The sequence below is a fragment of the Lissotriton vulgaris genome, chromosome 8 (assembly GCF_964263255.1).
Source record: "Lissotriton vulgaris chromosome 8, aLisVul1.2, whole genome shotgun sequence".
NCBI lineage: Eukaryota > Metazoa > Chordata > Amphibia > Caudata > Salamandridae > Lissotriton > Lissotriton vulgaris.
The window spans coordinates 70151926-70224014 of NC_141696.1; the positions used below are offsets into that span (position 1 = coordinate 70151926).

The 72089-nt window shown below is 42.7% G+C and overlaps 2 protein-coding genes and 1 pseudogene across 2 annotated transcripts; 2 read left to right on the plus strand and 1 right to left on the minus strand.

The window, feature by feature from the left end:
• The first annotated feature begins 21957 nt into the window (after positions 1–21957).
• Positions 21958–22958, plus strand: LOC147693418 (homeobox protein Hox-A3 pseudogene; annotated as a pseudogene).
• Positions 22959–24286: 1328 nt separating this feature from the next.
• LOC147693419 (olfactory receptor 56A4-like) lies at positions 24287–35106 on the plus strand. Its single transcript, XM_086935978.1, has 3 exons — positions 24287–24559; positions 29304–30251; positions 35035–35106. Exons 1-3 carry the CDS (start codon positions 24287–24289, stop codon positions 35104–35106), a joined length of 1293 nt encoding a protein of 430 aa, XP_086792104.1.
• Positions 35107–44481: 9375 nt separating this feature from the next.
• Positions 44482–45438, minus strand: LOC147693420 (olfactory receptor 56A4-like). The gene has a single exon (XM_086935979.1). It carries the CDS (start codon positions 45436–45438, stop codon positions 44482–44484), a length of 957 nt encoding a protein of 318 aa, XP_086792105.1.
• Positions 45439–72089: the final 26651 nt, after the last annotated feature.

Sequence of the window (72089 nt, forward strand, 5' to 3'; positions counted from 1 at the left end):
AATAACTATGGCAGCGCATTAAATAACCTATTAGCTAAATATGACCTGGATCTTTTAGAATGTAATAAGAACAAAGACAATGTTAGGTGTCCAACATTTCATGGGAGAAACAGCCAATCATTTATTGATCACATTATGATATCCTGTTGTGTAGTTTACTCCAATGTGTGGGTAATCGAACAATCAGTAAGTGATCATAATAGTGTAACCGTTGAACTATTGGGATGGGGAGCCAAAAGGAATGTTTATAGTCAACCAATCCATGACATCGCGGCTGAAAGACCAAACGGGATGAGGGTGAAATGGATAAAAGTGGACCCAACTCATTTTTTAGCCAATGTGATCTTAAAATGTAGCAGTGAGGTTGAGTATTGTTTGTCTTCTAATACATGCCCGCGAACCTTGTTATCCAACTTTCTAAACATTACAAAAATGATTGAGAAATCCTTGACATACAGAAATCGGAAATTAAGGAAGGTCAAGGCTGTGTGGTTCGATGAACATTGTGCCCAGTCACTAAAAAAGCTAAAAACATCACTAGATGCTATACCAAGAGATGCCAGTAAAATCAGGGAAGAGCGGCACAACTACAAAACTGCACTTTTAACCAGGAAGAAGGAATTGCAGGATGAGGCATGGGCAAAACTAGACTTGGCTGCAGATACAAAAGATCACAAGCTTTTTTGGGAGACTGTAAACAGCCCGTTTCTGAAGAACGATAACATTCCTGAACTAACTTCGCACGTCAGTTGCCGGGCCTGGATAGCACATTTTACTGGGATTTTTAACTCTGATTTTATTTCTGATTTTACTCCTGATTTTAATTCCGATGTTTTAACCATAAATACTGACGTTGCCACCTGTTTTAAATGGGAGAAAATATTGTTTACTGTGACACTAAGCGAGGTGATTGAGGCAATTGAGAACAGCAAGGGGGGAAAAGCCCCTGGGCCCGATGGGGTTCCCGTGGATTTTTATAAATTTAAGATCACCCTATGGGCCCCCATTCTGACCCGTTATTTTAATGCTGCAATCGAAGACAAGTTACCGACCTCATGGGGACAATCAATCATAGTGCCACTATTTAAAAAGGGTTCCAGGGCAGAAGCACGAAACTATCGCCCAATTTTACTCTTGGACTCGTCGTTAAAGATTTTGAGTCGCGTACTCCTGGTGAGACTAGAAACCTGGACAGAAGACAACAATATCCTCTCACCTATCCAGTATGGGTTTTGAAGGGGCCTAGGGACTATGGAGCAGTGCGTGAACCTGGAACTTATTATCGGCAAGTACACGAAAGCCAAGGAAGGGAACTTGTTTATGTGCTTTGCCGATTTAAGTTCCGCATTTGATCTGGTGGAACACGCGCTGCTCTGGCCAACACTTCTTGCCATGGGTGCACCACCAGAAATCATTCACCTCCTGGCCAGAATGTACAGTAATCTTTCAAGTAAGGTTAGATTCGGAACAGATGGTGAATGTACCCCCTTTTTTAAAATCGGAAGAGGCATCCGACAATGGTGCGTGTTAGCCCCACTTTTATTCTCTCTTTTTATCAATCAGGTTGATCAATTTTTACGAGAATCTAATGCCGATGCACCGATAATTAATGGAAAGCAAATACCCGTCCTTTTATATGCGGACGACGCGGTCCTGATTTCCAGGACCGCGAAAGGACTGCAAAAGTTAATTGACAGGTTCTATATTTTTACACAGGGTAGAAAGCTTAAAAGTAACAAGGGTAAGACGATGACTATGACCTGTTGAAAGAAAATGAGGAAAAATAAGGCATTCTTTCTGGATGGGGAAAAACTCGAGGCCGTCCGGAATTTTGGGTATTTAGGCATCACCTTTTCAGAAGATGGGAGATGGGCCAACGAACAATCATGTGTTGACCTGAAAATGATCAGAAATGTAAATTGTATTTTTAGATTTGCATCAAAACTCGGGGGTCGCAGAATTCGTGAGATGATCTCCATCTATAATTCAAGGTGTATGGCCTCTGCCCTGTACGAAGCTGGGATATGGGGTTATAATCCCCAAATTGCCCTGTCCATCCAGCGGGAGGAAAACAAGTACCTAAAACGATTATTATGCCTCCCTGCTGCGGCCTCTAGCGAGATTACACACAGAGAGCTTGGCCTAAACTACGTTACAGATTTGATTGCATTGCGTCCCTTGTCCCTATGGCGATCTATATGGGCCAATGAAGAAACCAGGTTCACACAGGAAGTAATTGTGGATTGTATTAAACTTGATCGTCACTCTAATATCCCCTGGCTAAAACATATACAATTTTGGTACAAGACCCTCTTTGGTCAGGATATTTTTAAAGATACCTTAACAGAGTCAATTTTAACAAAGCGTGACCTCAAATCCACTTACCTGGACCATGCAAAAGGGACTAGAATGAACAAGTATGCAATGCAAAGTACGTTTAACTTATATATGGAATACAACCTTAGCACAGGTCTATCTTCTTACCTTAAATTTGTTAGTATTAATTCCCATCGCTTTGTCCTTGCGCGTCTGAGGCTGGGAATAGTTCACCACCTAGTGGCTTTCCCCACTGCAAAAAAACCTGGGATATATCCGTGTCCATGTGATGGAAAATCCAAACAGAGCATCTGCGACTTCTTACTATTCTGTAATTTTTATACTGGTTTTAGAAAGTTTTATTTGAAGCAATTGTTTCTAAACTACAATATGTGCAATACAAGAGCCACGATGCAACTGATGTTTAATTTAGCTTCCCCAGACGTGTGTTTTTATGTGGCCACCTACATTTTAAAATGTATGTCACTAAGGAAATCAATCATAATATGATTTTTATATTATGAATGTGTACTATTTTGTGTGTGATTTACCGCTTGAGTCAAACTGTTTACATATGTATTTATTTGCTATGCACTTTATATCGCATATTTGCACCTGTCGAAAGTACCATATGTATACGATAGGATTGGTATTTTACACTTTACACTAGCGTTTTTGCACAAACTTTTCTTAATATAATAATTGCTGCTACAATGTTTATAGTGACTGAATAGCCTTTTTGCACTCAAATGAGATATGCTTCGTATAATAATATAACGAAAAATAGGTTTGGTGTATAGATATTGATATAATTTAAACTGTTTCACCATTTAAAACCTACATAAATGTGAATTTGAAATTGTATTTATGTATGTTGCTATATGGTTGTACTTGTACAAACCGAATAAAGCATTTTGAAACAGACTTAGAGCGAGCCTGTGTCAGCGCACCAAGAACATTCGAAAATCCAGGTTAATATTACGGGCTTGTCTAGGAGAAGGGGGCCCTACAAGCGAAACCAACCAACCGCACGTTTGTGGTAATCATGTTAGCGCTGAACCTCTTCCCTTTTTCCTTTGTGGTAGCAGTGGGATTTTTAGAATTTGTGGCAGCCATCTGCCCAAAATGGAAGAGACGAAGTAGGACCTATTATGCCAGAGTGGCTGTTTCAGCACTGCATCAAGACTTGCTGTAGTTGGTTGCACAAGCTTTTGCAGAAAAGTGTTGTTCACACTAAGCATGGGCGGAAAATCCGTTCCGCTCGCGGATTTTGCGGATTTTCGGTAAATTCGCAATCCGCGAACGCTCGCGAATTAACCGAAAATCCGCAAATTCGCACGCAGCGGATTTCTTTTTCTTGGTGATACAATTTTGCGGCGTGCGGCGTAAGTTCGCAATTGCGAACTTGTAGGTGTGGCGGGCAGCAACAATCTCGCACTCGCGAAATTACAAAATTTGCAGTTCTGCACAAGAAATCCACTAGCAAGCAGCATAGACCTTCTGAAAATGATGATTTGTATCAGAATAACTCCTCAGGTTGACATTTGCCTGCACTTTTTTGGATTTGAGGCCTTTTGACTTTCTTTGGATCACTTTTGGATTAGAAATCAACTTTCACAAGTAAGTTTGTTTGGGGCATTACAGTTGCTGTTCTGCAGAAAAACGAGTTTTGCTAAACTGAAAGCACTCAGCAGGTGCAAAAGTTCTAATTCATCATTAGTAACCATTCCCTGTAGTGCTTCCTGACTGGGGCCCCTCCAGAGTTCAGTTGCTAGTTGCAACAATTGTATGACCCTGCTCTGACCCTCACAGCCGGATCATAGAATAGCTACAAGTAGGCCACAAAGGTCCTGGAAAAAAAATTGCACTGCAACAGAAAGCAAATTACAGATAAGGAAGCAGGTGCCAGACTGGAATTTTAAAACAGTGACACATTAATAAATCAACCCCAAATTAATTCATGTCAGTTGAAGCAGGGCAGGTGTGCTTGCTTTTTCCCCCCATACTCTACAGTGATGATGATGAACCAGAGGGTGGCATTGATGTACCAGAGGGTGGCATGGGTGAAACAGAGGGTGGCAGTGTTGAAACAGAGGGTGCTGTGAACCTGTGATGATGAACCAGACGTAGAAACAACATAGTCGCGACCGTTGCGTGCCGACAAGTAAGTTCGCAATTGCGAACTGGTACAAAATCCTCGCGAACTGGCAGAAACCCTTGCGAACACTATAAAAAAGAATTCTTGGATTTTGCGGATTGTGAGTTCGCAAATACGCAAATTCGCGAACGCCAGATTCGCAAAATTCGCCCATGCTTAGTTCACACCATCTAACTTATGACAGACGTGTGGACCTGTTCTCAGGTGACTGAGCACACTGGATCTCATTTGCATGGGAAAAGCATAAGATATCTTTTTGTTAGAAATGGGGATCTATAGTTGGCAGAGGTAGGTACCTTTTTCAAATAGAGACCCTTGCTTCTAGTCCGGGTAAGGGGGAAACACTCTTAAAATAACCTCTGCTCCCCCCCTTGGTTGCTTGGCAGAAGCAGACAGGCTTATCTCAGAGGCAATGTGTAAAGCATTTGTGAACACATACAGTAACATAGTGAAAAGAATACAAATGGACACCACACCAGTTTAGAAAAATAAGTAACCTTTATCTAAACAAGACCAAAAGAACAAAAATCCACAATACAGTATTAAAAATAAGACTTTCAAATGGTAGAAATAATTCAGTTCAATGCAGGTTGTAAATGCAACTCTTTTCCAACAAAGTACCTTAGATGCGTCTCGAAAAACTAAAAAAGGGTCGCAGGGAAGGTGATGCGTCGGTTTCTTGCTTCAGAGAAGGTAATGCGTTGGTTCCTTACTTCAACGCAGGGGAGGTGATGCGTCGGTTCTTTACCAGAGAGGAGGGGATGTGTTGGTTTCTTACTGCGTTCAGGTTACAATGCGACGATCCGGTACGATGGGTGCACGTCTGCAGCTGCACCGCAGGTGCTGTGAAGGTCTTCTCGGAGATGCGTTGGGACCCGGTGCGGATGCAGCGTGCTTATTCCTGGTTGCTCCGTGAGGCGTCCGAACCAAGTGCATATGCGGCCTGCTTCTTCCCTGTGACTCAGTGATATGCCCGGAATAAGTGCAGATGCAAAACACTTCTTCTTGTTGCATCGATCATTCAGCTACCAGCGACCAACAATCTCCAGAGGCAGCACAGCAGCAGGCACCTCTTTGCAGGTTAGAATTTCCAGAAAGGAAATTCAGGGGGGGCCGGTGGTGAAGTCATTATGTCCCTTAGACTTCAGAACAGGAGGCAAGCTCAGTTTCAAGCCATTGGAGATCTTTTCTTCAAGTAGGTGACCAAGCACAGAGCAAAGTCCTTCTTCTTCTTTCCTTGGCAGGAGGCAGCCACTGCAGACCAACCCCAGACAGCAAACGGCACAGGGGCAGTTTTCTCCTCCGCTTCTCCAGCTCTTCTCCTTAACAAAGGTTCCTCTTGAGTCTCAGAAGTGATCTAAAGTTCTGGTGTCTGGCTCCCCCTTTTTTTACACACTCATTCTTTGTTTTCTGAAGGCAGAGAGTGTCTGTACCTAGCCAAAACAGGTTCTGTCCTCACTGGTGCAGCTTCCTGACAGGAGGTGGAGACAGCAATGTTGAAAGCACAACTGGCCCAGGCAGGTGAAAGGAAATCTCCTCCCCCCAGTCTAAATTCAATCCAGTTTCCATTCAGCCCAGCCCTGCCCGAGTCACAGCCCTATCCCAGCTCCTGACACTTACAAGCCAGACATGCAATACACAAACCTCGCAGAGGGCCACTGGATTGTTAGGCACAAAAATACTCACTTTCTGAAAGTGGTATTTTCAAACACAGAATGTAAAAATCACACTCACTAAAAGATGTACTTTAACATTCTGAGTTCAGGCATACTAAACGTTATTTTCCTATCTTGTTCCTAGGTCTAGTTATGTTTATAAGATGTTCTAAACTAACTGCCCGTTCTGGCCTATGGGAACAGATAGCTTTGCAACAGTAAATAACAAAATTGACAGTATTTCATTATCAGCAAATGCCACACACATCCAAGCATTTCCAACCTTTCATATGCAATGCACCCTGCCCACAGGGGTACCTTGGGCCTACCTTAGGTGTGAATAACATGTAGAAAAGGGAAGGTTTAGGGACTGGCAAGTCTGCACACTTGCCAAGTCGGCATGGCAGTCCCAGACTGCACACATGCTCTGCAATAGCAATCCTGAGTCGCATTTTACAGGCTGTTTCTATGGGTGGCACAATCAGTGCTGCAAGCACACCAGCAGCATTTGATTTACAGGCCCTGGGCACACATGGTGCACTGTACTAGGGCCTGACAAGTAAATCAAATAACCAATCATGGAGTCAGTAATCAATAACAATCTGCACAGGGAGCACTTGCACTTTGGCACTGAACGGCAGTGGCAAAATTCCCAAACAATCAAGACTAGCAAAAACATAGCAAAAATACAGGAGGCAACAGCAAAAAATGGGAGGGAGACCCACGCCAATGGGGCCAGGTCTTATACTGTTGGTCCTGGCCCTGAAGTAAGTTTTAAGAGTGTTCAGCAGCATGTCACAGTGGCCATGCTAGCCATTGAGAAATCACATACAGCTGTAAACATCTTGGAGAAATTTAACAGCAAGGTCTATAAATTGCTGTGACCCAGAGGTGTTAGAATTGGATTTGTTGCCACAGACAATGGCAGTAACATAGTCAAGGCTGTGTCGGATGGAAGCAATTTCAGGGTCTTGTGTTTGGCCCAGTGCGTCAACCTTCTGGTGCAAGACTTCCTCAAAAATAAAGACCTAAGCAGCAACATACTGACTACCTGCAGAAGAATCTGCACCAATTCAGCCATTCATTTAAAGCCTGAAAGCAGCTGTAGATTATTTCAGCATAATAAAAGAGCACCAGTTAAAGCTAACACTGGGCGTAGTTCACGGAGTAGCGCTACTCGAAGCCACGCAAAGTGCACCTCGCACTACACGGGCTTCGCGTAGCACTACGCAAACTGCGTAGTACGCTGTTCACGATGATTGCACAGTGCTGAATACTTGTCCGCACTGTGCAATCATTGAAAACTGCATCTTGCACAGTGCGAGATGTCTTTAAATGCCGCTCGAGTAGATTTTTACTCGAGAGGCAGCTTTCTCAATGCGGACTGGTAGTTTCTCATCGCGAGCGGTCGCGAGCATACGCGACCACTCGCAATGAGAAACCTGACCTCCCCACGTTGAGAAGCTCGCCGGGAGGTTTATTTTCCAAGCTCGTGATCAGCAACTTGATGTTGCTGATCGCGAACGAGGAAAAAGTCTCGCCGAGATGTCATTTTGCTTGCTCGCGGTCACCAACTTGACGTTAAGGACAGCGAGCAAGCAAACAATTACTGCTGCACTATGCTAGCCGTGTTTGCACTGTGCTACGTGCAATTCGCGTAGTGTGAAGTAGCGCAAACTTCGCAAAGTACGCGAGTGTAGCGTAGTGCTTTGCCTAGGGTTAGTTAAAGCCCAGAAACACAAGTGGCCAACATGTTGGAACTCCACCTTTTACATGCTGCATCATCTGTTTGTTTGAGAAAAACCTTACACCACGGGTTTTTGGAAAAATATATGCTTGTTTAATTTTTATATTCAAGTTTATGCATAATTTTGTCAATAAAAACATATAGGTTGCCCCAAGACAGGAGAGTGCAAAGGGAAAGTGTGATTCAAGGGGGTGAGCAGGTGAAGTGAAAAAGAGAAATTGCACAGTAGTGGAAAAGAGAGATAAGTTTATAATTTTAACAATCAATACTGAATATAAATATTCCAAATTAGCAGTATTGGACACCTAGCCAACAAACATAAATTCATTTAAATTACAATCAACAACATTGTAGTATTCACGTATCAATGTCCACAGTCTTGCACTGTCTACAATGTTGGAGAGACACTGGTCTAAGGTGTATGTATTGAAAATGTCGACGTTTCGACTCAACTTATTCCCGAACGGTGATTTAGAACTGGGGATTGCGAGTCTTTATCAGGACAGAGAGCAAACAACGAGGCAACCAGGGAATATTGAATAACCCTGAAAACAAAAAGGAGAATACGGAATTATTGTCCGTGGTGTAAAGGTGCAGCCTATCCCCAGACGGGGTGTGGCAATTCCTCTTACCCTGTGTAGTAGAGAAAGCGTTGGTTTGGTGATCCGAATTCACCACGTCTCAAACAGGATTCCTGCAGAGACAAAATGGAATAGGATCTAGAATATATCCAAATCCCGTGGTGCTTAATTCCACCCATGATAGTTAATATAGCAGAGGCATCTATTTACCTTGAAAGTATATCTGGGTCCATGTAATGGAGTCGTTATTTCGTATGTGGACATGGTGGGTGATACCTAGAATTAATTTAAGGCAACATCAGTATACCCTGTACGCACTGTCTCAAAATAACTGATATGTTGCCATGTTAGACATTGTCAATTACCTTGATTGTGTATGAACACAGCCTCCAAGATGGAAAAATTACGAGCAGTCACTCCAGAAATGAACGCGCACTGCAAAAATGACAATAAATCATAGTTGATTATGTCACTAATATCACTTATTTGGAGGATTTTTAGGGGATTCATTGAAGTAAACCGGACAGGCTTACCTGATTCCGAATTGTGTATTGTTTGGGAGACGCTAGTAGAGCTAATCCAAATTACTTCCAGAAGTAAGCTGTATTAACGAAGACATAAATTGAAAATTCCAGTCTTACTAAGGGTGAAACAAGCTCGTGTCTGGATATACAATCTCATCACAAAATTGTTATCATAAACATAAATCTGGATGAAAGCCAGACCTACGTTTTTATTTGACAAAATTATGCATAAACTTGAATATAAAAATTAAACAAGCATATATTTTTCCAAAAAACCGTGGTGTAAGGTTTTTCTCAAAGATTTAGTCTTTGTTTTGCAGATAGCAGACTAATCAAAGGTGTTTTTTTTTTTGAACAATTATTCAATTTCTGATTTGATCAATGTACTTCAATCTATAGGTCTAGGACCATTGTTTGTTTATATCTCTAGTTACCCAGGTCCATACCTTAAGGGTCACCCCATTCTTGTAATGGGCATCATCTGTTTGAGCAGTACAAACAGGTCAATGACTATGTCATTCAAAGAGGAGGGGATGCAGTTGGGAAAGCAATGACCATGGATGCGGACAAATGGGACCTAGTATAATGTCTGACACAGATGCTACTCCCTTTTGAGGTTTTCACGCAGAAAGTTAGCAAGGAGGACAGTAAGATGGGTCAAGCTCTGCCATTGCTGCATCTTCTACAAGACCAGGTAAAGAAGGCGTCTGAAAGGTTCACCACTGCAGGTGTGAATAAAAACACAAAAGCACATGCCTTTTTTAGAGCTTTGTCCTGCACTTGGCTTCTGTTATAACGCTGCAACAGGGCATCATAGAATCCAAAGAGTACATATTTACCACACTACTTGATCAATGGTACAAAAATATTCTGACCACTTTTATCCCTTTTCCTGAAGGGGATGTTTTAAAATACAAAAGAAAGGAGGATTGTAGAGCAAACTGGAGACTCGGATGAAGAAATACCGGTACTTCACGTCCCACCCTGCAGTTCTGGTGTGCCACCTTCAATTTCGAGAGAGTGCAGTCTTGTCTCATAGCAGCCAACAACTCCATCAACCAGAACACCAGCAACAACAGCAAAAAAAGGACCAGACCCAACCTCTGCATTGTATTGGTTTCGATTAGCAGGGCTCAAGTTTAGTGTTGAGGTGATGGCAAAACAGATAGAGCAAGTTGCAGACCCAATGATAATCCACAGGATGTTCTGGGAGTATCTGGTTGATTCAAAGAGGTCTATGTGGATCAAAATGCAGTGATGTATTGGTATGGGAAGATGTGCCAATAGTTAAAGCTTAGCAGGCTGGCAGTAAATAATTTGGCTTGTCCTTTAACCAGTGTGTCTGCTGAACGTGTGTTCAGTGCAGCTGGTATGGTTGTCATAGTGAGAAGGATCAGTCTCTTGTCTCAAAATGTGTAGAGATTGACTATGATCAAAATAAATCAACATTTTAAACCACACAATTACAATATTCCTAAAACAGCAACTCAGGAGGAGAAAGAGGGTGATTGGTCTGATGTTGAATCAAACGTGTTAGCTGACTAAGTTCTGGGTGAACCATATGAGTTTGAGGACGAACTCTACTTCTCAGACTTAGTATGCTAGGTCACTCATAGAACGTTCTCATTGAACATAGTTCATTCTTTCCCCAAAAAGTTAAAAAACATTATCATAGAGGAAAGTTATCCTTTTTGCTACAAATTTATGCTCACATAGTTATTGCCAGATTACAGTTGGACCAGTGTGCATTGAAGAAGCCTCCACAGTTACTTCATGACATTGGGTCAATGCCTTCTCCCTCACATGCATATTGCCTAATGACTATCCCATTTTGTATCACTTAGTACTTGAATGATTGCCCAATAAAATAATTCATTACGTACAGGACTGACTGCCAATAACAAATTCCAATGTGGTACCTGCAATAAAGATGATCGAATTTCCAACACCTGACCTACCTGCGCTTGCCTAGGATTGGATGAGGTAACTTCAACTTTTGCAACAGTGAGGGACTAATTGTGTGAGTGATGATTTAAGCTGATAGAGGATTCATGTGGAGGTAGACACTCGGGAAGAGTGTGTATTGAACTGTAATATGGGAAATTTCATAAGAGGAGTATTGATTTGCAGTGTTTGGAGCTTGAGTGATGGGCGTTCCATTTTCCCCTCTGTAGGTGATGATCAGCCCTTTCACACTTAGCCAGATTTAATTAATTGCAGGGGTGTTCTCCTGTTTTTTTCTGGTTCTTTAGATATAACAACAGTCACTTTAGTTATCAACCAAAAATCAATGCAAAATACTGCAATTCTGTTTCATTCTCTACTTGTTCTTCAACAGCAGTGCACTGACCTCCATGTCTATCTTGCTCAGGTCCTTGCGATTCAAGATGATGATGATGACTGGTTACGGGGTTACTCTGAGTCACTCAGGAATGTAGGAAAATCATGTAACAACTAGGGTAGAACTGAAAGCTGCAGGACTACCTCATCACCAGCACGAAGCAAGAAGTTATTGAGTATCCATTTCAGTTCAAATGTAAACCAAGAGTCTGAGGCCTAGTACTACTCAGCTATTTAGAATAAAGAGAGGTGTGTTTGTGAAATTCTGCTATGTGCATGTGTGTGTTGGACTTGTAGCAAAAGTGAAACTCTAAGTCCCCCTCTTGTGTTTTTTTGCTCTGCCTCTGAGTCTTCTTTATACACTCCTCATAAAGCTTACCTTCCTTCTTTCATATTCTTTGACTCTAAAATACAGTGTCTCTTTTACGGTCTGCAGGCCTTCTTCTAGCCTCCTTCATGAATGAAAGTCAAAAGCTAGCTGACCTCAACACTCCTGCTTCCAGACCAGTTCAGAGAGGCCACAAAGAGTGGACATTCCTGAGGAGAATGCAGACGCACCACCCAATTATGCAGTGCAGAATAATTTTTCTTTTAACAATCATATAACTATCAACACAGGGTGGGTGGGTTCACTCCCTAACCTAGAAGACAAAACATTTAGATATATGGTAAATTAGGTATCGAGGCGAAAGGACTGTTTGCAATTCATGGATCTTTACTCTGTCATACTCATTTCTTTGTTTCCTTCTATCAACAGATTGATGGTGAATGATGTGCTACTGCTTATTGCACATATGAATGTTGGCCTTTGTTGTAGTGTTTGTATTTGTCAAACCTTTCCCCAAATCCCATTGACCATCCATCATTCAAACACCTAACCCTCTTCCCCCAAGCTGTGTGATTTATTGAGGTGTGGATTAAATTACACAATCAATGGATCACACACTTGTAGGGGCGGATGTGGTGAAAGCAACACCAACTTATTGTAGAATCTTCTAAGCTTTTATCTGTTAACGTTCATACTGAAAAACTAACTAAGGACTGGTTGACTCCAGAACTGTTACCAAGAAAGAAGTTACAACTTTCAGAGTGACAATTCAAGTCCTTGATCCTTGATCAACAGCAGACAGCCTCAACTTTGACTTTTCCCTTGTCTAATACAACCAGTTGCCCGCAGTTGGCACTTGACAATTTTTGGTGTCCAATGTTTTAAAAAAATTGGAAAATTCATATCTTTGATTCCCCTTATCAGCTCTTTGATGTATTTTGTTCATTAAAATATTCTCTATTTATATAAATTGGAAACAGGTTTTTATTGTGTTTTGTTTTCACCTTTTTAACAGTTTTTGTACTCCTAAATGCTTTAGACATTAACTTTAGTTAAGCCTGTATGATCTGTGCCATAGCTACAAGGGGTTGAACTCAGGTTGAAATTACTGAAACCTTTACTCACCCACAAGAATATTGATTTTATTACTTGAGGTGAACTATCATCCACCCCAACTAATATTAATTCACTTTCTCACAATACCTAACAAAATATAGATTCTAAATGTGTCAATAAGTACATGTGGTAGTCTATGGCTTATCTATCTACTGCTTTATAGTGCATTGGCTTCCTCCTGTTCCATGTTGTCCGCCTCCCTTTGGGTATACAACTTGTTCATCTATCTGTACTCTCTTACCATCTGATGTACATTTTCCTGTACTATTTGTTTTGTTTTCTTATACAAATATGTAATTTCTTTACTTGCTTGTGAATAATTTAATGCAATAAAATAATGACTGTATATTATTTTACTTCTAAAACTATATTCCTTTTTATGATCTCACCCTTGCTACTGCAGATGTTCAAGTTTAGCAGAGTCTATCCCAACAAAATTGCAGAAGAAAAGAAAAAGTTGGCAAGACATATTGAAGAAACTGAAGAACATATTGAATCTATAGCCGATGAGGCAGGTCAATCTTCAAGTAAACTTGTGTAAATAAACCCTAATATGGGTTGATGACGATATGGATTTATTAAAATCTAAGATGTTGTGTAAGCCTCAACTTTGGAGTAGATCCACAAGGAGTGTTTTCACACCAAAAGGTGATACAAGTGTACTTTGTTCAAAGCAATTATGATGAATGTGAAAGACAAGTTATTGTAGGCCCGCAAAACACAATTTAAGGTGTGATTGAAATAGGGATGTTGAATTTGGGATACTAACAATCCCTCAGAAAGGGTTCAGGGGCACATTGGTAACAGTAGGAAATTTTCTGTTACTCACAATTTCACACACACTTTATTAAGAAGAATGAACACTTTTAAGTAAAAATTATTTATTACTAGCAGAATTTGCTTTTAAGTATACCTGAAATAACTACACAGAATACTAAAAAAAACAGCAAAACAACATGTTATAAATAACAAGATTATAATGAAAATTTCTAACCAGGTTAAAATGTCATCTAGAACCTAACACCCTAATACCTGCTTCTATGCACTGTACTAAAAGAGCATGGAAGGCAGAGCAAATTGCAGTCTAAAGTTTCTTAGGGAGAAGAGATGCACTGCATACCTTATTGACGGTGAAAGCTGTCTTTATGAGCAGAGGTGTGAAGACAGTGTTACTGGTGAAGAGCAAGCACACGCTGCGGTCTTCCTCTAGGACTCCATTTTATTGACTTCAGGTTGAATGTAGTCTCTGCAAACGGCAAAGTTTGCTGGAAGTAGGTGGGGCGACCTGTTCGCAGAATCTCAGGCAATAATGTGGGCGAAGGACCTCTCCTGATAAGGTGTTAATTGGCAGTCCTTATATCCTAAATCTTATCAGAAATTGGAATTTCTGGCATTAGTTTAGGAATGTCTGACATAGATCATGTACATCAAGGTGTGCATCCCAGACGTTTTCTTCTGAACATATAAGGTAAAAGGATGTAAATTAAGCTACACCATTTTGGTTATATGTCTATACGTCCCTCTCTAACCTTGACATGGTGAAAAGTAAGCCATTTGATCCGAATGAATGTTACATCAGATGTTGCATACATGTCATAGTCAAATGACTTGAGGTTCTGATAGTTTTTAGAAAGATAAGATCGGATGACATCTGAATCAAAGGGCAGATATGAGAATGATTCTGCATAATTTGGAAAAGATGGCAATTTTCATTGCCTAGGTTTGCAAAGATGGTGAGTTCCATTATCCAAGATGGGGTAGAGGACTAAAAAACGTGGAATCAGACCATAGGGGTTTTACATCAATGAAGGTAAAGCAGAAGTAAGGAATGAGGAAGTTAGTGAACACACAGGTAACACCAATATCAAGAACAGTTCCAGGTAGATCAGAAATATTCAAGAATGTGTCCAAACATTTGAATGAGGTTACTTTTGTGAGAAATATGAAATTTAAAGATCTTTGTGAAAAGATAATTTGCAGTCGCGTAAAAAACAATAATATGAGGCGAGTGAAGCAGGTAGACTTGCTACACATATAAAAACAGGTTAGAGAAACTCCTGTAAAGAAGTCATTTGCTCTAAAGAGTAATTTGTAAAAATTTTTTTTATAGAATAACAAATATAGATAGGCTAGTGAGTTCATTCAGAAACTATTGCCAGAATGTAAACAATCCATCACTTTTTGTGGTTTTTTAGGGAAATTGGAAACATGCATTCAGTACAGAAGCTTTTTTTAGTGAGATTTATTTCCAGCAACATACTTTTGTTTTTTGTAATTGACAGAAATCCAAATGCATATATAAAGTGAAAGAAAGTACACCAGTGCAAAAGAAGAGGTTATTGTCAAGAAGCAAAGAAGGCCAGTTAAAGAGAAGGAGGAAAGTCAAGTAGTAGTGGAGGCTATCAATTAGAGAATCACTGGAAAGAACATGTTAACCGCATCCGCGCTCAGAGAATTCTGCTCGCATGCTGAGATTTTCAAAATCCCATGCTTCATGACGAGCTGGGCTCGGCATCAGCGTGCGAGGAGGCTACGCCATGACGAGCCCAGCTCGTCATGAGTGTGGAAGGGGTTAAACAGTTTTAGGAAAGACATTGCTAAATGTATAGCTGCATCAGCAGAAACTCTGAATAAACTGTGTTGTCATCACACACATTTAAGGTGCAAACAGAAAAGGTAGACATTAATGCAAACACTGAAGACAGAGATCTGATATAGTAGCTTAATTTTGCTCTATACTTAATAGCTGAGGAACAGTTTGATCTATATATAACCCACGTTGCCAGCAAATACTGCATTAGAAATGTGTATTACAATAAAATGTCCACAATAGGCATCCTTTATATTGTATAAATCTCTCCAATTCTTGATGACCTTTAGCAGCTGAATGTTCATGAGAGTAGTGTCGTCCAAACTGTGCACCCTTTTCAAACTATAGCATGTCTAAACCCGAAAAGTTATTCCAACTGTATTTTTTATATGGCTGAAAGCGAAAGTGATATGTCTTCTAGACTTGAAGGAGAACATTCTAACTCCTGGTAGAGACTGAGATATTGAAGGAACACCAATATTATTAGCGAATGGTGTGCCAAAAAACTAGAGAAATATGTATCAAAAAGTTGTTAGCTTACATAAGGTGAAGAAAGCTCTAGTATACTTGAAAGCAGAAAATAAGTATTTTAAAGATGGAGACATTGATAAACATTTGTCTTCACGTTGCACACAACCTTCAAAGTATAGTGAGAGTAGACTTGAGAGTGTCCCTTCTAGTAAAGCAGAATATACCTAGGAGCGTGATAGTATTCACCTTGTACACTCTAGAGATGTAAAGGGTTATATATTAGAGTTGTATGAAATGAGGCAGGCCAAAGGGGAGCTTAAAGTGTGCATGAGAAGTGTTTAGAAGCCCATGGTTTCAACTTCTCTTTCCTACAGGAGGACAATGTTATAGTAATCATTGAGTACAGATTCCTGTTTCTGAGTATAGGTCAGAAAGACTGTATTCTGAATATCCACAATCATGACAGAACGTTGAATACCTTTTTCATCTTCTTTTTGAAAGCAAACTAAATGATGTGTGCTATGCTGCACCATATATTCTTGAAATAACAGCCTGATTTCTTAACATAAACGCCAGGGAATTTCTTGAGAAAGTTGTTGGAAAAGATGACATTTTCGAGTGAAACCTCATGAATCTCATGGCATGTCAAGGTGGAACAAATGAGTACTGGGTCCATCAGCATTCTGCATAATATTTATGTTGTGTAATTTATGGGCACTTTCCTGGTTTTTAATTTGTGCACAGTATGATTTGGATGATCTCCCCAAGTTTCTCAGGGAAGCTAACTCAAATATTGCTAATATCAAATTCAAGACACCTGGATAAATGTGTTCAATACACCCAGGAAATGTCTGTAGGTTTGAAGCTGTACTTCCTTTTAGTTGCAACAAATACAGTATACAATATACAATATAGAGCGATTGAAAACCTTGGAAAGATGGTTGGTTGATTGCTTTATTTCGATATGCATATATCATAAAAGCATTACAAAGAATAAAAACAGCATATCGAAAAATGTGACTGTACATTAAGAATAAAAAGAATAAAAACACAATTGATCAGAATAAATTAGCTAAGACAGAATTAAATTGATATGGACAGTCTTTTTAGTCGAATCAACCAAGCCCATTTTAAAAACTTGGAAACGGCACAGACAATGGGAGGGGCTGTATTAGTTAATAGAATCCGGAGGGCGACCGTATGCTGGCGAGTGCCCAGTTCTCTGCAAATTGGTTTGAGCCATCGTGATCTAGGGCGCCCATAGTCCGGACATTCGAAAAGAAAATGTGGCACAGTCTCTGGTTTGTCTGAACATAGGGCACAATGGCGTGATGCTGGCTGGGACTTGTTCCACCTAGAACAAAGGTCGGCAAGGGGTAGGGTTCCTAATCGGAATTTAATGTACAAAGACTGGTCCATGGCGATGGTAATTAAATCCATGTAGGGCTCGAAGGCAGCAACATCTTTTATTAACAAAAATGCTGCGGTGGCTTTGCAGTGGTGCTGGTTGCTGATGCACTTCGCGAAGACCCATTCCCAATATAGTTTTTTTAGGGACTCCTTTGGGGGGGCTGAGTGGCTGTGCCAACAGGATTCCAGACCTAGATCCCCTAAAAGTTGTTTAATGTCCCTGAGCCATTTAATCTTCTGCCAACCATCAGAGCGCATCACCTCTGCTAACCCGTCAGCGTAGGGTTTTAACTCTGGAACCCTCCACAGGCGAGCCCAAAGCAAGAGAGGGCGAAGGCGTGCCTGGTCCCCAATTGCTTTGCAGCCTACATCCATTAAGACCGGGACTGTCGGAGTACTCATCGGGATGGCAAGGAGGTCTTTAATGAATTTGTTCTCGGCCTTGCTCAGGGATTCCAATTTACCTAGGCCCCACAGTTCGGATCCGTAAAGTGACGCGGATACAGCTCGGGCTTTGTAAATGTCTATTAATGGGGCAACACATTGTTTGGTTGAATTGCTGTACTCCTTGAGGAGGGCCCCCCCCACCCTTTTATGACCAATTGTCATTTTGTTGATGTGGGCGGACCAGCTCATCGCATCACTTAAACGGATTCCCAGGTAATCGAATTCTGCCACTCTTTCAAGGGGGGTGGAGTTCAAAATAGGGGGATGACCAAGTTTACGAGGGGGGTGCATGACTAGATACTTGGTTTTGTCCACATTGATGACTAATCCTCTGATGGTGCAAAAGTCCTGGAAGCGGTTCAGGAGTTTCTGGAGTCCTTGGGGGGTTTTCGAAATGAGGAGGGTGTCATCGGCGAACAGCAATGTTGGAATTTTTACGCCTCCCAAAGTGGGGGCGTCTGCTGGTTCGCCGAGCAGGTGCTCTACCACCCCATTGATGTAGAGGGAAAATAGGGTGGGAGCCAGAACACAACCCTCCCGCACTCCCCTCTCGACCCTGATCTTTTCGGTTTTTTCCCCATTCAAACCCCATCTAACCTGGGCATAGGTGGCATTATGCAATTTAATGAGAAGGTTTAAGATGTACGGGGGCATCCCTAGGCCATACAACACCCTCCAGAGTTCCTCCCTAGGAACCAGGTCAAAGGCAGTCTTCAGATCTATAAAGGCCAGGTAAAGACTGCCTTTGCCTAGCTCCACCACCTTCCAGTACAATAACAAGAGCCTGAACACTTGTTCAATAGTTCCGGTTCCTGAACGAAACCCGGCTTGCATATCAGACAGAATGTGGTTGTCATCCACCCATTGTAAGATCCTCCCCAAAATGGCTTTCCCCGCCAGTTTCTGACTCGAGTCTATTAGGCTTATGGGCCTATAGTTCCCAGGTAAGTCCCGGCAACCCTTTTTGAAAATTGGGACTACCTTAGCCCCTTTCCAGGAGTCTGGCACAGATCCTCCCTCGATGATTGCATTAAGAAGGGCCGAGATCAGTACCCCCCATTCATTTGGGTAGGCTCGGAGGATGTCTCCTGGGAGACCGTCCGGGCCAGCTGCTTTTAATGGCACCAGGGTTTTAATCTGCTTTGTGACATCCTGTACAGAAAACAAGTCCAGGTCTCTATCTAAGGTGTATGGCGGAAGGATAAAGGGATCATTAAGTGGGCCTTCGATGGCGGAATAGAGTGTTTGAAAGTGGGTAAACCATGTCTGGGCATTAATGCTGCAGGTCCTCAGTGTGTCATCGGGACGATTCCTATTTCCCACCAAGTCCCAAAAACCTTTAGCATCTTTCCCTCGACTGGCAGCCAAAAGGTCCTGCCAGTAGTTATCCTCCCACTCCTTCTTAGCATTTTTTTGGCAGAGGGAATAGTGCCTTCTAGCCACCCTGGTCTTAATGGGTATTTTAGATTTAACTGCTTCGATAAGTAGCGACTTCGCCTCCCTGCACTTCTGGGTAAACCAGCCCTGTCTAGCCTGTGTACGGGGTTTCTTCCTGTTGGTACTAGCTGGGACTACGAAAAGGTCACTGATAGCCTAAGTTAGGGTGCAGAACCTAATAGTCAACTCCAACAACCCATCCTCGCAGGAGTCAAGGTTATCTAGAGCTGTGGTAAGAAGCTGCCTTATGGCAGAGGTTTTCTCCTCTGAGAGCGACAGCTTCGCCCACTTTAATCGTCGTCCACAGTTGGAGACTGCTGTCAAATCCGGGGGGAGATTGCTAGCGGTTCTACTCTCAGTGCCAGATATCCACCTATGGGACAATGTGAGCGAGAGGAGATTGTGATCACTCTCCACAGATGGTAAAATCACCATATCATTTACCATGCTCCACAAGTTTACGTCAAGAAGAAAATAATCAATTCTTGACGTATGTCCAGGCCTGTTGTAAGTGTGGGCTCCTGCTTTATCAGAACCAGTCCTGCCATTAGCGGCCCTCAGACCAAAATCCATAGTTATGGAGTTAATCTGGAGGGCCACTTATGTCCACTTTTTGATTGGGCTGAGTTCTAAGGATGGTATCCCCCACCTATTGTCGTGATCCTCTTGATCTTGTAAAATTTCGGGGCCCAGGGGCTCAAAGGTGCAATTAAAATCGCCCGCCACCAGAGTGCAATGCTTGTGAGGTGACGAACGAAGCAGGGCTTCCAGGCAAGCTATAACTGGGGATTCTCTACCCCCCTTCGTGCCTCTGGCATAAATGTTGAAGATGTTTAGAATGACTCGACCCTGAGGGTTTTTCAGGGAAATGTTGAGGAGGTCCGGGCATTTAGTATCCCGCTCCACCACCCTGCAGTTAAGTTCAGAAGCCACCCAGATGAGGAGGCCGCCTGAAGGGCGACCCCTACCAGTTTCTGAGTGGACAGCTGGTAAATAGTGGGTTGAGTATCCTGCCTTGTGTAGGGGCTCCTTGCTCCAGGTTTCCTGGAAGAGGCATATGGAGTATTGCTCCACAAGCGAGTTCCAGTCGGGCAATGCCAGCTTTCTCTCGAGGCCTGCTACGTTCCAGCTGAAAACCCTAATGAGTGGGTCCGCCACAGCCGCAATGCTACAGGTCTCGACAGTAGCAGATAAGTCCACAACACCCGCAGTTGGGTTCAAGTCGCGTCCTCACCTCCCCTGGTACCCCTAAAGTCTCGACAATGACCTGATCTTCTGGTGTGGTCGGAGGGCTATAAATTTTGGCAGAAGGGGGGGACTCGACACCGGGACTCCTAGTCACCAAGACCTCCTCAGGAGCGTCACGAAGTCAGCAGCCCCAGAAGCCCCAGTTCGGTAGTAGTGGAACTGTATGCGACTGCGCTACAGTAGTTCCTGGGAAAAATTGGCCATGGACGTTGTTTTGGGGAAGGGGCCCGGGATGGGTGAAAGGGATAATCGGGGCCGGCCGCGGGTAGAAGAATGATAGATCAACTGCATCAACTCCCGGGCCGGCCACGGGTCGCCCTTGGCAGCATATTGAATGGGCAGCTCTTGTGTCTTGGAAATTGACCACCACACAGTCACCCTCAAAAGGTTTTTTCCCGTGTCCGATCCAGCCCACCCTGCGTACGCCAAGAATCAGGCCATCCACGCCCAATGGAAGGGGTCTATTGGTTTTCAGCCAGTGGATGACCTTGTTCTTTAGTGCCTGCTGAGTTTCCTGCTGAGTATCTTTTAGGGGGGGAACTTTGATAAGGACAACAACATACGGGTGGCACTCAGGGGGGAGGTTGACCGGGGGGCACTTACGTGTCGGTTTCTGCGAAATGGCCACTGGGGAGGGATTCTTAGGCGGAGAGGTGGTAGGTTTGGCCTTAGAGGTTATGGCTACTCCGCTGGCTTTAGCGAGTGGAGCAGCCAGGGATTGAGAGTTTGGACCAGTCCCTCCCTTCTGTTGCTTCTTATGGGCAGGATTAGGCACAGGTATTATCACTGCTGGGGAGTGAGTAGCATGCACTTGAGCAACATGAGTGGAAACACTCGGCCTTGCCTGCCTCGCACCGGCCTGGGAAGCTGGTGTAGGAGCATTCCCGGTAGCTAGTGGCTTAGCTGGCAGTGTCGACTGATCTCCCAATGGTTGGCTCACTGGAACCCCTTTTCCAGCATTCCTGTCTGTGTTGTCCTCACTAAGCTTTGGCTGTAGTTTAAACAAGGTTTTCAGGGAGAAAAAATTGTCCCTTGTAACCTGTTCAAATCTGTCAAGCCTATCCCCCAGACTCTTGACTTGGTCAATGAGTGGTACCAGCAGAGACTTTACCAGTTTCTCGAGGGGCTCGAGTGAAGGGCCCTCGTTTAGTGGAACAAGTATTGCCGGGACCAAGGGGGGAGGTTGCAGGGTGTTGGCTGCAAGCTGAGGGGGGTGGGGTTCCCAGGTGATTCAAGCCCTCCGGAGTCTGAGTGTGTAGGACCCCTTTGGGGCTGGGTCCTAGGACGCTCATAGAGCGTGGAGTAGCAACCGTTCCGAATACTGGTCGCCCTTTTCCTTTTCCTATGCACCCGGGTAGATCGAATCTGGGACAATGGTTTTAGGCCGGGTGTAGGAACGTTAGAACCGGATTGAGACATAATGCCGGGAGAGCTAGCTATGGGATGAGCGGGGCGGGACTCTGCTACCACAGTGCAAGGACTGTTGGGGAGAGAATCAGATATCAGACTTTCTATCCTGTCTATTCCAGCCTCTAGCGCAGAGGTCTTCAAACTTTTGAGGTTGAGCCCCCCCAGCTGAATTTCTTGAAATGTCGGGCCCCCCTCCACCTGACAGAAATTTCTGGAATCTGGTACACTCACAATTGACCGCCACCCGCATATCTCGGTACCTGTGCCGGCCCCGGCAGGTGGAGATGGCCAGCCTGCTCAGTCTCACCGAGAGGCAGATCAAGATCTGGTTCCAGAACCGGCGGATGAAATACAAAAAGGACCAGAAGGGCAAGGGGATGATGACGTCATCGGGGGCCAGTCCCCCAGCAGGAGCCCGCTGCCCCAGTCGATGGGCGGGGGGTACCTGAACTCCATGCACTCCCTGGTGAACAGCGTGCCCTATGAACCCCAGTCGCCCCCGTCCTTCACCAAGTCACACCAGAACGCCTATAACCTGCACACGTCATATCCGCCTCCCCTCAACAACTGCCCGCCTCCCCAGAAGAGGTACTCGGGGACGGCAGCTGTCACGCCGGAGTACGAGGCCCACTCACTGCAGGGCAACAATGGCTATGGAAATCCGCATTTACAGGGAAGCCCCGTCTACGTGGGCAACAGCTATGTGGAAAGCATGACTAACTCGGGCCCTCCATTTTTGGTTTAAACCATCTCTCCCACCCTTCCTCGGCCAGCATGGACTATGGTGGCCCTGGGTCAATGGCCTCCAGCCACCACACCATGGACAGTGCGACCCTCACCCTCACCCTCACCCCACATACACAGACCTGTCCTCTCACCAGCCTTCTCAGGGAAGAATGCAAGAGGCCCCCAAACTGACTCACCTGTGAAGGACTGTCCCAAGACTCTCTTTATGTACTTATCGTCCAACAACTCCGTTTTATTCAGTTTTTTAAAAATTCTTTGTCAATGCATTTTAAATCGTTTTTTGTGACAAAGCAATATATGTTGCTTAAATTGCTCTTTTATTCGTGCCCCCTATGTTTTTTGAACTGTAGCCATGTGACTGTATTTGTCACCAGTTTTCATATTTTACCTTTCAGGATTATTTTTATGATAACAGGGTATGTGTGCAGATTGTTTAAAAAGGATCTCAGACGTAAAGCTGTTCGCACAAACAGGGAAGCAATTTATTAATTTTATTGAACTTCTTTTTAAATTGCAAAAAAAGACACAAATGGGGGTTGGAACAGGGTATCCCAGGACATCGGTTGTGTGACTTCCTGCAAAGTTTGTACTCTGGTGATCACTCGGACGTATTTATTGTTGACCCTCCATTTCTAACATGAAATAATCATACATGTTAAAATATTATTTATCCCCAACCTGTCATATTTATAAGCAAAATGAAACGGCATTCTGGATAGTATGGAGACAGAGTGTTGGGCCTGGTGATAAACTGCATATTGGAAATACTAGGACATTTTTATTTCAAATACAGTCCGCCCCTGTATTAATATTGCAATAAAAAACAAAAAGAAAACGAAAAAAAAAAGGAAAAATCAACATCATTGCCAGCTTCACACCATCCCTTTGCAAACCGTGCGACTGAAACATGCAGGCCAGCACTGAAATCCGACAGCACAGAAGGGTTCCAGAGTGGGTGAATGATAACCACGTTGCAGGGCGGCCCTGTAGCATCCAGAACATAAGTGCCAGCCCCAGTCCAACTCCACCTGCCTTGCGCAGCTACGTCTTGAGGCACTTACATTTGGAGGGCGAACTATTACCCGATCCGTTTTGCCACGTAAATATACTCCATAACCTCCCAATTGTCTCCACCAAGCAGTCCATTCTTCCATGAGTGAGCACTCAGTAAATTACTTACGCGTCGTTCACAAAGAGAAAGGGAAACATATCATGGCAATGCAAAAGGAAGCTCCACTAATGAAGGCCACGCCACCCAGAATAAAAGCATATTGAAAACCTTACACAGGTGTGTGTGCGGGTGATTTGTTTGCGTTTGGTGTGATTGCCATATGTATTGAGTGGTATGAATACTAACGAGGTCACGAGGTCACCTGCAGACAGACTAAAGTGCTTCCCTGCAGTGCAGCAATGCGCAGATAAATCGCTGTGTGCGAGGAGGCTTTTACAAGGCACGCATAATGATCAAAACCTCCGTTATGGCCGATTATCAGCCCAACACCTCCCCCCCTCCCCTGCGTGCTGATTGGAGAAAACGGGAGCAGCAGACAATCAAAAATCCCCATTTGAAATGGGTGAGAACATTGGCGTGGGACAGAGGAAAACAAGAAACAAAGGGAAGATTTTCGAGCGGAGTCCGCGCCCCCCCTGGGATGGTGGCGCGCCCCCCCTGGGGGGCGCGCCCCACAGATTGAAGAACACTGCTCTAGCGCTACAATATGTGGCTCCCCAGAGAGGGTCACAGGCGTAGGTGCGGTGGGAATGGAGGAAGTTGGGGACAGAACATGTGCCGCAGCACCCAGGGAAGAGCGTTTGGAAGGGAGGAAGTCTAGTGAGAGGCGGCATTCCGTCATTGCAATCTCCTTTTCAATGACGGCGGCCACCCTGGTAATGAATTTGTCCATAGTGCCAATCATCGTAGTACCCCCTGAAGTACTTTCTCCGCCGCCCCTCAGAGCTTTGCCAGAGCGGGTTGACATGATGGCTTCGGGACCCACAAGTGAACTCCGAGGTCTTAATCCGGAGGCAATAGATGTAAGGGGGGTGGCCCAGCCCAGTCTTGACAGCCTCTGACTGCCACAGACTGCCCGCCCTTTGCTCGGGCTTTGCTCGGCGTCCCGCACACGTCCCGCTGTGCGTCACGTAGGCCGTTAAAGTAGGTGGTTGTGGGTAGGGGGCGTGTCTCCCAGGAGGCGCGGCCGTGCGCACCTGGGCGGATGCAGGGACTCCTGGTCTTTGGAGTCCGAGTGATGTTGCGCCCTCCTCCTTGCCGCCTCCTGGCTCCGATGATAGCCTTGTTGCCTGGCCCCTCACTGCAGCCCGGCGAGCAGTGGCGGGAGCAGCGGTGTCCAGAGGGATGAGGGTCACAGGTCAGCAGCAGCGGTCCGTAGCTCCTTCACCTCTCCCACTGCGCAAGAGTTTGGGCGTCCTTGGAAAGAACAAATCGATTATATATTAATCCTCAGACAAAGGAGGCAATATTGTACTTCAGACATATGAAGCTTACAATAAAGAAGCCCTACGTCAATTGTCAGATGTGAAATATTACAAAGTCACAAGTAAAAGTGAATATAATCAAAGCATCATTAACTATCATTCATTGTTACGGGAATGGTATGATAAAAGTATTCTAGAAACAGATAAATACTTGTATTTACAACTCCTAAATCCAATCACGCCTTCTTTTTACCCTTTACCTAAGATTCATAAGGACAATGTACAACCACCAGGGAGGCCAATTGTCTCCTCCCAGGGCAGTTTAACGGAGTATCTGTCTATTTATATAGACTACTTTCTCTCTGATTTGTGGAAAAATTCACATCCTATATTAAAGACACCAAGGATTTTCTTAAACACATGGAGCATGTAGAGTGGGAACCAGGCTTTGGCATGATAGTGATGGACAAAGCAAGTCTATACATGTTCATAGCACATCAGGGTGGCTTAGCGACGGTACAATTATTTTTAAGTTTGTAGAGCATAATACCATGTTGTTGGAACTCTTTGAGTTCTGCTTGAACAACAATATTTTCCTGTACCAAGAGCATTACTACAGACAAATGTCAGGTACCGCCATGGGCACCTGCTTAGCCCCCAGTTATGCAAACTTGTTCGTAGTTTGTGGGAAAAGCACGTGGCCTGGACAGATGGCAACAACATCTGGACAAATAGAGAGGGGGCCTGGTACAGGTACATTGATGATCTCTTCCTTATATGGAGGGGATCAAATGAGACAGCACTGGTACACATAGAGGTCCTCAATGAGAATGATGTAAATCTAATATTCACTGGGACATAAGCTCAACTACGGTCAAATTTCTGGAACTAGAAGTTTTTGTGGCAGACAATAAGTTATGCACTAGACTCTACAGAAAGCCCACAGCGGGCAACTCTATCTTGCATACCTCGAGCAAACATCCAAGTAGACTTATTAGCAGAATTCCATATGGGGAATTGCTGTGTAGCAAAAGAAACAAAACTAGGGAGGCTGATTTCCAAAGGAGTGCCTATGATTGTATTGCTACAAGGCACCCTTGCACAATAGTTTGAGGGTGCCTGCATTTGCCCTAGGCTGCCAAAGGGGCTCAAGTGCAGGGGAAAGGAAAGGAATGCACCATACTTCCTAAATACAGCTTATTCAAGCCCTTTCCGTATGGCACACTGCAGCAAGATGACTTGCTGTGCAGTTCCATAGTTTCATAAATATGCCCCTGAATGTGTACAGGTACTCACAATGGGTGAAATTGTCCACAAGGTGAAGTAGCACTTGTTGAGAACAAAGAAAATATTTTAGAAATGGTTCACAATGTACCTTGTCCCCACGTTAACAGTTTTAAGATATATTTTATATGTCATAATATTACATTTGGTATGCGTGTTTATAACTTATTTTTTTTATTTTTCAGACTACAGAACAACATTTATTAACAATGTCTACTTCAGAAGAGTAAATACTACTTATAATATACATATACTGAAATCAGTTGCCATAAATTAGAATGTGAAAATAGTTGAATCTTGGTAAAACTGTCTCTTTTGCTTATGTTAGAAATGAAAATCTTTAACAGGAGAAAAGCATCTGTTTGATTATAAAGGAGAAATGGTTATATCATCGTCTGAAACTCTTGGTTATTAAAAAGTTACAGAAATACAATTTATTATTTCAAATGGATAATACTCAAACTTTGCTTTACATGTGGTTATGATGTGTACCCAAGTCCAACAGTGCCGTTCCAGTATAAAAAATATTACTCACTCTCTTTTCCAATTCCTCAGTGTTGTTTACAACAGACTGTGGATTTAAATAGGTAGGAATAACAAAATGTCATGCAATGCAGTGCAGAAACAAAAGTTGCTGTGCTGCCGCAGAGAGAAGGACTATGTCATATCTATCAAGATATGGCACTGTCTTGCTTTCTCCCGGGCACTGGTGGAGAATTTGGCTGGCTACATCTATGCATACATTGTTACACTATATTGCAAATGAGTATGCATTGTCTGTACCATAGCTTTTGTACTGTATAAGTATCCTTCCAGCACAAACTAATATGCTTACAGTAGCTTTAAAACTTTGCCAATGTGGATGTTTGTTGTACACTGCATCATGGAAAACCTTATGAGAAATTAATGTAAAATCAATTACTTAAATATTTCAGAGTTGCAAGGGGGTAGACACCCCTTTGCCTTCCGAAACACCTTTGAGATGAATTTAGACTTTGGTGGATGATTTAAAACCTATTACCACATTGGACTACTTTCCTGCACCACCCAAATGTATATCCCACCCACAGAGTTTATAGATGTATCTTTGCAATAAGGACATTTATATCTACATTGTGAGGAACTACTGTCATGTTAATGTAGGAGACCTTTGACAGACAGTACTATGATACTTGATGGATGCCCATTGACATTTTCTAAAGTTTCTTGTTTTTCATGAAGAAAAACCAAAGCAGGAGTTTGTTTTTGAAATATAAGAAACTGCTGAGCCCCACAGATTTAAACTTTTATTACAGGATGTGGTGATTGTTCCAGTTATTAAAGCATAGTTCTTATACAGATGTAGTAGAGGTGAGCAGCAAAAGAAGAGCTAATTGTTACAGTCATTACAGCATGGTTCTTATACAGATGTAGTAGAGGTGAGCAGCAAAAGAAGAGCCAAATGCTCCACAGGGAGTGCTGTATGAATAATGAGAAGAAATAATTTGCAGCATTTTGGATGACATACTGTAGACATTGTCACAAAGTATTTGCATGTGGGGAAGTTAATAAAGCATATATTCAATGACCATAGAAGACCATACCACCCAAAATATAAGGTATTGTGCAAAAAACTAAAGAAATAATAAAGTATGTCAAAACAAATTCAAAAGTAAAAAAAAAAGTTCCTGCTAAGAAAATAAAAATAAATCCCCAAAAGTGTGAAAAGCAAAACAAAAGAAAAAATATGCATCCATTCCAGACATTATAATTAGCTATTACAATAGGATCTTACTTTATATTAAAAAACCCTAGACATTCTCAGAAGCAAAACAAAGGTGAAATTGATGTCATAGTAAGGTAATAGGATTTTAGTTTACATTTTTTTTAAACATAGAAATTCACTGGAAAGAAAACTAAAGTGAAAGTGACCTCATAGTTAGGTATTATAATGATATAATATTATAAAAACTAAATTTTAAAAGACAAAAGAAATTGAAATTCACCAGCTATAAATTACTGATCTAACTCTAGCTTGTGCCCCTACCATTCCCTGCTTATGACCTCAGATATTGCATTCCTATATATCACTCTTGCTTTATGGATAGGTTCTTTAAACACAAACGCACATAATTAGCTGTTCTGGGGCAAAAACTCTAAACCTCCTTGGGACTTTGTTGCTTCAAGTTTTCTAATCATGGGTAACACTAGAAAAGAAAAATATCAAGTTGCAAAGTCTATAGCTCACCAAAAAAACACAAAATTCTAAACTTCAAAACACTTTAAAGGAGGATATTTTTAGTGGACATCTGCAAGAAATGTTAAACTTTCACGTGGACAAAAGTGCAACATTGCTATCAAGTGAAGCTCCAAGCCTCAACACAGTAGTTCACTGTGCCAATGTCCAAACTCCACACCTGTTCCTGCTGCCACTGGAGCTATCATCTACCAGCCTGGATCTCAACACTATAACCCAGACTCCTCCCCGTATATATCTTAACTGCATAGGGAGGTATAGCAGCATCAGCTACCCTGACACACAATAATCTGCCCGTGTGACATTTTGTGTCAGGTAAACTGGTACGTAGGCTGACCAGACAAGGGATTGGAAGGTTGTACTTCTGTTAGGTTAATTGAAGCAAACTAAAGTTTCCAGGATATGGCGAACTGTGTAGGGCTAGTGAAACCCTCTATCCACCCACAGGAAGTAACAAGGATTTTTTTTAGATGAGGCAAGCTTTTATTACTACTTTCAGGGTATATCATATGATCCAGATAGTTTTGGTTCTCTTTTATAGTCAAGTGCCTCTTTCATCAGTTAAGAATTCACAAAAGGATAAGGATAGTGAGGTGGAAAAGCACAAATATTAAGATAAAATCTTGCAGGTAATCAAGGTATTTCCAAGCACTATCATTGATCTGCCAGATATAGTTATCAGTGTTAGTAAATCTTCTATGCTTTATGCATTCACTATATTTGTCTTATTCCATAAATGTGCCAATTGCAAAACGAGTATGTATTCTGATGGTGATGTTACTTTCTGAAGATTTTCTTACAGCAATGTTCTCCTTTTTTCAGGGTGAACATTTAAGAACCTGTTTCATCATGGACTCACAAAACATCACCTTTATAGCCTTCTATGAATTTGAACTGATCTGCTTCCCAGGGATCCAGAGCTGGCAACATTGGCTTTCTATCCCACTGGCAATCCTTTTCATTTTAACTCTTTTAGCAAACATCACTCTCATAGCAACAATCTACTTATCACCAAGTCTCCACCACCCATTGTACTTCTTCCTCTGCTTCCTTGCTAAAATGGATTTGCTTCTTGCTTGTTTACTTTCTCCTAAAACTCTGGGAATTCTCTGGTTTAGGCAGTTGACCATTAGTTCAACCACCTGCTATAGTCAAACCTTTTTCACATATTTCTGTCAGTCAATGGACACCTCTATTCTAATGTTTCTAGCTTATGATCGCTACATTGCAATTTGCAACCCTTTACGATACTCCTCCATCATCACCAATAAATGGACTGTGCAAGCAATATTATTTTCCCTTTTAATCAATACCATGATCTACTTACCATTCCCTTTCTTATCAGCAAGGCTGCAATTCTGTGCCGGAAACACTGTGTTACATTGCTTCTGTGAGAACGTAGCTTTGGCAGAGATTGCTTGTGGGGACACCAATGTTAATTATATGTTTGGATTGGCTGTAGTCAGTACTGTGTTGGCCATTCTCACACTGGTATTGACCTTCTCATACACTATGATTATCCGTGCTGTGCTAAAGCTGGGTTCAACTGAGTCAGCACTCAAGGCCTTCAGCACTTGCAGCTCGCACATCATTGTGACAGGCATTGTATACTGTGTTGTTATTTTTTCTGCCGTAGCAAGCCGAGTTAAGTTCATCCCACGCTACATCCATATTTTGTTTGTCCTGCTACGATATGTTACCTTCCCAGCTTTAAACCCTCTAGTGTATGGTATTAGGACGAGAGAACTCCGCCTGGCAATGAAAAGACTGGTAAGAAACTCCAGACAATTATCTGGATGTTATTGAATATTGAATTATCATTCTTCCTAAAAGGTAAAATAATAAAAAGTATACTGATATCTACCTCACTGAACCATGTAAAAGAACATCTATTCCTTAAGCAAAACTTTCTACAGTAAATTGGTAAAGTAACTATGATTGACATGCGTATTACAAACTCTACTACAATAACTGTTTGAAAGAAAGACAATGTACCTTCACTTAATTTGTACATTATAAACCTTTCAGTTACTTAATATAGACAATATTTTTTTGTTTTTCATTAATGCATCGGATAACGCTTAGGCCAGTAGTTTTACATCATTCTGTTACTATAGCATTTACAGCATAGTTTAGGATTTACCACATTCACTACAAAGGTTGGAACATAAATTTGTAGATAGATAGATAGATAGATAGATAGATAGATAGATAGATAGATATTATTATTACCTACTGGCGTTCGCCAGTAGGTAGCTATAGTTAAATCCTAATTTCCATAGGAAATGCATTTTTTTGTTTGGCTAATGACTTTGGCACAATTTGACAAACTTTTATGAAATGTTCTAAACCAGTATGCCAGTCACTTAAGCTGCTCTCTGGAATGTTTTGTGGTGATTTGTCAAGTGGGGGCTAAGAAAAGGAACCCCCAAGCATGTTTTCATCATGCAATTTCACTAGAGATTTTAGACATGAGTAGAGCCCAAACTACTGAACAGAATGATACCAAATTTGATGGAATTCTAGGTCTTGGTCTAGAAACAGTTCTTTTGGGAATTTGGTGGAAATCTGTTCAGTAGTTTGGAGTTATTAATGTAAAAAAGTTTCATATAAATCTAGAGACACAGATCCACCATGGAGAATACATGGATCCACGCGTCAACAGCAATGCTGTGATTGGCTGGGAGGAACGTTGCTGCCACCATTTGTGTATAAGGACTCAGTTTGCCTTGGTGAAATAAAAGTGATAGAAGGGGCCAGTGTAGTGGTACCGTAACCTCATGGGACTGATGGGACCAGTAAGGGAACCCTCAAAGGAAGAAATTGTATAAATATGTTTGTTTTTGCATGCACGAGGATCCGTGAATATACTGCAAGACTTAGTGTGGCCTCAGTGAGGTCTGATGGGGATTTGAAGATCCATACCCACAATAAAACACATATTCACACTCACAGGCCCACACACCTACTCACAAACCCATTCACACCATCACAAGCTTATTTGTAGTTCATACAGCCAGTCACACACCCATAGAGCTACTCGCACACACTCAAAGACCCACAAAAATACTACCACACCTACCCACAGAATCACACAGTCACTCACACTTCCATTCATATACCCACTTGTACACTCGCACTACCATTCACACACCCACTCACACACCTATACAGCAACTCACATACCCACTCACCAACCAACAAAACCACTACCACACCTACTCACAAAGCTATATAGTCACTCACACACCCATTCACACACTCACACATCTACTTGCAGACCAACACAGCCACTTACAAATTCACTCACACATCAATGCAGCCACTCCCACCTACAAAACCACTCACACATTCACACACCTGCTTATTCACCCACACAGCCAATCAAACACCCATACAGCCACTCACAGACCCACAATGCCACTACACCACCCACTCACCAACCCACATAGCCACTCACTTACCCATACACACTCACACACCTACTTGCACATCCACACAACCACTCACACACTCAGTCACTCACTACCCATTCACAGACCCACAACACCAGTCACAAACCCACACAATCACTAACATACCAATTCACACTCCCACATTCACACTCCAGCTTAAACACTCACATAACCACTCACACACTCACTCTCACACCCATACAGGCACTCACACACCCAATTACACATCCATTCACATAGTCACACACCCATGTGCATAGCCACACTCCACTTACATTCCCACTCAGGGACATTATAGTTAGGAAATAGAATTAGAGAACCATATAAATTCACTGAAAAAAACAAAGGTCACAGAGGCATTATAGTTAAGTTCAGATTTTACATAGACAAAAACATAGAAATTCTGAAATTATAGTTATAATTATCTCAAGTAAATATAACATGTCCTCTAAGGTAACGATAAATTGTGCCCTCACCATGCTAGTTACCTCAAATATTACAATACTCACGATGTCTTCTATCACATCATAGATAAAATCACTGCAGCATTTGCAGTGAAAATATTGATGAGAAAACTGCATGGCGGGGGCAAGAGTTATTGTTACGTTAGGGCACTAATTTCTATGATTTTGTCTGTGTAAAATCTGAACCAAACTATAACATCCCTGTAACCTTTTTGTGTTTGAATATACACATATATATTGAAATTTTGTCAAAAGGCGATGCTGCACACTCATGGGCTATTCAATCAAGTAAATATTTTATTTGGTGCAATCTTCAGAAACAACTGACTAACTTGTTTCAGCCTCCTGTCCTTTGTCAGTATCGGTTTATCTCATGTAAAACATCACCTTTAAGCAACAAAGCATTTCATTTGACAGCTTTTTAAATGTAAACATCAATGAGGGGCTAGTATATGCAAATCATACAATTCACATTGCTCCTGGTTCCCATTCTGTAGTGTGCAAGAACTCATTGAATTAGCTATATATGGTCTGTTAACCAAATATGTAAATTGAACATGTCCACAAAATTGTAAATATAATCACAATAATTTGTTTTTAAATAAAGTTATAGAATTATACATTTTCAAAAATCCAAAAACATGGTTGTATAAAAATCGGCAGTAAGTACCATGACCAGACAATATAGTTTTGCCTGCCAAAGTTAATACATTATACAGACTATACTATTACACCCTGAATGAGCTTCCAGTGCCTAAATTTCATGATGAAGAATACGGTTTTAACAATTAATATGTGAAACAGGCATTATGTCTCGGTCTGTGCAGGTAAATTGATAAAATGGCCAATACTAATCTTATCAATCATGCCCTGTATAGGCTTACAATTGGCGAATTCATTTACAAACAAAATTCCAGAAACAACCCTGATAACTTGCATCGATCTCACAATCACCTTGGTTCTACATAGTAAAATCAAATTGCGGACTCTCAATTGGACATGTGCTTAATTGAACCTACCACCATCCTACATGTACTTCCTCACTGTTCAGACCCTATGACGTGCAGGTTCTTAGCTCCACAATGCATCTCAATTCTAACTGCCTCAGTAGTCTAACTCTGTCCCCACCTCTTTCCTTACGTCTCATCTGATCAATGCAGTAGAAACATAACTTGATGGTTCTGCTTTGGTGAGCATCAGCAAAATGTCTCGCTACTGGATATCCACTGTCTTGATTAGTGATTGCTCTGACATGCTCGAGGACCCATTTCTTGACTTAGTGTACAGTGCTGGGTATCTATTGCATGCCACAAGGGCATACCAGGCAGTAGATCACAAAATTCGAATTTCAATTGAATTCTTTTATATTTTTTCTTCCTTTTTTCGCCTGGGATCTGATAGTCTTTAACTTTTGTGTGGTTTTTACAGACTTTATACCTAGGGCAGGGGTAAAATCCAGTGATTTTGGTCTTCCTTCTTCTTGTCTATAAAATGACTATGGACCAAGATATCCTTTAAACATGCACTTCTTCTATATGTGATATCTGGTCTACAAGGAAGTATTGCCCACAACGCAGCATCTGTTTGGAGAGTGCTTCAGTTCTTCTGAATTATTTCCCAAATCCGTTTTGACTCAGTGGAGAAACTACTTGTTAACTTTACATTGATGTCTTCCTCATCCTCCCCTAAGCTCTTTTGTTTTTGAATCAGGAGATCTTGCCTCTCTCTCCTATGTACTTACTGAGAGCTGTTCAAATTACTGTCTGGCCCACCTAATGGGGCCTGCATATCTGGGCTGGAGGGAGTGAGTGCTATGTGCAGACTGCCGACGGAGCCCAGACTGTCCGCAGTAGTGGCTTGCCCACCTAATGGGGCTTGGGTCTGTGGAGGAAGAGGACTATATACACAGTCTGCACATGAAGGGCCTGATTGAAAAAGGTGAACTTATGTAACTTTACCTTTGTGAATCAGGCCCTGAGTGTAGACTCTGCATAGTAGGAACTTGCCCACCCAATGTGTTTTTGAATCTGTGGGTCTGTGCACTATTTGTAGCAGGAGCTTGCCAACCTAATGGGGTTTTACTTCTTTTGAGGGAGTGGACTTTACACATAGTCTGCATACTCAGTATTGACTGTGCATAGTAGGGGCTGCCCATCTAATGGGGCTTGGCTGTCGGGAAGGATTGACCTCTATACATAGTCTATGCACTGAGCATAGACTCTGCATGGTAGTTGCTTGCCCATCTGATGGTGCTTGGCTCTCTGGAGGGAGTGGTTTCTACCCACAGTCTGTGCACCGAGCACGGACTGTGTAATATGAGATTGCCCACTTAATGGGAGTCTTGTCTCTGGAGGGAATGAGCTTCATGCACAGTCTGTGCAGTCAGTGCCTCATTGCTTAGTAGGGGCTTGCTCACCTAATAACACATGCATGTCTAAAGGGAGAGGATTCTATGCCCAGTCTTCTATCTGAGGGCAGACTGTGTGTAGTGGGGCTTGCCCATCTAAAGTGGCTTAGGTCTCTGGAAGGCAAGACTTGTAAACCTGGGTTTGAGGCGAAATGATTGGCCTATCCAACAGAGACATAATGGGGAGATATTTTTCTTTTCATGTTACTTCCTCTTTCCATGTGTAGATCCAGTTGGTGAAAGAAGCACTCCAGAACAAGGTTTTAATAAAGCTTAAGGCCCAATACAGGATTTTGTAAGGCATATTTGCTACCAGAATAAGACAGACAGCTATCCAAACAGCATTTTAAGATGCCCTTTTTTCTCCGCCCCCACTTTACAGATCACCCTGAAACTTTCAATGCACAAACATGTCAAAAAGTAGCACCTTTTCGAAATTGTCATTGGAGATTCATCAAACTGGGTCATATATATCTACAAATGCTACACTCCATGCAACTAGTTTTCATAAATCCACAGTCATTGAAAACATCCCATATGGCGAATTTTTGAGAATTTGTAGAATCTGTTTGGAGGAAAATGAATGGCAAGAGAACAGTAAAAAAACTGCAGTACGATTCAGACAACGGGGCTATAAACACCACAGCATCAAAAGAGGATGGATGAGGGCTAATCAAAAATTGAGACAAGACACTCTCAAAGTAAAAATGAAACCACAAATAGGTGATCAAGTGACAACGGAACCCGTGAGACTGATAATGGATTACTGCTGTGAAACCAAAGAAATCAATCAGATTTTGAGAAAAAACTGGAAACTGCTGCAAATGGACCCAACGATTGGGAAATTAATGGGAAATCATCCCAATATAACCTACCGCCGAGCACAAAATCTGAGGGACAAACTAGTCCACAGTCATCATCAAACTACCAGCAAATCAACAGGAACTCAATGGCTACAAACAAAGGGGTTTAGAATGACCTAACACAAAAATGTTGCAAATCAGGGAATTGATCACGCGCAAGAGCCAATTTGTGGTTTGCATGATCGAATGTCCGTGTTCGCTCAAATGCATAGGGAGCACGATTTGTGAACTCAAGAAGAGGATTTTAGAACATGTACGTGCGACAGTCAACAGCGATCGCAGCAATGCGGTCGCAAAGCACATGGAATTGGACCATGAAGGGGACTGGAAATTGCTTACATTCTGGGCTCTCGAAACAGTTCTCCTGAGTGAGAGAGGGGGGAACCGTGAGAAGAAATTGAGACAGAGAGAGTCCAGGCAAATGCTAAATTTCTGGACTCTAACTCCTTTTGGTTTGAATCAAAGTGAGGAATTATATGTGCAATTATGATTGTAATTTGTTATACTTTAGATCTGATTATGTATGGGAGTTACACATATAAAAATATAAAAAAAAAAAAGACAAACAAAGTAGGGAGACATATCGGTACAATTATCCATGATATTAGACATATACAAATTAGAGTAATTAATATTGAAACATCAATAGAGTACTAAAATAGGAGAGGTTTTTCACGTGGTGTGAAATGAGAGACAAGGTGTCAAATTGGAGAGCTTAGCCCACCGGAGGGCAGAACTCCATATTTAATATAGAAACAACCAACAGACCGCGTATCTATGATACAGGTCGGTGACGAAATGTTTCAAGTTAGAAATTATTTTAATAAGCAGTGCGCACTGTCTATAACTTGCCTGCGTTAAGGATATGTTAAATTCACACAAATGAATAAGACCGCAAAATGACTATCTCCACTTTTTAATCAACTTGATATAATAATTACAAAGTGCACCCGGGTTATGTAATAACTATGGGTAGCATGTCAAATTCGTATGAGATAAAACCGATATGTGCCAAAAAATTAAAAAGAAGCACTTATCACAACATAAAGGCGACAAAACAGCACTAGCGTGTAAGCTTTTCACACAATTTGGGGTCATTCTTGATAAGAGGCCAATTCTTATTGATAATTTTCCTAATAGCAGGATGTTGGTTACTATACGTTAGAATTAGCCTCAACGGTTGTTCCTCACTTGGGATATCATTAGCCATGCTTTTGGTTACCAGTGCCTGAGTCCTACCCTGTGCATTAGCTCTATTCATGGCTTTATCAATTGCTTTTGGACTGTATCCCCTCTTAATGAATCTAGAGCGACACTCTGACTGAGCTTTAAAACAGTCAGTATCAAGGCTGCATATTCTTCTGATCCGCAACATCTCCCCGTAGGGGATGCTGCGGATCAGATGTGCCGGATGGCTACTTTCTGCATGTAGCACTGAATTCCCGGCCGTGCTTTTTCTATGCAGCCTGGTATTCAAAACATTTTCTGAGATAAAAATCTCTACATCCAGGAAAAACACAGAGGATTTGCTGATGTGGCTGGTAAATTTCAAATTCATATTATTGACATTCAAAGAGTCAACAAAGATCTGTGCCTCACTCTCTGTACCCTTCCATATAAATAGCAAATCATCAATATATCTATACATATGGGCTACCTGGTTGTTCACAAATTCATTGTCCTCTGACAATAGGACCTGCTCCTCCCGTAGCCCCATATGTAAACAGGTGTAGCTGGGGGAGAAGCAGGCCCCCATTGCCACGCCCCTGATTTACTGGTACACTTGTTTCGCAAACATGAAATAATTGTTTTCTAGGCACAGGGTTATTATTGCCATCAACATTTTGTTATGCTCTGGATAACACATTGAACGTTTCCTCAAGAAGTGATTTACTGCTTTCAGTCCATCTCTGTGATGGATGCTTGTATATAATGAAGAAACCAAATCATTATTCCAAACCACATTTTTTAGTTTGCATAGTAAATCCCTTGTATCTAAAATGAAAGACGGCAATGTTCGCACGTGTTCCTGAAGGAAGTAGTCCACATATTTACTTGCATTTTCCAACAAACTGCCACATGCCGATATTATGGGCCTGCCAGGTGGATTTTCTTTGTTCTTGTGGATTTTGGGTATAAAATATACCACTGGCATTACTGGAAAATCATTCTTGAGAAAGCGGAACTCATCAGATGATAAGAGGCCGGTGCTTTTCATGCTACTAGACTGGAATAAAATCTCTCCCAAGATGCTTTTACATATCCCATATCGCTACGCCTGTAGCAGTCTTTATCACTGAGTTGTTTAATTGCCTCTACCATGTACAGTGTTTTACCTACACACTCGCTAAGGTGTGTGGTAAAGACAAAGGAGAAGTAAAAGTGTTGGCTTACTCACTGACATTTTTGAATAAAATTCAATGCTACAGGGTTTTCTTAGGCAGTAAACAGGGCTTGGGGAGGAGGAACAGTAAATATCCAATTTGGTAATACCCTTGCTCTCCCATTGATTTCTTAACGTGTGGCTTGATCAACCATCTTGTTTGCCGGTCTCATAACAGTAGGAAATCTTTGTATGTGTGTTTGCTCTCTGCAAGAAGCATCACAGTTCAAACTTTGGATTCATGGTTACACTTTTTTCATATTTAGGCTTTTTCCAGTTGATTCCAGTCCTGTTTTTCTTCTACTTTTGGACTAGCAACTCTTCTGATTTTTAATATAATTTGTTCCACATGTGGCTGATCCCCTACATTTAGAATTCTAAGTAATTTTGATTGGGTCTCTCTATGATTATTTCTTTGAGGTTTTTTAAAAAGTGCTAAAGAACAACCTGATGTTTTAGATATATTACAATTTGAAGAAGTATCTTTAGATGGTCTATCTATGTTACCTTGGGTGCTGCCATTAATATCTGGGCCTCAGGTGCCATTATGCACATTTCATTAATTGGATAGTTTTGCTGTCGCAGTTTCATTTTCAATGATCTACTACAAACACTCCTCAGTTCATTGACTTTTTACAGTCATTAATATGGAGCTGAGGATGTTAGCATGTTTTTTAATGATTTGTGAACAATTCTTTATCTCATTTGGGAAGATGTTACTTTTGAGAGAATTTGTAGCGCTCTCAATTGCAAACATTTGTGAATCGATCGTTTTGATATTTGATGACATTTGGCAAATAATATTTCCTTGATCTGCCACTTTTAGACTATGCGCTTCTAGATTGTTCAATATGAGATACGAAGTACTGCACATAGTGCACAATATGGCTAGGATCAATTGAGCCAGGGAAGATTCCACTGGGAGGTGCCTTATATCTTTGTTGCCCTCATGCCATGATGATCAATTTAGTAAAATCACTGATTTCTAGTAACTATTTAGGCATCTAATATCCACAACCCATACAGGCTATGGTAGTTGTCCACCAGGCTTAGGAACGCATCATCTAACTCAAACAAAATATTGGGACTCCCCTGTGAAAGCATTGGCAGACGGTCGATGGGTTGGAGTGGTACCAGTGTGCAAGCAATGGCTACTCCTTTCGATTGTGTCCAATGAGCTACAAAGTGATAGAGCTGCTGGCAGAAACCTGCTCTTGTTCCCTTCCTCATATTCTTCATAGCCCACTGTGATAATTGTTACTTGATTCTTATCCAGTGCATTTTCAAACTTAATTGAAGACTGACCACCCCCAGAGCTGCAAAAGTAAATACATATAATTGCTGCTTCCTTAAGTGGGACACAGGTTTCATTGTGGGAGATTATTCGGAGTGTTCCATCTACCTCTACTGTCAATATTGGACTGTGTTTGCCCTTCATGGGATCCAGTGCCTGGGCTTGAGCATTGGGTTACAGGGCACTTTACTTGTGAGGAATTCACAAACACAGTTCACATACTCTCTCTGGCTGCACACAACAAAACAAGACTGCAAATAATTGGAAAGAAAATGGAGAATGTACCACCATGATAAAGACACAGAGACATCTAGAGCAGCCCTGAAATGCTACCACCCTCAAATCAAAGAAACTAAGAAGAAGGACCTAGCAGAAAGTATGTATAACAGTTCCAAGAGCAGAAAAGAAATCTTTGAAATCACCAAAGACTTCACCTCACCAGCTTCCACTACAAACAGCATCAACCCCTGACTGCCTGGTAAACGTTCACCATGGAAGAATGGACCAGCATTGTGAGGACATCCACTCAGGATTTCCTATGGACTCCTGAATCCAATACATTTAGAATATGGGCCTCTCCTTATCAGCGAGGTCCTCAAATGCATTTTGAATAACCCCATCACCTCTGAGATGTTGCGGAATGCCTGGAAACAAGCAAGGGTCAAAATGCAATTCTAAAGAAAACGTTGGCAGACCCTACTCAACCATTGGATATCCCTTCTACTCTACCAAGCCAATGACATAGGGATACCATCAACAAGCAGCTCGCTCACTACCTCACTGCACAACAGCTCCTAGACACCATGCAATCCAGTATCTGTCCCAGCCACAATGCCAAGAATGTCCTTGTTGCTGCCAGAGTAGCTTCAGGCTGATCCCTGATGTGGTGATATTGCAGCCCTAATACTGCTCAACCTATCAGACCCTTCAACACCATCTCCTTTTCTACCCCGATAAACATACTACATGATCCAGGCATTCAAGGACCTGTCTTTAACAGGATCTGCTCCTTACTCACAGGAAGAACCCAAAAAGTCAAACTGCCACCCAACAAGTAGGAGGCCTTGACCTCATATGCAGAGTCACCTAAGGAGTTCTCCCTCAACTCCGCATTTTTCAACATCTATATTACACAGCTGGCAGACCTCATCAGATCACACAACATCAACATACTCTCCTTGACACCCAACTGATACTCTCCTTGTCGGACAAGACCCCAACAGCAAAAACCGACTTTGCCACCTGAATGATTGTAGCAGTCACTTTGTTCAAATCTAACTGCCACAAACTCAACACAGACAAAACTGAAGTGATGATCTTCACAAGAAAAGCCTTAGCTTGGGACTCCAGATCTTGGCTCCACACCCACCCCTACCACGCATTCCAGAAGTCTGTAATTCAGTGCCAAAATACCCTTGGGCGTATGTGCACTTTACAAATACACATTAGGCTATTTGGTCACCTGGGGCCTTTTGCAACATAGCGCGCCATCATGTCCAAGGACTACAAAATGTGCTTATTTCCATTGTTTCATCCTATGGCACTTTGGTATCACAGAAGGGGACACACAGGCTTACCTGGTCCTTTCTCTAAAAGATATTGTGCTGGCACAAAATCTGTACTGCTGGTGTCCTGTAAAGCTGTTACCTCATTTGAGTGGAGCATATCCCTATGCAAATGAGGGAGCACATTTGCCTAAGTGCCCACAAGTTGTAGTAGAGACATTGAATCTGCACCACATATAGGGCCAAATAGAATATGGGTTTTGAGCTACCCCATGTGCAATGCAAAGTGTCAAGATGCACCACAAAGTGGAGGAACCAGCAGAGATCAATCGTCAATCATGTGTAAATGGTATTTTGCACTAAAAGTTTACCCAAACCCTGTGCCCAAATACTTTTTCTACCCTAAAATAGGGAGGATCAATTGCCACCATGGCCTGGTGGTCCAGTGGCAAACAGAATGTCAGGTCAGGGTCTTCACAATTGTTCTCCCATCTCTAAATAGATGTGGGTGGGAGCAATTAGTTTGGAGGAGCAGTTGAATCACAAGTTCATGGTGATTCACCCATTCTACCAAATTTTAAATCCCCCATCAGTCTTTAGGTTTCTTAAGGTAAAGTCATGTAGACATGTTGCCACCACCAGTGTGCCCACAACATCATGAGCATGAATGGAGGGAATGAAAACACTGAGCAAATAAATAAAGAAATAACATACAGTTTTTTTCTTAGAAAGTGAAACAACATCATCTATATTACACCTTTATAGTTATTCATAGTGTAGATTGCTAATTTGCAGGCCATGTATGTTTCCTACTGATTAGTGTCCAAGAAAGGGATATTTCTAGCCTAGAAAAGAGACGGACGTAAATGTGATATTCAATTTAATTTGTTAGCCAGTATTGCTAGTCTCTTATTCTATTTTCTATATCTTCAAATATACACAGTACTGCTGTTTTTGTATGTTTTATACATAAATACTACTACTATTTGCAACAATGCTATCCTTTTTAACAATATTTACTAGATGTTACTGTGTTCAAATCCTTGTCTCAATAAAATCTAATAACCACAAAATGTCTTGCTAACATATGCCATTCTTTGTGAACTATATTCAAACACAAACACAGTCTAGAATTTTACAATGGCTTGCTGTTTTTGTACGCAGGTGAAATCCTTCTTCAATTACATTTTGTAAAGGATGAATACTATTTTTTTCAAGCTTATAATGACTTTGGACTGGATTTATTTGCGTGAGAATTGTAATAGTATTAACGATTTATGAACAATGAACGGCTCCAATTTGAATCTCATTCTGATATTTTTTTATACCTTTTAAAATTACAGTTAAGCTTTTTAAACCCTTTGGCAAAGATCAGTTTTAGACAATTTAACAATTTGTGATAGGGAATTTGACTTATTGTATCCCCCAGACTACCTGTGTATCACATGAGGATGGTGCATTCTGGGTGACAAACAGTCATGTGTGAGATTACAAGGTCATTTGTTGTATTGATGAGTTTGAAAATTCCTTTCAACTTGGGTATGCACACATGAGAAATCCACAATACATACGTTAGAGGCTATATTCAAATTAATGCCTAGTATAATGCAGATACTGTATATATAAAACTTTACAAATTAACACAATTGTGGCAATTAAAGCATTAAAAAGCACATCGTAAAAAAGCCACTTTCTGATGGTAATTCAGTAATACGTTGCACCAAATGATGTTACATGTCTTTGCTTAAAAAAAAAAACTTTCTTCTAGCGACTAGTTAACCTGACTTAGCATCAAAGTGCCTTTTTGAGTTTCTTTAGGTGCCATCCTACTTGCTTACTTCAGCAGAACAACAGGCTTGTTGTTTTAGTTAGCTTCTTTGCCTTGAGAAAATTACTCTCTGCCTCAGTTATGGTGTTACTGAGTTGAAAAAGCCCGGCTGGGTCCAAGGAGTCAATGAGCTTTACAATGGAAGCTGTCTTCTCAGCTTGCGTGATCTCCTAGACTCCCAGGAAGCTGAATATTTATCTTTGTCTAATACATGTCTATTCCAGACTTAAATACATTTTTCTCATTATTTTGAACAGAGCAGGTCACATGGGGAATGATGTAAAATGCTAAAATTTGCATATGAATTCTGTTGCACCTTCATTATAATTTATCACACATTATAAATCATATTAACAAGTTTATTTGACTAATTTGTGAACTTTCAAACTGTAATAAAGCACATTTTACATGCTGTGCAAGTGGAGCTAAGACGATATTGCCGGAGGATGTTGGTTTGTTACCTAGTTTCCAAGACAAGGGTCCCAAAGACAATGGCCCTTATTACGATGTTGGTTAGAAAGCCTCTGACTGATATGGCGAGTTTACACTCCTATCGCTGAAATAAAATGTCAGAGGTCAGAGTGGGAACCGGCCGGGAAAACCGACTCCGTTCTGTCATGCTCAAGGAGCCCGTCGGCCAGTCAAAATGGGCTCATAATCCCATAAGGAAGGCATTTCTGCCGTCGGGATTATAATGTCAGTTTCCGACAGCCTTTCCATGTTGGCCTTTCCAACGTGGAAAGGATGTAGGAAAATGACTTTGAGGGCCTAGCAGGGCCCCCTTTCCCCTGGCCCTCCGGTTGTGGCCATGGGGGGCACTTATGGTGCCCCTTTGAAAATCCCTGCACCGGATGGCCGGCACCGTAAGGTAGGGATTTTCACATACTCCCATTTCTTAATGGAAACTTGTGCTAAGAACAGTTTCTACCTGCCACACACGCTCCCATAGAAGTATGCAGATGCACCATGTGCGGTCACATTCTAAGTTGGTGTGAGGAACCGGTGACCTATGGTTCGGCGGTACACTCACCGAGATGGTATTAGTCGGAGGCAACTCCAACCGACATCATAATGAGGCCCAATGTCTTTGACAATGCTGGAAATCCTGACTATATGGTGAACACTTCTCAATTTACTCCTCAAAATGTTAACATTGACTATAGAGAAAACAACCCTGGGTAAAATCTTCAAGAAGCAAGACATAGAACTGTTGGAGCACCCAAAGTGCTTCAGTCAACACAAAGCAAATCTTTGTGGCAAGCCAAGATCTACATGGTTTGTGGACCAATTGAAGTATGATTACCAGCAAAATACGGAACCCCCAAATAGAGTGTAAGTCCTGGTGATAATTGCCATTGCATGGTCAAATATAATTTTCTTGAGAAGGGAAAGGCATCTTTCAAATGGAGTAAAACATATAAACACAGATTGCTTGGTAATCTCAAAGCAATACTTTGGTTAGAGCCAATAGTCAAACCTGTCATGATAGGAAACAGAGTATGTAGCTGGATGGCACAAAAGATGTATAATCATTCAATATTTGAAATAGGCAGTCAGATGATTATCCATCACTTACACAACTCCTAAGGCTTCACCACCAATGATCTTTCTGTACAGTGGGTGTCAGTTCATGTATGTCCAACTAAGCTGATGTATTTGAATATTCTTTGAACATTTGAACTGAAACATGAATGAACTGGTTGCTTCATCCAGGTACCTTTAAGACGAGAGACACCAGCAGACACTTGTGATATCTTATCACGGAACATCTCATACTGCCAATGAAACTGTCAGTATTTGTCTATATGCAGTCACGCTGCTGTCTTGATTTTGCTACAAGCTTTTTCATTGCCTGGCGGATATCTTGGGTCCTGATGCCATACACCAGTGGGTTTAAAGCTGGAAAGATAATGTACCGCAGCATGGCAAGCAGAATTTTGACTGAGTGCTGAATTATCTTAACCCTGCTTGCTATAGAGGTAATGACAACTACGCAATAAACAATACCTGTCACAATGATGTGAGAGCTGCAAGTGCTGAAGGCCTTGTATGCTGACTCAGATGACCCCAGCCTTAACACTGCATTGATTATCATGGTATAAGAGAACGTCAATATCATTGTGAGAATGCCCAAGACTAAGCAGACCACAACCAAAGCATATGTGTAGTTCACACTAGTGTTTCCACATGCAATCTCTGCCAGAGCTAGACTTTCACAGAAGCAGTGGGACACAGTGTTCCCAGAACAGAACTGCAGCCTCTTAACTAGGAAAGGGAATGGCAGGTAGATAATCACAGTACCTACAAGCAGTAAGGTGATTGCTTGCAATGCCCATTGATTGGTGATGATGGAGGAGTATCGTAATGGCTTGCAAATTGCAATGTAGCGATCATAAGCCAGAAACATTAAAATTGATGATTCCATCCCTTGGCAAAAGTATGCCAAGAAAGTTTGGCTATAGCAGCTAGTTGAGCTAATGGAAACTTGCCTAAACCACAGGATGGTCAGAGTTTTAGGTGAAATTGAGAAGGATAGAATCAGATCCACTTTAGCAAGCACACAGAGGAAGAAGTACATTGGGTGGTGGAGATTTGACGATAAGTAGATAGTTGCTATAAGAGTGATGTTAGCTAAGAGAGTTAAAATGAACAGAAGAGCCAATGGGATGGAAAGCCAGTGTTGCCAGCTCTGTATGCCTGGGAAGCAGATTAATTCAAATTCAGAGACAGCTGTGGAGGTGATATTTGTTTTGTCCATGAAGAAGTAGAATTATTAATCTTCCTCCTAGAAGAAAATAGGAAAAATAAATCCATCAGTATAAAAGAAACTAAACTAGAGAACCTTTTGAGATACTGTGATATCTCTGGATGACACAACAATGAGACTAGTACAGTGACTACAACAAAGCAGAATTCCCATGTCTTGTACAAATATTTACCTTACAATTCATATTTAATTGTACCTTAAAGAGAGGTGGATGGGTGACTGCTGCATTAACTGAGGCACTTGCAAGGATGAAAATCAGTTCTAAAATGGCTTGAGGGCTCTACTGTCTTCTGTACAAACACCATTTTGGGGGCATTTGAAAGTGACAAAGACTCATAAGTGTTTCAGGGGCACAGTAAAACGCCTGGCCCAGTGCATCATGGGAACAGGGCAGACTAAACTACCAAGCCAATTCTTCACCAGAAAGGAGACAAGCTACTGGGACAGGAACAGACTAAATTGCATATAGCCAGGTTCTGAGCTGGGATGGTGCAGTGAGCTAAAAAACGGTGTTGGATCTAGCCCTGATCTCTTGACTGGGTGAGAGTATTCTGCTTAATTCAGAAACTCTGTCCATCACCACCCCCTGTTGTTAAATATTTTGTCCACCCTAAGCGTGGAAGGGTATACTCAGTTGTGAGTCCCTTGCTCATTGTACCATCAGGATTCAAGCAAGCCGGGCCGGCGACGGCTGAAATGCCAGAAACCGGTCCCCAGAAGCTTGTTTCCTTCCCAGTGTAAGAATTGGCTTGGTAGTTTGGTTTGCCCTGTTCCCATCATGCACTGGGACAGGAACAGACTAATTTGCATATAGCCAGGTTCTGAGCTGGGATGGTGCAGTGAGCTAAAAATGGTGTTGGATCTAGCCCTGATCTCTTGACTGGGTGAGAGTATTCTGCTTAATTCAGAAACTCTGTCCATCACCACCCCTTGTTGTTAAATATTTTGTCCACCCTAAGCGTGGAAGGGTATACTCAGATGTGAGTCCCTTGCTCATTGCACCATCAGGATTCAAGCAAGCCGGGCCGACGACGGCTAAAATGCCAGAAACCGGTCCCCGGAAGCTTGTTTTCTTCCCAGTGTAAGAATTGGCTTGGTAGTTTGGTTTGCCCTGTTCCCATCATGCACTTGGACAGGAACAGACTAATTTGCATATAGCCAGGTTCTGAGCTGGGATGGTGCAGTGAGCTAAAAAACGGTGGTGGATCTAGCCCTGATCTCTTGACTGGGTGAGAGTATTCTACTTATGTTATGTTATGTTATGTTAAAAAAAATTTAATACCGCGCACATACACCAATTGGTTTCTTGGCGCTCAAAGACAGTGGGCTAGGGCGTGGGGGGGTGTAGGCAGCTAGCCGTGAGCAAGACGAAACAAGTGAGTTTTTAAAGATTTACGGAAAGTGGGGTAGTCAGAGATGAGTCGAATAGGGAGGGGAAGGGAGTTCCAAGTGGATGGGGCAAGGAAGGAAAAGCCAGCACCACCGTGCTTCTTGCGTCTAAACCTGGGAGTGACCAACAGGTTGTGGGCAGAGGATCTGAGGTGTCAAGGGGGAACATAAGGGTGTAGGCAGAAAGAAATAAAAGCTGGAGCAGAAACAAAAGATATTTAAAAACAGTGCAAGCGAGTTTGAAAATGCAACGTTGCGCAACCGGGAGCCAGTGCAAGGTTTTTAACAGCGGGGAGACATGTTGATGTTTGGGTTGCTGGAAGATTAATCTGGCTGCCTGGTTTTGCACCAGTTGAAGCCGTTGAAGATGGTAGGCTGGGATCCCCACGTATAGACAGTTGGCATAGTCTAAATGTGAGGTAACCAGGGCCAAGATGACAAGAATAAGAGCCTCTGGAGAGAGGTACCTTCGGATCTTCCCGATCCTGCGAAGGTGGAAAAAGCAGGCCGAGGTAACAGCATTGATATGCGGCCGCATCGAAAGGTCGCTGGAGATGACGACACCTAGGCTCTTCACGGAGTCAACTGGGCAGGGGGGGGGCCGAGGGCAGGGGGCCAGAAGTTGGAAGTCCAAGGATGAGAGGGCCCACCGATCAGGACCAGCTCTGTCTTGCTAGGGTTGAGCTTCAGCTGGCTGAAGTTCATCCACTCGTAGATGGAGAGCATGGTGGTTTGGAATTTAGAGCAGGAGAGAGGAGAGGAGTCAATAGGGAATTCAATAGCTTAATTCAGAAACTCTGTCCATTACCACCCCTTGTTGTTAAACATATTCAAAATACAGCATGGTTTGTAGGGTTTTTAGATTGAAAAGCCCCATGGTGGACATGGTGTGAAAATGCAAAATAGGGCTGGATTAACAAAAATACCTGCAGAAGCAGCAATCATTATTCAAATTCTCATGATCCGTGAAATAAAAGGCATATAATATTTCCTACTTAGCTGAATATTAATGAAACATATTAATTAAAAAAGACTACATGAGACAACTGTGCATTTCATAACAAAAGAATAAAATAACACATTTAAGCGAATAAATGGCTCACACAAGGGCCTCAAACAAAAGACCTTGAAATTTTTACAGAAACAAATACATGTTCCTGCTAGTTGCTCTCCAGCAGTTGATAAACTTCTGTCGAAGTTTATTTGGAATGATAAAAAACCCTACAACCTGGTATATACTACCAGTAATTTAAAGAAGCTAAGAATAATGGAACTGCAAGATTTCTCGAACTATTATTTTTTGTTTTGGGTTGCTGCTGGTACGTTATGGATACAGGATAATAGATCTGTAATGTAGTCTCAATGGCACTCTGTGGGAAGAAATCTGGTCAGTCCCCTTCCTTAATATCCCTTAGTTTTTGTTTCCTATAACACTTGAATTCTTACTTCTCATATTATTCGCAGCACAGAACTAAACTTTTACAGTTTGGTTATTTATTTTATATTAATATTGTGTGTAGTATATAGGAATTAGTGTGTGGAAGACATTGTGTTGCAAAACCGGTATCTTGCTTACGCAACGTTGATGAGAAGATTCATGCAACTGCCCATTTACGGCACTCAGGTTGGATGATCGTGTGTGTTGACATTATTTTCTGATACCTATATATATTTAGCCGAGTAGACAAAGCTATATTTTCTGCCAAGACTTTGCATTGTAACACGCCAAGGCATGCTGATCAATAAAGATGCTCAGCTTACATCATGTTTACCTGAGCAAGCCTAAGATTAGTCTGAGGGCATCCGGTGGATGGATGGTCAGCAGGGTCACCAGCAGGATAGACAAGCAGAAAGTCTGCTCATTTAGCTTCTAGCTTCTAGGGTAAATAAGAATTATAATGCCCTTAAATTACCCTCCTTGCTTAAGGAATTTTCTAAATGAAATGAAGACCTATGGTTTGATCTCTCCAGAGAGATTTGTCAAAATATGTGTTAGACCTGGCCCTCTCTGTAGGGCCACCCCTAAACCGTTTCCCTTAACCTCCACATTTTTGCTGAACTTATTTTTGTTGGCATTAGGACTTTATGTACTTTTCCACTGATATCCAGTGCTAAAGTGCTTATGCTCACTCTCCTAAAACATGGGTAAATTGGCTTATAACCAAATGGCATATTTAATTTACTTATAAGCCCCTTGTAGAGTGGTATACTATATACCTAGGAGCAGTAAATTAAATGCTACCATTCACTCTGCAGCACTTACTGTGACACCCACTTAGTAGCACCTTTAACCTCTTCGCTGCTAGGCCTTCCTAACACCCATCCATGCTAAGCCTTTTTTTGGCTATTTGGGCTATTTTGCGCATATGCTCCTGTAACTTTTTATCCACATAAAGTTCTTCCAACACTCTAAGGATTCCAAAGGTGCCCAGGGTTTGTGGATTCAGCTGAAAGGGACTGAGAAATTAGCGAATATAGCATTAATATTTTTGAAAAACCAAAAAAAAGTGTTGCAGAAGAAATAACAGCTTTTCCCCTGCAAAAGGTATCAACAAAGGGTTTGTGGTGCTGAAATCACCATCTTCCCAGCTTTCAGGGACAGGCAGACTTCTGTCAGAAATCCAACATTTTCGGCACAGTTTTGGCATTTTACTGGGACATAGCCTCTTTTTCCTATTTTTTGTCCTTTCAACCTCCTTACAGCTTGTGGTTGAAATGGGTGTGAAAGCAATAATGGATCCTGGGAAGTTATATGTTTCTGAAAAGTAGACAACATTCTGAGTTCAGCAATGAATCATTTGTGAAGATCCTTTAAAACAGTAACAGTTAAAATTAAAAAAATTGAAATTGAGTTAAAAAAAATTTGTGCCAATGTTTTCACCTGTAACTTTTTCTAAGTATGTCAGATCGTTAAAGCAATGTACGTTATGTCCGCTGGACCATTCTGGCTGCAGGGATATATAGGACTTGTAGGTTCATCAAGAACCCGAGGTACCCAGGTATAATAACTAAGCTGTGCCTTGTAATGGTTTTTTATTGTGCAGCGGGTATACAGCAATTCTTTTGGTAAAATGTATAGAGTGAAAAATAAGTATGTAAGAAACCTATGTATTTCTGAAATGGGAACCAAAAATAGAGTTTAGAAGCAGTGGTTATTTGCACATCTCCAACATTGTGGGTACCCACACTAGCATTTTTTAAATGACTTCTTTTTTACACATTATATAACACTTCAAAGGCAAAAATGCATTGATACTCAATTAGTAATAAAACTTGTTCTACTATTCTGTATTTCCCTAATTATCCAGATAAAATGGTACTTCATTTGTGTGGATAGGCTTAGATCCTGAAACAGGAAATGACCCAAAATGCAACGTGAACACAGTGAAAGCTGACCCGTTTTTTCACAATGTGTCTAGCTATGACTTTTGGACTCTGGCTCAGTCGGATCCTTGGGTAACCTAGCAAACATATCAAATGTTTAAAACTAGACTCCCGGATGGGGTGATGTTAGTGGCTCTCTCTGGGTTCCGTTATCCAGAATCACTTGCAAACCTCATGCTTTGTAAAAAAAAAAGAAATTCCTCAAATTCATGTGATGGAAAGTTCTGAAATCTGTGGGGATCAATGGGGAATGATGACCATCACTCCTGGAAAGCAGGAATATTTTGACACACATAAAGTCAGGACAACTCTACAGGTTACTCCACGGCTATCATAAAACCCTTGAAAGAAGCAACGCACTGTTTGGATTCATCAAATATTGCACAGGGCCTACACTGCCATCCCCATACCCCACTTAGGGCCTGATTACGGGTCAGGCATTTTTTTGCGACCCGTGCATTAACCCTGTTTACGCACATGACTGAATTACAAGTGGGGTGTTATCTAATGCTTCTCAAACCTGCCAAAATTTAGCAAAGAAAACACACAGAGTAATAACTGTAACATGTGGATAATCAAGCGTTAAACACCAATCTCCGCATGTCATTCCCCAGAAACTCATAACAGGTGCTATTTTTTGCAGCTGAAAAATAAAAAATGAAAATGTCGTATCGTTATATACCAGATGAAATAAGTAGCACCTATACTTCAAATCAGGCCCTTGGTAGTAAAATGGTATTCCATCAAGCATTTTTAAATTGACACACTTGAAAAATTGAGCACAGGCATGGACAGTTCTGCACTATCTGCTACCATCTTGCCCTTTATTCACCACATCACCCCTAAATGCACAGTACTCAATGTATTATCTACTACAGACCTTTCTCGGATCTGCTTCTCCCTTAAGAACAGTGCTGTAAAACACAGCCCCTCTCCTTTTTACCGTTGTGGATTTCTCTAGAGGAGCTCCAGCCTCTCCTCAGTACAACCAGGACCCCTTGGAAAAGACCTTTCCTGATCATCTCTGATTAGAAATGAGGCTCCACACCTGAAAGAAGTCATGGAATCCTCGAAGACCTCAGAATACATGCCATCCCTTTCCTTGGAAAAACATTAAACTGCACAGTTGCACCAACACATTCCGAACAATCAATCTTCCCTTAATAACTGCTGGTTCAGCCTCAGCACAACCCTCCTCACTCTATCCAAGTCCTTTTCTAAGCATCAATCCCCAGCCTCTCAGTGTTCAGCCCACTCTTGGAGGTCATCAGAGTGCTGCTGCTAAACAATGCAGTCAGGCTCAGCAGTGAGTTGACAATGCGAAGGGTATATAAAAAGCCCACTATCCAACAACGTCCACCTTGCAAATGTTTGACTCACCCTCTATAATTAGTCGCCAAGCAAATAAACCAAGCTTAATTCTGCTGGAAACAATTGTTACTTAGCATGAACAACGATCGCCCAAGTCCAGGATTGGCCGGCTAGCATGATCCTGGAATCATGATTGGTTCCACTTGTCCTGGCAGTCTGGCAGATTCTCTTTGGCAGGCACAGGTTTGTACCAACTACCAGGTTAAGTGCAAGTGTAGCCCTGGCATCTTCCTCAACTTACCTGGAGATCATGCAACTATCAGAAACAGACAGAGACTGCCAAGAATATATTATATTTTAGTGAGTTACTGGAGCACCTTCCCTCAAAGTATACACACACTAGAAATCCACACTGTGATTTAGAAAAACATCATTATTAGGTTAATATTCTGTTTTTATAGAGATTATATGAAATATTGTAAGTACAGATACCAACAGTATGACGAGCAACACAGAGTCAGCTCATGTAAATAACAGAAACATTGGGAACATGAGATATAATAATATGATCATCTTTATTTGAATCCCTTCTTACCTAGACAAATGTTACATTAACACCAAAATATTGCCCAAAACTAGGATCCCCATAGCTGTCACACACTCATGCCTACTGCTTGTAAGTTGCCTTGTATGGGCGAGAGGGATCTTAGTTTCTGTTTAGTTAATGTCCTCACAGGGGCCAGGAAGCCAGTGAGAAGCACAGGCTTGGCATGGGCTGTTTGTCATAGATGCTCATGAAATGTGTAAATCTCAATTCTCTCAAAAACATACTGCATTGCGCTATTTTTTGGGAACATTAGCCTTGCTTTATGTGTTCTATGGAAAGAACAATTACGGGCATTCTCTTGCACATTTGTTCAATGTTACTGTATTTTTCTGTACGTCACACGCCTGAGACGGTTGGCGAGATACTGTGAGTTCGACAAATTTTCCACCGACGATGCCCTTCGACTAAGAATCATAGAAGGCTGCATCTCAGAACAACTGAGACGTAAACTGCTCAAGAAAAGCTTCTCGTTAGAAGAGATTGAAGAAATGACAAGAGTAGAGGAGCAAGCCGAGGAACATGCAAAAAAGATGGAATCCGGAAGAGGGGATAGACGAGAACAAGCATTCAGAATGCAGTCTCGACAAGCGCATGGACGATCGCCATCTTGAGTATGCTCCTCCAGATCAAAGACACAGCGTCAACAGTCACACAATGGAAGCCACAGCACAAGACACAACAAGAGACGATCCGACAAGCAACTGAAATGCTACAGATGTGGCTACGACTTCCCGCATGCAGACTCATGCCCAGCACTAGGGCAACGATGCTGGAAGTGCGGCCGAGCCAATCACTTCAAAAGCATGTGCGGGACTCTGCATAAGAGCGATCAACGAGGGCAACGCCGGCAACATCATCACTCAGACAGTCGTCACCATGTCAGAGCAGTCCAGGACAGATGAGACTCGTCCACTGGGTCGTCACAATCGAGCTGCCACTCTTGCCAGACATATCAATCTCGACGGTCATCATCGCGAGAATCTCGATCTCTCTCACCCATCTCACAAGACCGGAACAAATATATCTATTTTGTAGCTGACCTTGATCGGCTGAAGGAATATCCACGACTAGACATCAAAGTTGGTTCTCACCCTACCAAGTTCGTGCTGGACAGTGGGGCGTCGTTAAACTACCTGCCAGTCGCGGAATATCAACGAATGAGTCCACCTCCAAAATTGGTCAACACCCACGTACAGGTGTATACGTGGATGTCGAAGAAACCACTAACATGTCTTGTGAAGTTTGCAACCGATCTGTCTTACAAAGACCGCAAGATACAAGCCTACATACATGTCATTGAGGGGCCTGAGGCAGACTGCCTTCTGAGTCTGGCCACAGCTGAATGACTGAAACTGATTGACCTTTTGTACAAAGTCGACGACAAACCGAACGTCATCCAAAAATTCCCCAAGCTCTTCCAAGGCCTCGGAAAACTGAAGAACTGCCACGTACGACTGCATATCAATGAACAAATCACACCGGTGGCACAACACCATCGGAAGATCCCATTTCACCTACAAGAAGCCGTCGAAAAGGAGCTACAAGAGCTATTAGAGGCCAACATCATAGAAAGAACAGATGGACCAACACCATGGGTCTCCCCTGTTGTAGTAGTCCCAAAGAAAGGAGAAGCCAACCGAGTCCGTCTATGCGTGGACATGAGAGCGCCCAACACGGCAATAGAAAGAGAGAGACATCCAGGTCCACACATCAGTGACATGATAACGTCACTCAACGGAGCAAAAATATTTTCAAAATTAGACCTCAACAAAGGATACCACCAACTAGAACTGCATGAGTGGTCAAGATATATCACGACTTTTTTGACCCATCTGGGTTTGTTCAGGTACAAAAGGCTAAGCTTTGGGGTGTCCTCAGCAGCAGAAATTTTCCAGGAAGTTATCAGGAGAACAATTCATCATATCCCACATGCTCTAAACTACAGTGACGACATCCTAGTATACGGAGCAACTACTCAAGAACACGACAAAGCTCTAGAGTCTGCCATGCACTAATGGAAGCCAACCTCACACTCAACCAGACAAAGTGTGAGTTCCACAAACCAACACTGACATTTTTGGGCCACATATTCTCTGGAGATGGCATGAAACCAGACCCTGAAAAGGTAGCAGCACTAAATGACACGCCGAGCCCAGAGGACTTTGGAGATATACGATCGTTCCTAGGCATGGCCAGCTACTGCTCCAGATATATACCATACTATGCCACAATAAGCCACCCACTTAGCATACTGACCAAACAAGGACAACCATTTCAGTGGTCCACCCAATGTGAAGGGGCGTTTAGAGAAATCAAGAGAGCTGTGGAGTCAGCAAAAAATTTGGCCTACTTCAACCCAAAAAAGAAAACGGAGATAACAGTAGATGCTAGTCCCGTAGGACTAGAAGCAATCCTAGCACAATACGACAGAGAAGGAGACCTGCGACACATAGTGGCATACGCTAGCAGGAGTCTAACGGACACAGAGAAAGCATACTCCCAGGCAGAAAAGGAAAGCCTGGCTGTTGTGTGGGCGTGTGAACATTTCCACATATTCATCTTTGGAAAACATTTCACTCTAGTCACTGATCATCAAGCACTAACAACAATCTTTGGAAACCCTCGAGCAAAAATGCCACCACGGACAGAGCGATGGGGCCTCCGGTTGCAAGAATACACATATACCATCATTCACAAACCAGGAAAAGCTGCAAACCCTGCAGACTACATGTCCAGACCCCCCACCAAATCCAGCAAATCAGAACAATCGATTGCGGACGAATACATTCATTTTGTAGTAGACCAAGCCAGACCTCCAGCCATTCCGCTGGAAGCCATCTGTGAAGCGACACAAGCCGAGGTCACCCTACAAGAAGTGAAACGCAGGATCAAGACCAACAGCTGGAGGCAGTCACAGACCAGTGAACAAAAGGACCAAGAAATGGCGGGATTCAAACAGGTCCACGACGAATTGTAAATAGCGGCAAATGGTTTCATCTTAAGAGACACCAGAATAGTAATACCACGACAGCTCAGACAAGGGGTCATCAACCTGGCGTATGAAGGACACCGGGGCATAGTAGCAACAAAAAGAGCACTCCGCAAAAGAGTCTGGTTTCCAACACTAGACCTGATGGTAGAGACGACTCTGAAAGGTTGCCCGCAATGTCAACTAGTGAGCCGTCCAGACCCCCCTGCACCACTACAAATGTCTCCACTACCGGAGGGTGTCTGGCAAAACATTGCCATTGACTTCTTTGGGCCAATCAAGTCGGGCCAATATGTCCCAGTCATCATGGACGAATACTCCCGATTCCCCTTCGCACAACTATGCACATCCACGAAAGCGTCCAGCACCATACCGATCTTAGAAGAGGTTTTTGCTGCATGGGGCATTCCTCAAGTGGTGAAGTCAGATAACGGGCCTCCATTCAACAGCCATGATTTCGCTGATTTTGCCCAACATCTCAACTTCAAGCACAGGAAGATCACACCTCTATGGCCTCCGGCGAACGGAATGGTTAAACGCTTCATGACCACAATCAAGAGAGCGATTCAGCAAGCAGAACTAACCAGGAAGAACATTCAGACAGCACTGAACGAGGTGCTACGAGCCTACCGAAACACGCCACACTCCACCACAGGCAAGTGCCCCGCCACCATCATGTTAGGACGACCAGTGCGTACAAGGCTGCCAATGATGAGTCCCGCAGCGAATGAACAATATCCCGACTCTGACCATGAGGAGATGGTGGCCATGGATAAGATAAAGAAAGAAAAGATGAAGGACTATGCAGATGAACGGCGACATGCCGCACCCACTGAAATTCACGAAGGAGACTGGGTGCTGGCGCGGCAAGAACAACACCGAAAGACTGACTGCCAATACCATGAGGTGCCTCTGAAAGTGATACAACAAAACAGAACCATGATCACTGCAGAGGCCGACGGAAGACGAATTACCCGCAATGTGACGTACTTTAAGAAGTGCCACCCCAACGTCAAGGAACTACTGACTGAACCAAGAATAGAGAAAAGAGAATCAGAGACACTACCACTTCACAGTCAGGCACTAACAGAAACCATCGACGAGCGTGAGCGTGACAGCCCTGACCTCCAGTCGCGCCCCAGACGGGTCATCACAAAGCCGTCCCGCCTGATTGAAGAACTATAAGTAGAGACAGTTAACAACCAGAAAGAAAGGGTGCAAACTATTTGCTTCATTTTGTTTGTTTTATTTTTTCGTTTGTTTACAGAGGGGGGAGATGTAATGATGTCCATACATAGACACCAGCGGTAAGGCACTAGGACCTGCCCGAGGGTGGACGAGGGCGGGCGGAAAGGGAGGAGCCGGGGACTAGGGACGGCAGTTAGCCGTTAGCCCAGGACAAAGAAGGAAGCTAATAAAGGAGGTCTCTACCCCAACCTTGTGTCCGTGTGTCTCTGTATTGCGGCGGACACTACAATATTGACATAAATAAGGCTAGAAATAAGCTATCAAACAATAGTAAAACAAAGATATAATATAATTGTACATGAATTTTAACATGCCTATTAACCAAATACATATTATTGCGGGGTGGGGGGGTCTCAAAGGCAGAAATAAATAGAGGCAAGTGACAATCATGCCTTAACTTTCTCAAAAAACCCTCAGCTTCATTACTTCCACAGCATTGTTTTCCTGCAAGTTTCAAACCACCGCAGGTGACATCAACTCTTTCTGGGAAATAATGGCCATATTTTTGACAGCGTAGTGCAGTGCAACACAGGAAGTCACCTTGCTGTGCTGCACTACATCACTTGAAAGGGCAGGAATAATCCATATTCAGGACATATTGCAGATCCTGTCCATTTCCCCCTGCACTAGCACACAATGGGCTGCCTATCACTAACGCAGGCAACCTTGCACCATCCTGCGTTGCATGCAGGGACCTTCCTGCACAGAAACAATATTTAGAGGCATATTCCTCTATCTATTTGTGTTGCAGAATGCAGCAAACATATAAAGAGGAAGTGACAAAAAGAAATGAATATATTTCTCCTCATTATGCCTCTCCTAGGGAGGCATTCCGAGGTTTATCAGGTTTGGTGTCTCTGGAAATGCATCAAAAACCATGGGAGTTGGAAGGGAACACCCATGCACTGCCAATGTAACGCCTTCCTTGTGCAGAAGTAATGCAACCTAGTGATCCAGATTTTTTAAGTGATTAAAAGCCACGCAAAGTGGCTTTGCGTGGCTCAAAACTATGACTTACGGTTTGCATTGCTCTCGAACCACATTGTGCGGTTCAATAGCGACGGAAACCAGGTCACAAATATGGCCAAACACTTTACCTATCATCCCAAGACTCCAAAACAGCAGGGCAAGCCCCAGTCCTCTCTGACCTTGACGACAGCAGAGCCTAACTCACGAATCTCCCCGAAACAAATCTGAAACCATTGAGGAGGCCTTTGCAACACAAAACACATAATAGAGCAGAACAGGTCTGGAAATGGTGTGTAACTGAACCGGTAACCGTGAAGCAACAGGATGCATGAGCGAACCAATGCTGTTGGAAAATATTGGAAACCGCATGGCTGGTACAAGACCCATCAGACCACCCTTACGGTGGAGTTTACGTCACGTGGGAATTGCTGATAAAACCAACCCACAACCAGCCAATCAGTGCTGGTGTGGGAATGGATGTCAGATATTCAGCCATGATGTTTACCATGGAGTGGACTTAATGGTGTGCAGTGCTTTGGTGGTGATGGTGACTAAAATTGGCTACACAGATACTGGAGGAACGTGTATACAGAGATCTATGTGTCAAGGTTTAAAAACACGCCTGGTAGTAAGACTACCTCATGGCGCTGAGCAGGTTGGTCGACATGTTTCAGCTAGCAGGGAATTACCCCAGCTTTCTTCAGGACCCTAAGTATAAACTTGCTACTGCAACTATGACTACTAAGTGATGTGTTAGGTGAAAAACAATAATAAGTATTACTAATAGATAGATTCATAGATACATATCTACCAGAAACCTCAGTGCTTGAGCGTCCACTGGCGGGAAAGAAGCAAGTCTTCTTCCTATCAAAAAACAAAGATAATTGTACAACAACACTAGTTCACGCATACAACATCATGAGCATCCAGAGAGACCGTAAAGAAAAACACACCTGCATGAATACTTGGCATCCTGCATAATATATATATATAGGAAAAGCATAATAGCTTAATCACGGAGAGGCATTTCCTCCCAGTGATACTCACCCAGCCTTGTGTGGGTGAAGACCTCACCTCACCCGGCAACCGCTCGGGAGTATGAGGCCCCGCTCTACGGTGTAGAAAAAAGGGAACAGTGAGGAACTCTACCATGCCCAAGCCAATTGCTCTACACACATAACCCAAAAAACGCATGGAGGAGCCCGTCTGTCAAGGCAACCACCACCCACACCCTCCTGTATGACACATAGCCAGTTTAATATCCAACCTCACATAACAAAGTGCAGGCCAATAAAAGTGCCTCTAGGTAGTCTTGTATAGAGTTATAAAGCAGTTGTATAGACCATAGACTACTACATAGCCCAATCAAAGGAAGGCATAAATGGAAAGGGTAATTGGCTGTCAAAGAGTGCTAGGTGACATAGTGCTAGGCCCCTCTCATGGTACTATGTATCAACACTCAAGACCCATCCGAGCTAACTCTGCTGGTGTGTAGTTAGCCCAAACTGACTGGTATTTCCAAATCTGTCTAAGCTAGTAAAACGAAGAGAGTCCAATGGGACACTCACCTGTCCGTCGGTACCTCTGGTCGTGTGGTCGAGCGGAAGTGGAGGTGATTGTGGGGCCGCCCTTCATGTTTAAGTAGTAACCGAGGGGTGGAAAGGGCGTTCACTGTACCTAGCTGCCGGAGCAAACGCGGAGGCAGACAGTACTTTGCAACAACACAATTAAGGTATGTATGAGTAAAAAAGAGCAAGAAAACCCACCTTTTCTAGTTGTGCACGCATGGTCCAGACTGCCTACCACCACACATAAAGCCTTACTTATAAGTAGGGTTCTTTAGAAACTAACAAGCAACTTGTCACTTCTAGCAGCTTCTCTTTCACCTCATTAACCATTCACCTGCTTAGGCTTACCAGAAGACACATTTTTCTTACTCTGCCAACATATTCCACCTTGTGCATATGACTTCAAATCACATCCTAGACAAGGAAACAGGCCTCTTTCTCCTTCTTAACTAGAATTGAGTTCCCTCTGAAAATGATAAAGTCAACATACATTTAATAAATATAGATTCATAATTAGGTATAGAGAATTAAATACAACTTATTTTATCTACTAAACTTTGAATATATTCTAAATTGCACGTATCTATGGCTGCTGAAATGTGTATGTTTTTTTAAATGAAGGGTAACTAATTATGACTTATATTTGCTATAGACCTATCTGCGTTCTTTGCATAACAGATTAGTCTGTTTTTTAGTTGTATATCTTTAACCTAATTTATTGACTGGCACTATTGCATGTTTTATATAAAAAGTCTAAGATGACTACTTTTACTAAGAACAGTACTGTTAGATATATTGCAACGTTTATCACACTATTAACACCAAACTTCTATTCCTACTGCAATAATGATTTTTATAATTATGGTTATTAAACTTCCAATCAGTTTGTGTATTTTACTCACCCTTTGCATGTGATAGTTTTGGGTCTGGCGGGGTTTATGTCTCTATCTTGTCTTTTGCAGCATTTATTGCTTTTGGAACATGATCCCCTGACATCTGTTGGTCAGATCTCAGGTGCACTGAACATCATGGTCTCTCTAGAGACTTTTGAACATGACAGCAATATCCCTTGTCTCCTATACTAGAGAAATTAGCTCTTCACAATCCATATGGGATTCATTAAACTTTTACATCCAGCAATCACAGCCAGAGGACCTTGGTGGATGAAAACAGGCATTGGTCAATTACTCTGGATGCGAGCTTCACAAAAGGATATTGAGGGAGGTAGAATAGTATATGTTCTGCTTATCTTCTTTTCTTTTTGAAAGATCAGTTTTAGTCCCTTCACTGCACAAGTTAGCACTTTCCTCATTTGTATGGAAACTGTCACAACAAATACCCAACAAAATGGATATCAGTAATGTGTGCACAAAACATTTAATGTAAAAAATTCGTCACACCAGTTGTTAAAGATGCGCCTCGATTCATGTCGACCATGTTAGAAATAGAAGGATCGGATTCGATTTTGGCTGAGGCTTGCAGTACCTCAACTTTTCAGATTTCTTGCCTCTTGACCATAATTTTCAAGGTGGGCCATCCGTGTGGTTAACAGTAGTCATGATGTGTAATACCTGCTTGTGCAACACCCAGCAGACTGACAGACCCACGAAATGTCAGAGCCAGGTGGCGTTGCTTGCCGCATGAGTCTGACTTGGCGCAGTTACAAGAAGGAATGGTGAGCGACCACCACCTCTGAGGGTGTGATAACTCTCGTATTGCCCGGTCTGAGCTGCAGGAAGTCTCTAGGACAGTCTCTGGGTAACAACAGATATGCATATGGTTTTAAGCGCATAACCAGGGATCTTCTGAGTTTAAGAGGGAAAGATGCTCCTGTCACCACTGCATCCTGGGAACTTCAGCAATCATTGATAACTGAAATATTCAAGTGTCCTCCATCAAAAATGGCCTCCCAGTGATTACTACACCAGGAGGCATTGCTTGTCCCATACTGCTGTTGCAAGGACCTGACCCACAAAGCCCAGAATCCTATTTGCAATCATAATTGGAGGAGGGGCCTTTCTGTATGTCTTAGTACTCTGCAGCAATAGGTATCTGGACTGTGCCTGGCATAGAGCAGGCAAGGACAGGCCTGTCTGCGCTGTCCCCGCCCCAATTAGGCCAGGGCAGGCCACCCCGCTTCCGTTGTGTATTTGATCTCTAAGTCAGGGTGGGAAAACCTCACTCAATTGATTTAAACCATTGACAAATAGCACCCATAGCAACACTAAAATAATTAACTCTTTCCTCAGCGGTGGGAGATTTCACTGAAGAAGTCACCACAGTTGAGGAGGAACTAGGCTTGTATGCCTTGGGTCATAGTTCTGATATCCTTGTGGTCCCTGGTCCCTAGTTGTTACTCAGTCGAAAGGATGAGGTCCTTGTGTCATCCAGGACCAGTGGCTCATTCACAGGGAACAAATGAGTTTCTGTTCAGGCTAAGGTCATCGCCCTATAACTTCCAATAACCCTGATATTGAGGACACAGCAATGGAGTTTGAGTCCCTGGCATGAAAGAGGAAAAGAATAGTGGCAGCTCTAGTGAAGTATATATTGCCATCAAAGCCTCTTCGTGGTCTGTTAAAGTTGCAAAGGGGGGCTCCAACAAATGAGAGGGGGAATCAATTGAAAAGAAATTGGACACTTTGTTCAACAAAGTTGAGCGCCTGATGAAGAATTTGTTCAATTGATGTTTAAAAAGAATCAGGTAAATATCAAAAAAGGACTAGCTAGGTTGTGTTTTACCAGTGGAGACTCAGTACGTATGACGGCAAACCATTTGGTTTGGTTGTTAAGCCCTCACCCACCGACCTAGTCGGTGGCATGCTTCATCATCGGGCCCACCACAGTAACGCCGAATGCGTCCCGGGTGTGCTTCGACTCCAGATTACTGAGGAGCTGGTATACTTCTCTGAGTGTGCTGTGAGGGGGTGTATAAGAAAGTGATTTAAAAGCTATGCTGTAGGTCCCAGTGCCCGAGGGTATATTGAACTTTAATAGCTGGGCCCACGCTAGCGTATAAAAAGGCAAGCGGACGCGATGGAGCGGGTTATGAACTCCCGCGTCCTATGTGGTCGACATGTTTCAGCCAGGCCTTTTCTTTATAAAACTGGCTTTCCTCAGGACCAATGAGAGTGTGGGTGAAAAAAATATTATTAAGTGAAGTGTTTAAAAATGTGTCGCACACGCTAAGGTGCTATACGTGTGTGGAGGGGGGTTCCCTCCGCTTTACTGTACACAAAACTAAAAAGAATCAGGACCATTGAACATGCACTTACAGATTAAGGAGAGCTCAAGTCTAGAGAAGTGGGTCAAAGTGTGCTGAAGGTGGGTAGACTTCAGGGGATAATGCCGCCAACTTCACAAGTGGGTAGAGGGGATCATATGGGTAATAGTTATGGGGTCTTGGCTCCATCTATTAATGACGTTTCTGCCTCACCTTTTTGGAAGTCGCAATCTACCAGTAGCAGCTCCATCACCTTTCATTCCTCCATAGCAAGCTCCTCCTGAGGAAATAGGCATGGGCTGCCAAACAAAAAAGTCTCCTGGCTTTGCCAACACTCCTACAGGTATTAACATCAATCTTCCACCTTAAGCCACACCCCATGTTGTAGTTTTGAGGAATGTGCCTCCCATAAAGTAGGACAATTTTATTTAAGTTAATAACAAAGTTATTTGTTGGTTGAATAGACACATTGAGGGAGGTGTTTACACAGCTCAACACATTAACATGGCAAGGTGGGTCGATTACATTTGGTTTAATCAAAAATGTTTTGATGGCAGTAGTGTGGTGATACTTTTTAATGGACCTGGGGTGGCAACCCAGTTTTTGGCACAATCTACCAATTAAAAGGCTTCTCCTCTTCCTGTAGCCGTCCTTAGACTAGATTTTTTCTACAGACTTCGTATAGCCTTTGTAAATCCCACCCCTCTCAGATGCCCCACGTTCTGGGGAAATTACTTGTTGATTGAAACATATTTTACCTTACACACACTCAATAGGTTCGAATCTTTGAACCTACTGAAAAACTGAGGATAACTGAACCCTAGGAGCAAAAAGACTTTATCTCCTTGTGTGTCATCTAAAGGCTTGGTTTGACAATTTCAAGCGTGTAAGAGTGATATGTCTTTAGGGAACATAGGATGTCACCAAAGCCTTCTACATTGATGGGTATAATCTATTTTTTGTTTCAGCTTCCCCGTCTAATCCAGGCAGAGACAGCGGTGAGCTGATTACCTTGATGTCGCTCCATCGTAATGCTAAGTTACAGGAGCTTCACACAGGTTCACCGAATTTGCAGTCATTTTAAATTATTTTTTCAAAATCTGTTAAATTGTTATTGCTTAATTTTTATGATGCTAACCCAGTTGGAAATAATAATGAACATATACATGCTTTGCTATCATTAATGGAACGTTAGGAGGAACAGAATCCTGCCTGGATGCATTATTTGTTGTCGATAGCCCAACGCTGATCCTCATACATGTTTGAGGTTCAAACTTGCTCAAGGAGGACACTTGAGAACAGCTCGATCAAGCCTGTTGTGCGAAAATAGCCCCCTATTTTTGGGAGATTACAAACTGTCCAATTTTTCATCTGTAGATGATTATTTGCACCCATATCAGCCCTGACAGACAGATGAGGAATTTTGGGGGATATATAATCTTACCGTGCCTTTTCTAAATCTGATAGGTAGGTGTCACCCCAATTTGAAGGTGTTGGCAAACTAGTTCTCTCATTGAGGGTAGTAAAGGAGGGCATTTTATTGTTATCTTAAAATGCATATGCCTATGAGCCTGAGGGTTGGTCTTCCCTACTTACCCAGACAACCAATGCTGCTGTTTCTTAGGGACTTCCACCCTCATGGTCATCTGCTAATATAAATTCCTGTCTATCAAAAGGGTGCACGAGTAATCCCCAGTGTTAATGTTAATGTTAATTTTAATGTTAAGGGGGTACTTTTATAGCGCACGGCTACTCCGAAGAGTGTCCCGGTGCTGAAAGAACCTCACGGATCCAGGGAAGAGGAAGGGACGAGCGAGAGAACGTAGCTCAAAAGGAGCGGGTTATTGCATGAAAAGCAGGGTCTTCAGATCTTTCCTGAATGCCAGCAGATTGGTGCTAGATCTGAGAGGAAGAGCGTTCCACAGGCGGGGGGCAAGATGTTTGAAAGAACGCCCCCCACAGCGAGCACTTCGGATCACAGGAGTGACTGCCCTGGCCTGGGTAGAGGAGCGCAGGGATCTAGAAGGAAGATAGAAGCTGATCCATTTCTGGAGATAACGGGCACCTGTGCCATGAAGGGCTTTGAAGGCAATGGTCAGGGCCTTGAAAGTGATCCGCTTCTTAATGGGCAGCCAGTGAAGAGTTCTAAGAAGTTCACTGGCCCTGGCTCTCCTAGTGAGGCCAAAAATGGCCCGGGCCGCAGAGTTTTGCACAACCTGGAGATGCACGAGGAGGAAGTAGTCCGGAAGGCCTGGGTACAGCACGTTGGAATAGTCCAGGCGAGAGCCAATCAAGGCCTGTACCGTGGTCTTTCTATGCTCTAAGGATAAGAACGGCAAGAACTTCCTCAACATCTTCAGGATCGCAAAACACCTGCCGGCCAGACCCGATACCTGGGCCCTGAAAGAGAGGCTGTTGTCAATCTGGATACCCAGATTTTTAGCAGCCCCTGAATCGCTGGCAGGAGGGAACATGGCGGCAGGCCACCACTCTTTCCATCTGGGGTCTGCGGGGCAGCCGAAAAAAAGCACTTCGGACTTATCGGAGTTGCACTTGAGGCTGTTACGACTAAACCAGTCAAACACGGCCCCAAGGCAGCCCCGAATAGACGCCCCGTCAAAATTGTGACCCCTGTCGCAGGTGAACAGGAGTTGTGTGTCGTCCGCATACAACACGATCTGGGCCCAAAATCCTCCGCCAGTGCCGCCAGAGGGGTCATATAAATGTTGAAGAGCGAAGGGCTCAAAATTGAGCCCGGCGGAACTCCGACCTCCAAAGGTGGCATCGCGGCAGAAAAAGGTGGGGCCCAGATAGTTTGCTGGCAATTGGAGAGGAAAGACCTAAACCATCGGAACACCATCCCCCTTAGACCCACCTCCCAGAGTCTAGAAAGGAGGCGGTCATGGGGGACGGTGTCGAAGGCTGCGGAGAGGTCGAGCATCACCAACATAGCTTTTCCTCCCCTGTCCAAGGTTTCCTTAATGGCCTCGGTGACCTCAAGCAAAGCTGTTTCAGTGCTCAGATTGGAGCGTAAACCGGACTGTGATTTGTGTAGTATATCATTCGTCTCAAGAAAGTGGGACAGGGTAGCATGGACGTGTTTCTCGACCACTTTCGCAAGTGCTGGCAGGAGGGAAATTGGTCTGTAGTTGGCATGGGATTCGGGGTTCAGGTTGGCTTTCTTTAGCAGTGGCAGAATGAGTGCCTGTTTCCAAGGCTGGGGGACTTCACCCGTGCTGAGTGAGAGATTGAGTATTGGGTTAATTAGATGGTTAAGAGTGGGGGCCATTTGCGCGAGGAATTTAGCAGGACACGGGTCGAGCGGTGAACCAGATCTCAGTTTGGAGAGGAGATCTAAAGAGGACTGTAAGGACAGAGAAGGAAAGTTCCAGAGGGAAGGGCCCGCCACAGTCGGGCAATGATCGAGAGACAGTGAATTGAGAGTGTTACTCGTGTTAGTAGTCCCAAAGGAGGTCTGGATGATCTGAATTTTGCTGGCAAAAAAGTCAGCGAGTTCGGAGATCCAGGACTCCGAATGCGAGGTTTTAGGAGTGCACCACGGAGGGGAGATGAAATCCTTGACTATCCTGAAAATTTCTTTACAGGAATTAGAAGCATCATCTATCCTACTAGCCAGATAGGACTTTTTGCCAGCGGTGATATCGTGGGGATAGTCTCTAACCATAGCCCTATAGGTTTCCTTAGAGCTGGCGTCATAGTGCTTACGCCATTTCCTTTTGGCTTTTTTTACATTGCCGTCGTTTGTCGGCAAGTGCCAGGGAGAACCAAGGGGCAGAAGATTTCACCGATAGTGCCCTAGGAGGTAGGGGAGGGGCTAGGTCGGCAAGCCGATGGGTCAACCAACCCTGCAAAAGCTCAAGATCCGTCTCCAGAGTGCCTGATAGCAGGCCCTCTGTTACAGGTCAATATTAATAATTGATTCTGTTGTGAATCTTATAGAGTCAAATCATTTCAGATCTACAATTGAGTTTATGCCTGGAAGGGGGACAATCTACGAGGGTTTCAATTTGTACCTCATCACTAATAAGTATTAACAAGTTCACAGTTGCCAAATCAGTTTGGATCCACATGGTTTTTATGGATCTCCCCTCAGCTCCTGACAGAGTAAACAGGAACAAACTCTGGAAAATTCTACTAACCCTGGGAGGTGACCCGGCCATTGTGTATTGTTTACACTATCTCCATATGAATATGTCAGCAGTCATTCTATACAACAATAAGGGATCTACCACAGAGGCTTTTCAAGTCAAAAGTGTAAGGGGTCATCAGGGGTGCATTTTGGCCCCACTTTTGTTTGCCTTGTTTATTAATTATCTAGAAAAGACCCCCTATTTAAGAGGACCGATTTCCCCTAGGTTGCTTTTGCCCAGCATTCCTTAACTCAGATGATACAATTTTACTGGTTAGAACCGTGTTAGGGCTGGAAAAGCCACTGGACTAATTTGTTGAATTTATGGATAGCTTACATTTGGAAACTAATAACAAAAGGCCTTATGTCTTAGTGATTAAGTCCAAGTCTACTAGGCTCACCACAACCTTAATCCAAGACCATGAATGATCCAGGGTTAACTATTTTTATTACCTGAGCACCTTGTTCGACTCTGCAGACACCTGGACCCCATTATCAAATTCAAAGAAAAACAAATTCATGAGATCAATTGCTTCTGTTTCTGATTTTTCTGCTAGGCTGTGGAAAATCCCTTTGAAAACATTGATGACGATATGTCAGGTGAAATTTGTGTCTGACATTTCATACTGTAGTAATATTTGAAGATGAACTATAGTAAAATGATACAGACTGTTAAAAATAGGATTGCGGGGAGTGGCCAACTGCTGAAAGAAAGGGCTGCGCATTAGCTCGGCTCCGACGCACCATTCCTGAAAATCTGGAAAAAACATGCCCCGAGAATAAATCAATGACACAGTGGACACACAGTCCCAACCACTCTGGTGTCCAGTGTACTGGGCACCTCCAAGATCGAACAAGTGTAAGCGAAGCCCTCTCCTGATCCGTTAAGGCGAAGTGCAGAGTGCGTCACAATCAGGCCCGGTCGACCACTGTTGCAGAAACCGCGATCGCAGTAAGAGAAAGGCACCTGTTATCGCGGGGGGGACAATGAAGTGAAGAAGCACTGCACTTCTTGCTTTTCGGAGTGCCGGCCCCTGTGATCACCTGGAAACCATCGCACCCTGCTGGCTCCCTATCTCTGATCTGGGTAGGTGGCAGCCGCTGTATGAACCATCCTTCGACTCCCGGAGGTGGCACACAGGGCTCAGGCGGCCAAGAGGCCGCAATTGCAGTAAGAGAATAGGCAACTTCAATTGCGGGGGGGACAGCAAACTTAAATAGGCACAATACTGCCTGCCTTTTGAGTGCCGGCCTCCGTGACCATCAGGACATCACCACGCCCTGCTGGTTTCCTGCCTATGATCTGGGCGAATGGCGGCTGCCATCAGAACCAAAACTGTGACTCCCGTGGGTGGCGCCCAGAACTCTAGCAGCAACTGAGGCGTGGTGGGCTATCAACAACAAATAATGCATCCAGGCAGGATTCTGTTCCTCCTAACGTTCCATTAATGATAGCAAAGCATGTATATGTTCATTATTATTTACAGTTGAGTTAGCATCATAAAAATTAAGCAATAACAATTTAACAGATTTTGAAAAAATAATTAGAAATTACTCCAAATTCGGGGAACCTGTGTGAAGCTCCTGTAATTTAGCATTATGATCAATGTAATCAGCCCACCGCTGTCTCAGCCTGGATTAGACTGGGAAGCTGAAACAAAAAATAAATTATACCCGTCAATGTAGAAGGCTTTGGTGACATCCTATGTTCCCTAAAGACATATCACACTTACACGTTTGAAATGGTCAAACCAAGCCTTTAGATGACACACAAGGAGATAAAGTCTTTTAGCTCCTAGGGTTCAGTTATCCTCAGTTTTTCAGTAGGTTCAAAGATTTGAACCTATTGAGTGTGTGTAAGGTAAAATATGTTTTAATCAACAAGTAATTTCCCCAGAACGTGGGGGATCTGAGAGGGGTGGGATTTACAAAGGCTATACGAAGTCTGTAGAAAGAATCTAGTGTAAGGACGGCTACAGGAAGAGGAGAAGCCTTTTAGTTGGTAGATTGCGCCAAAAACTGGGTTGCCACCCCAGGTCCATTAAAAAGTATCACCACACTACTGCCATCAAAACATTTTTGATTAAACCCAATCTAATCGACCCACCTCGCCACTGTAACGAGCAGCGATGCCTTGCCCAAGGCATCCCCGCTAGAGGATAGACTCCTAACGGAGTACATGTCATGTAAAACAACATCCCTTACATATACTTAAATTAATAAATAACAAGCTGGGCCTGCTAATACATCCTTAGCAGCTGTGGGAAACAGATATTGGGTGTCTAAAGGATGAAGATTGGCAGGAGGCACTTTCTTCCCCCAATGAATTTGTTATTCCAAAGTAGCTACGGCTAATCTAACTAAAAACCTTAAATAGAACATATGTCTCTGCAAGCACACTGGTTAAAATGGGATGCAGACCTGTACTGAGGTGCCTTCGAAGGTGCGCCGAGGAAGGCACATTTTTTCACACAATCTGGGATTGTCCAAACATCCACCCTTACTGGGAGAGAATTGTCAACACACTTAAGGAGGTGGGTGGGAAGGATATCACCAGCTTTCTATGACTCTGGCTACTAAATATATGGGAGGCCACTGACCTAACACAGACCGAGCATATTTGGGTCTCACTGGGATTCACCCTTGCTAAGAGAAACATTGCTCAGACTTGGGGAACTGGAGATTTGCCAACATATTGGAGGTGTGCAAATGAAAAGGGCAGTGCAATGATTGCAGAGAAAGAGGTATTTAAATCCAGGGGCTTTCCTAAGAAATGGGATCGAAAGTGGGCCAAATACAACGTATCGAGAGGTGATCTATGTGTTTCCCCAGCGGAGGAACTGCAGAGGGCAAGAGTGGGAATTGATCTAGACTCGAGCTAAGATTGTAAATATAATGTAGTTGATCTGTAATGTTGCTGTTATTCACTACTGTACTATTGTCATATTGGTATGCTATACAGCCTCGCAATCTACCTCACTGCACGCTCACAGCTTTTTAATAAAAAGAATATTTAAAAAAATAAGTTTGCAAGACTTCTCTTGAATGTTACTCAGTGTATTCCAGTGCATATTGCACATCCGGAATTGGGATTAGGTTTTGTGTTTTATGTGCAAACCCTTTGTCCATTTTAAGATGGTTACCAATTTGGTCTGAGATTAAACTGAACCAGGACTAAGGTAATACAAGGGTGACCTAGATGAGATTTACTAAACCACACAAAGCCACCTTGCATACCCCTGCATTGCTTGTTAAATCTGGAGTAATACAAGGCAGCACAAGTCACTGCCAAGTGTTACCGTGCCTCACGAAGGTGTTCTATGGGTGGAGTGTGGGTGTTTCCACACATCAACCCATGGATTTTGGTGCATTCCCAGACTTACCATTAGTGGAAGAACTGGAAAAGCATCAAAATGCTACGCCTTCCCAGGGGAGGCATAACAAGGAGAAATACCTTTATTTCTCCGTGTTTGTTACTCTTTCTAATGGTGATTTATTCTGCAGCACACGTAGAAAGAGGGAAAAGCCTGAAAGGTTGTTTTTTTTTTTAAGGAAAAGTATCCCTTTGCGGACGAAAGCCAGTGTGCCTGCAGCACAGGCACCCTTGCACATGGTGCAGATGTGCCTGTGTGGGTGTGCCCGTGCAAAGAGAGAGCAGGATTGCACCATATCTTGTTAGATATGGTGCATTCCTGCAGCTTCACTTTCACACAGTGCAGCAAGGTGTCTTGCTGCATTGAGTAGCATTGAGTGAAAAAATGATCAATATGCTTCATAGTTCTGGACTGCCATATGAAGAATAAATGATTACATTACTACTTGATTGACAACCTTTGTAAAATTTTATGAATTCTAATTACGTATTAAAATAGATTTGTATGTATGTAAACCTCTTTCGGTTGTGTAATGAGAAAAGTAATGACCACATATATTTGTTTTTAATTAGTCTTGTATTTATGTATTGAATAAAAACCAAAACGTATATTTTAGCCTAATTTTTCATTTGTAGTGTGTTTGTCATACCCTCCGCATATTAATATTTGCATGTACCTAAGATTGCCTAGGAATAGTTTTTTCACATATGTTTATCCCTGTCCTAGGAATCGAACAAATAGAGTTCAGGGGGCCTTTGTTTTACTCCCCCAAAAAAATAAATCTTGTTCTCTTGACAATACCCAGCATAGTCCCTTGTTAAAAAATGTGTTAACAAATCTCTTGCACCAATGGGGTGCCATGACCTGTTTGAGAATCCTGAAAAGATTACTAAACTTGATCTGGCCTGGACGAGGAAAGCTTTCCCGTCTATACTCTGGGATAAAATTACTGAAACCCTCCGTACAAGTGTTTTTACAATTCACAGCAGTGTTTCATATCGAGTAATATCTTCTATTGTAAATCACTGTATTTTGCTCACACGGATTAGGTTGAATATACTTCATCTGCTGGCCAAAATGGTTGGAAGGAGTTAAAAACTTAGGGGCAGATTTATGTCGAACTTGCGGCACTTTTGCACCGCTGTTGCGTCACTTCTGTGATGCAGAGGCGGCGTAAACCCTGCGCCACGTTGCGTCATACTTACATCGTGACGCATCTATGGAGATGCGTCACGGTGTAAGGGCCTGCGCCACATGAAACCTGCGTCAGGTTTCATGTGGGCGTTTCCACACAGGGGGGGGCGTTCCGCCGCAGGAACGCCCCTGAAAAGTGACTCCGTGAAATCTACAAGATTCCACTGAGTCACTTTACCAACGCTGATGCGTCAAAACCCTGCGCCTGCTTGAAGCAGGCGTAAGGTTTGACGCACCACGTTAGAGATAGGGCAAGTTGGAAAAGTGCTGGAGTTGCGTGCCGCACACAACACAACTTCAGCACTGGGCCAACTTTATGCCCTAGATGCGTCACGCATCTGTTTATTCCTGTGCCATGGTGCACCGCATTGTAAATGCGGCGCATCATGGGTGGCGCAAGGATAAACTTGTGTTTTTATCTTTCCAGGCGCATCTCTGCCGATTTGCAGAGATGCGTCAGGCAATATAAATATGCCCCTTAGGACCTTGTGGGTGCGAGCTCGTGTCTCCACTAGATACAATTCACTTTGCTAAGTTTTGTGGTTATCATGACCAAGCCACGTTTTTATATACCACCTTTAAAGGGGCTTAATTTTAGCCAACGCCGTCCAGCTCTTATCTTTTTACAATTGTTGTTTAATGATTTTTTATGTTAATCTATTGCAAGCTTTTTAGCCCGTGTTGTGAAAATACCAGCTCATTTGATCTGTTTTTTTGACATGTTCAAGTTTTGAATGATTATAATCATTCATGGATTTTAAAGAAAAATCCGTTGTATAGATTTATGATGATGAGGATGAAGATTCATGCACCTTTCATGCATGCAGTAGTGTCAGTGAAGGAATTGGGCTTTGAAAGAAGAGATGACCGGAGTCTCTTGTGAAAGTACTTTACTACACAATGGTCCCGATTCACAGAACTAACTTAAGACAAAATCCTAAACTTATTACTTTTGGTAGTCATAGAAGGTAGGATTTTGCCTTAAGACAGACTTCAGACAGAATCCTAACTTAAGTCTGTCTTAAATCTGTCTTAAGAAAAAATCCAAACTTCTCTGAAAGTGACGTTCCGATGGCATAAATGAGGCCCCATGTTTGAAAGAGAGGAGCAGGGAAAGCGCAACTTTATATCACATCACGGCAGCCATCTTTGTGGCTTGATTTGTACAGCAGAGCCCAGAACTCTGCACAGTAAAAATGAGGGAGAGCTAGGCCAGCAATCATGGTATTGAATGGA

What these genes read in the sequence shown, in the direction of transcription:
- LOC147693420 (XM_086935979.1), bottom strand. Translation starts at nt 45,438, where the DNA reads ATGGACAAAACAAATATCACCTCCACAGCTGTCTCTGAATTTGAATTA.
- LOC147693419 (XM_086935978.1), top strand. Translation starts at nt 24,287, where the DNA reads ATGGAGGAAGTTGGGGACAGAACATGTGCCGCAGCACCCAGGGAAGAG. An exon ending in TTAATCCGGAGGCAATAGAT is followed by an intron (nt 24,560 to 29,303) that starts GTAAGGGGGGTG and finishes TCCTTTTTTCAG; the next exon opens with GGTGAACATTTAAGAACCTG. An exon ending in GCCTGGCAATGAAAAGACTG is followed by an intron (nt 30,252 to 35,034) that starts GTAAGAAACTCC and finishes TTCCATGTGTAG; the next exon opens with ATCCAGTTGGTGAAAGAAGC.